The 50,749-nt window shown below is 46.6% G+C and overlaps 1 protein-coding gene across 1 annotated transcript; it reads right to left on the bottom strand.

Annotated features, from left to right (window-relative positions):
• Positions 1–13,796: 13,796 nt before the first annotated feature.
• Positions 13,797–49,012, bottom strand: LOC121232732. Its single transcript, XM_041121135.1, has 4 exons — positions 48,981–49,012; positions 15,944–16,103; positions 15,136–15,331; positions 13,797–14,662 (listed from the first exon to the last, which is right to left on the bottom strand). The coding sequence occupies exons 1-4, from the start codon at positions 49,010–49,012 to the stop codon at positions 13,833–13,835; spliced, it is 1,218 nt and encodes a 405-aa protein (XP_040977069.1). The 3' UTR covers positions 13,797–13,832.
• Between the last annotated feature and the right edge of the window lie 1,737 nt (positions 49,013–50,749).

The raw sequence follows: 50,749 nt of genomic DNA, 5'->3' as shown, positions 1-50,749 counted from the left end.
TTCTCACAATTTTTTTCCCCCCCCCAACGTATCCTTTCGCGCCTTCCTCCACTCCTGGCATGGGTCCTTTCCGCGGGCCGATCTTCAGTCACAAAACTGATCCAGCGCGGGCTTTCCCATGGAGTCACGGCCATCTTCGGGGGCCTCTGCTCCACCGTTCACCTCCATGGGCTGCAGGGGGACAGCCTGCCGTCTCACCAGGGGCTGCAGGGGCATCAACCTCCTCCCTCGACCTCGATATCTGTATAGATGCTCCTCTCACATTCCAATCCCCCAACTCACTACCGGTTCCCCTTCTTAAATCTGTTATCCCAGAGGCACTACCACTGTCACTGATTGGGCCGGCCTGGGCCAGAGGCAGGTCCGACTTGGAGCCGGGGGAGCTTCGAGCAGCTTCTCACAGGAGCCGTCCCTGCGGCCCCTCCCCCGCTACCAAAAAAAACCATGCCACACAAAGCCATAACAGAATCAAAGTATGTATGACTAGAGTCACTCAAGCTCCACCTAAATAGGAAAAATAGGATAAAAAGGCCCAAGGAGAGGGGGACTATTAGGGAAGACACCATCATAGACAAGTCGGGAGTGTAATGAACGGGTTAACTTTGTTCATGAAATCAAGGAGGGGGAAGAGACACATTGAGAGTTAACATATGCCTGGTGTAAATAACAAAGCTTACTTAAGTGATGCGTAAAGGTCTCGGGAAGAGGGCAATGGCTATAACTTACTAGATAAGGGGGGGGGGGAAAGAACAGCTATAACTTACTAGATAAGGAGAGAAAAGAACAACAGCTATAACTTACTAGATAAGGAGAGGAAGGACAAGAGCTGCAATTACCAAGACTAATTTTCTCCCGTCAAAAGACATTCTACATCAAAGGATACTCATCCTTGAGAAAATTACCGAATCTGCATAGCAACAGACCTGCACGAGTGAAGAAAGAGAAGCAGGACAAGGCGGAGACTTACAAGAAAGGGGTCACAAGAAATGTATATAGGAATGTAACGGTAACATAAAGTTGCGGGCCTATGGCAGAGCGTTGCCTCCCCGGCCGCCCAGCGTGTTTTGCTCTCTTATCGCTTGCTTATAAATTCAATTTTTTTATCCAATACAAATTGGCTCCTCCAATTTGTTACGAGCGTTTATAACAAATTTGGTGCCGTGACTCGGATCCAGGTTCTTTGGTGCGGACCCTGCAAGCGGGGAGGCGCCCATCCTTGGATAGCCCCGTCTTGAGGAGGTGTCGTCGCCACACCTGGACCCGCGAACCCCTTTAAATTACGATAACTGAGCAAAAGAACCTGCAGGACCCCTTAAATTTGTGCACGAAGACCAAGCGAAGACCCCGGGAGCGGGTGAGTATAATAAGCGTGAGCCGTTTGGTTGGGGTGGTTATCCCGAGGTGCGAGTGTGGAGAGGTCTCTCTGAGATCACGCGAGTGCGGACCCCCCAGTAGTGCAGTTCTCATAGACGCGGAGGGAGCAAATCACGACCGAGGGGAAGGAGTGTGTGTGTGGACAAAGGCACCTCGGAAGATGGGAACAGAGGAAAAAGCAAGCCCTCTGGACCCATGGGGATGGGGAAAGGAAATAAGTTACACCAGACATTACCACCCTGATAGTCCCTTTAGGCCTGATGATAAGATCTTGGACAGTTCACAAAGAGAAAGGATAAGTCTAAGGAAAAAAAATGATCACTTATTGTATTGAGATTTGGGGTGGGAAACTCTCAACAATCCTCATGTACTTTGGCCGTGTTCGGGTCCTCTGAGGATTGGGTGTGTCAACAATTAAATATATGGGTAAACAATAAAAGACACCAGCCAGCCAAGAGGAGAGTGAAATGGCTGCCTTATGGATTCCCAATCTTGGGAGCCATCATTCCTCTTTACTTAAGGAAAACAGATCAGATAAAACCTCGAAAAAATGATGGGGACCCCCTTTGGCCCCCTCCCTATGCCCTCAAGCCCCTCCCACATCAGGACCCACCCAAGGCCAGGAAATAGCCCAGGCCCGGGGGGGGTCAGATTCGGAACCTGACTTCCCCGACCCCGGCACCCCCTCCCAGAAGGTCTGCACGTAATAGAATAATGCGAGGAAAGGAAAGATTGTTTCCTCTTGGGAAATGTTGGTGCCTGGTGGGATGGACAGGGGGGACGGGAACGGGGGTATGTGGCAGTCCCCTTAATACAGGGGATGTAAGAATTTAAGAAGGACAATGGGGAATCTGTTAGATGATCCCCTGGGGGTAGCTGAAAGGTTGGATCAATTTTGGGACCAAATTTGAACACGTGGGATGAATTCCAGTCTATCCTGGGCATATTATTTACCGTAGAGGAAAGAGACAATGATTAGAGGGGCTGGGAGAGAGTGGTGGGACCAGCAACATCAGGTGGTCCGGCCAGGGATCAAAAATGGCCCTCAAATCGGCCAAACTGGAATAATCAGGATCCGGCTCATAGGAATATATGTCAGACTGAGAACAAATTATAATTCAGGGGATACGGGAATCTGTTCCCCGAGGACCAGAATATTAATAAAGCCTTTCGTGAACAGCAAAAGAAAGAGGAGACCCCAGGAATGGCTTGAAAGGTAAGGAAAATTTCCAGCTATATTCTGGAGTGAACCCTGCCACTCCTGTAGGACAAGCGTTGCTGATAAACCCAGTTCGTGGCCAAGTCGTGGGGAGAGATTAGGAAGAAGTTGGAGAAAATTGAGGACATGGCAGGAGCTGGGGGTTGGATGAATTACTTAGAGAAGCTCAGAAGGTGTATGTGAGGCGAGAAGAGGAAACGGAAAAAGCGACAGACTAGGCGCTGGTTGCAGCGGTAAGAGAGGGACGAAAGGTGTGATAAGGAGACCCGGTCGGCCTGGTGGGGGGGATAAAGAAAGAATCGGGGGGAGGAGATAAGCCGTGGAATGTTTTTCTTGCCGGGCCCCACCGGACACATTGACTGACCGGGGAGCCTGTGCCCACGAATTCCGGCTGCAGCCCGCGGAAAGGACTCACGTTGGAGAAGTTCGTGAAGGACTGTCTCCCGTGGGAGGGACCCCACGGTGGAGCAGGTGACGAGTGAGGAGTCCTCCCCCTGAGGAGGAAGGAGCGGCAGAAACAATGTGTGGCGAGCTGACCCCAACCCCTGTTCCCCTGCGCCGCAGGGGGGAGGAGGTAGAGAGACCCGGGAGTGGAGTTGAGCCGGGAAGGAGGGAGGGGTGGGGGGAAGGTGTTCTAAGGTTTGGTTTTACTTCCTAATATCCTAGTTTTGATTTGATTTGTAGTAAATTAAATTGATTTTTGTGGTTTTTTTCCCCAAGTCGAGCCTGTCTCTTGCCCGTGACCATAAGTGGTGAGTGATCCCTCCCAGTCCTTATCTTGACCCGCGAGCCTGCCTTTATATTTTCTCCTCATCCCACTGTGGCCGAGGGAGGGAGGGAGGGAGGGAGTGAGTGAGTGAATGGACGGACGGACGGACGGCTGGCTGGCGCTTTGTTACCGGCTGGGCTTAAGCCACGACAAAGGGCTGCTATGGGGAGAACTAACTCCATCTCGGGCCAGACCTGATACAATGCGACAGTTCAGGCCAGTAGTAATATTAGGGTCTGGGGTCTTCCCATTCTTCATTGGGTCCTTTCATTGTTTCTAGGTGGACTATTTCTTTTCTTATCTCCAAGGCTGCAGCTTCTGTTGATGAATGTAGCTTCCTTATCTTCTAGCTTGAATCAGCTCTGGGGCCTTCTTTTACTTAGTAAAAGTTCAACATATCTCTGAGAAATGCACTCACGATGAATTTCATGAATTTTACAAGTTTATTATAGAACAAAGGCAAAACAGCGCTGGGTGCATGGTCAAAACCAGAGGCATGCCGGTTATACCCAAACTTGCCTGTTTATACACTGTGTTTGTGGCGTTTCCAAGGGGTTATTTTAATATTTCAGGTATCTATTAACATAACTCCACCCCAGACCACCCCCACTTGCGTGCATCTCTTGTGGTTCGGAGGGGTCTTCGGGGATCTGCAAGGGATGAAGTCAGTAGTCTTCCTCTGGCTGCACTTTTCACCCTGTCGTTTTCCTCCAGTCGCACTTTCCAATATTTTCACATTAAACTTCTGTTTTTCCTTTGTTCTTCTCGTATCTTTCATGTCAAATAATCTTTGACCCCCAAAATGCTGTTCTCATGCTAACAAATCACTCCTTATCATCTTACTTGTGTTCTCAGTTTCACTCATCCTTGAGTCCATATGTCTGTTTTTTCTGTGTTTTCACAAATCTATCTACACATCCTTTAATTACTTGAGTTACAGGATGTCTTATCTCATCAGAAGAAACTATATATTTTGCTTGTGCCCATTTATTGCCTACAAACTATAAAATACAATTGATGTCTGGAATGTATCAACTACATATTTTCCGCGTTAAGGCCTAATTTAGTGGCAGTGAGGCAAACATCCTTTCGGGACGTAGCTTATACAGTGGTTAGGCAAATTTCAGTGTTCTCATTTTGCAAAAGCCAATATACATTTCACAATATCTAGGTGAAAGTTCACAGCTTGCAGCCTAAGGCTTCAGCAAATTTAGCTACTAATGCTAAGCAAGTTATGCTAAACAAGTTCTATATAAGTAGTATACCAAATCACACAACAGGTGGCATCTACATAATTCCTACCATGGTCTAGGTGGTGGTGGTATAAGTCCTGCAACAGATTTGGTGACCCAGATGGGAGGTAGCATCTGCATAATTCCTACCATGGTGTAGGTGACAGCTGCATAATTCCTGCAATAAACCCACATGTATTTAAATAAAAAGCTCACCTTCGGTTTTCAGTCACACTTGAACAAGGGGCTGAAACCTGGATGTTTACCTCCTTTATTGGTGATACCAGTCCTACAGCTACAACATAAAAATTGCTATTGCTTGGAGTAACCACTGTAGCACAGACTTTAATCACCTCCAACTCTGATAAATCAATCTCACTTTATTGATATGATTCTCACCAGCTGGGCTCTGATCCTTCTTCCTGCCTAAGGGGTTAGCAACACTGGCAGAGGTGAGGCTCTCCTAATCAGGGCTAAAGCAGAACAGATGCACCCCTTTAATAGTGCAAATTCAGTCCAGTTCCAGTAAGGAAAGTGTTTTGCTCAGAATTCAGCAGAATCAGCTTCATTTTGAGGATTAACCTTTCAGTTATACCCCCTGGTAAAACCCCCTTGGGAATGTCTGTGACCCCAGAACTAAACCACTTCTTAAAGACCAATAAATAAATGCACTTGCAGTTAGGGATTTAAGTAGACATCTGAAGATGGGGAGCAGATTACTACTGTCCTAGAAGTCTGAGATTAAAAACAATTATAGGTTGACTCATGTTTCCTTGGACTATGACTGTGTGCCTTGACCTTTGCAGTGGTAGAAAGTGAAGTAGTTAGGTATATTTAAAGATAAACTCACAAGTATCTACATTCTGATTTATAATGTGTTCTAGTAACCTTGAATTAAATCCAGCATATTAAATCAAATTAATAATCATTTGCAACACCTTTCAAAATCTAAGCATAACTAGGCAGCAACTTTCCTTCACTACTTCTGATTCACCTGTAAATTACTCTAATTTCCATTATTGTTTGTTACTTTTCTCTTACAAAGCCCAGGAACCTAATTCTACTAGGGTAACGCTAAGGATAAAACAGCAGGGTATGCGGACACCATCACAAACTTGATGTCACCATTGCCTGGGCTCACGTGCTGGCAGTCCCTAAAAAGTAAAAGTAGGTAAAATATCTGGTACACTTTTGTTTTTCCCAATTCAGCACTTCCAAGAGCCTGTTTCAAAGCATCTCAGTAGTTTTTCAGGATCATATTTTGGCTAATCAACAGCCATCTCTTGAATGAAAACTTGGCTGAAAGGAGCATATTAGCTTTTCTGTCACAGTATCTAATCTGAGTTCAAATGAAAAACAAATATGCAAAGACTGGAACAAGGTTTGCCTGTTAAAACAATCTAGATGAACACAACATAGGAAGGAAATAGAAGAGTTCAGGTATTTACACAATAAAGTTGAACACAGGCTTTGAGACAGCTTTTTTACGGTCTCTCCCACCTAGGCATAGCTGTACCTGGAGAGGAAATTTCAAAACATTCTGCATTACTCAACAGCAGCTCCTGAATAAATGAACAGAGGTTTTGCAGAGGCTGTTGCTAACTGCTGTCAAAAGTTTTCCTCTTAATAATTTACAGCCTGATCCCAAACTCATTGCAGTTAATAGAAAGAGTCCCATTGACTGCTTTAGGCTTTCATATGGAGGCAAGGCCTAATTTTCAAATGGGACTGCTATTATAAAAAGGGAGAAAAACAACTTGTCCTTTATTTAGGCACCTAAGGATGGGTTTGGGTCCCAGTTGTTAACAGCTTTATTTGACAAATGGAACCTGTGCTGGACTTCAGACCAGCTGGACTTGTTCTGGGTCAGGGGAAGTTTTTAATAAGTTTTAATCTTATTACAGTACATCATGGAAGTATCTGGGATGTATTATGCACACAAACCCAACAGGAATTGGAGATTTTTCTGCTGCTAGCTGATTTTTGCCAGCAACTAGCAGCTCGAGCAACCTTTTATGCTGACTGACCCCTTGGTCATTCCAGCGGGAGCTGGCAGAGACCATCCAAACCCAAAGCTGTTTAATGTATTTTGTCCTCCTAACTTACTGAACAGAGTTCACTTAAAGCAGCCCTAAAATACTAATTATTCTAATTAATCTATTTCATTAGACTGAGGCTAATGAAACAACTCTTTTCAAATGCCCTGGAGGTATCTTTGATAAGATACCTGCCAGTATGCAGTAATCAGTATTTTGTTCTCAACCTACTGCAGTGAGAAGTACAACGTGATTGTGAGAAGGGAAACTGATCATTAAAGGGAAACTGAAAACCAGCAAGGCAAATAAGGAAAACAGCAGGAAAAAGCTAACATGTACACTAATTATCCATTAGGAGCAAACAACTCCCCTAGCAATAAATAGTGAAAATATTACATTGTTCTTTTATTTCATATTAAGTTGTCGTCGTAGCGGTCAGAAGAAAATTAAGATCTTCCTACGTAAAACTGGAAGTGTCAGTCTCCCAATAAATAAACTGGGTTATGAATGTTGGAAGCAGTCTGCCTGGGCCTCCCCAGCACTGATGTCAGATACAGAAAATCCTGTGGTAGATTAGAAAGTCCTGTTTTAAATTAAGTTAGTTAGCCAAGATCATTCTGATCTTTTCTATTCTTCCTGTTTAATGGTGCCTCACCTGGAGCACCACTACTGATCCTTTCTATTCTTCCTGATTGATGGTACAACCCTCTTGGCAGGAAAATGAACCACTGACTCGATACAGAGCGACTTAGCGGTCATAGTGAGGAGGGGATACCTCCTCAAACGACCACCAAAGACCACCCAAGACACCCGCGCATGCGGAGAAGGCATCTGATGTGTTATGGTTACATAATCCTATGCATATGCATCAGATAGTTTGAATATGTATTAGGTAGGAGTAGTTTAATAAATTAGATGCAATTGTTACTGTATAAAAGGGACACACCTGATGAATCTGGTGTGCTTGATTTGTGGAAAGTCCACCGAGCACTCTGTGCAGAATAAAGCAATATCTCTCCTGAGTGTGTGAGACTGGTCTGTTGCACACCGGGTAACGAATCCGCTTTTAGGACAACAGCACTACAAGTGCTAGTAAAGCTGCTCAGGGGTTGGACACTGACAGCAGAAATACAGAGAGCGAATAACAGCCTGGCAGATTTTGACACAGGATTTCCTCTAATGGTTTTTTTTTTTCTGAGTTCCCCCTTTGATTTCCCTAGGAAGCCCATCCAAATCCTCCTGTCTCAGCCTTCAGCTCACACACACAGCAGAGGGAGCTAAGCCACCAGAAAATAAAAAACCCTCCCCTCCTAGTCACTGAGAAATGGGGTATAACTCAGGTCAGTTCTATGCCCTAAAGCTCTGATCATTCAGTATTGAAGCTCCCCTGTGGTGAGGTCCTCTCTTCCAGCCCAAACCCCTCCTGAATACAGAGCTGATGAGCAGGAATACATATGCAGCGCTTCTGACTGCGTCTTTGAGATTCTTTCATTTTCAGGGATATTTTTTTAAAAGGGATTTTTTCTCTACAATTTCCCTTTTGTCAGCATGTTTTGTTCTACATATTGGATATAAATCCTGTTTTTTTAAGGCACTGTAGTAACAATCAAAACTTTTCCTTTCTGTGTTCACTCTAATCCAACTCCAGATTCCCATTATCTGCCAAATGTTTCTGTTAAGTCTGTATATTGTCACTCTGAATCATTTCCACTGCTCTCACTGAATTCTAACTGGATGTTATATTTAGCTCTCTGTGGTGGGTTGACCCTGGCTGAATGCCAGGTGCCCACCAAAGCCATTCTATCACTCCCCCCTCCTCAGCTGGACAGGGGAGAGAAAATATAACAAAGAGCTTGTGTGTCAAGATAAGGACAGGAGAGATCACTCACCAATTACCATCACAGGCAAAACAGACTCAGCTTGGGGAAAATTAACTCAATTTATTACCAATCAACCAGAGTAGAGTAATGAGAAATAAAACCAAATCTCAGAACACCTTCCCTCTACCCTCCCTTCTTCCCGGGCAAAACTTCACTCCCGGATTCTCTACCAACCCCCCACAGCAGCGCAGGGGGATGGGGAATGGGGGTTACGGTCAGTTCTGCGGAGACTCAATTAAGCGCTCAAACTCTCTGTGCAAGATTCCCTTTATTTCACAAAAGAATCCAACTTATATATGTTTCAACAAAGATCCAGAAAGTACTAACGACTCACAGCCAATACTACTAGCACAGGAGGGCATATCTGGCCCAGCTGGGATGTTTGTCAGTCCTCAGAACAGTTAAAGATAAAAACATTCCATAGACATACTCGTGACTGTCTTCAGCCACATCTTCCCAGGCCTACACAAGGCCATCCTCCAACCTGACCTTGTAAAACTAGTTCTTCAAGGCTTGGCAAACATGCAGCACGACAAATTCTAACGGTCACTCTTGAAAACAAATGCCAGGTGTTCCGAGCTGCTCCCACATCTCCCCCTTTTTTGTTTAGGAACATCAGATTCACGAGGAAGGCAGCGAGGACTCTAGCTTCGAATTGATGCAATCCTCGTACTGCTCCTCAGGTGATTCTGATTGCTGCAAACACACAAATGATTAATAACCCTCCAATAGCAATATAAATTCAGATACACAAATTTAAACCTTCAAATCATGTTTTTGGATTTAAGCATTCAACAGTATTAGACAATTCTTTGAAAAACACCTTATTCTGCTAATTTCATATATACACTTTCATTCCCTTGTAAAGGAGTTACACAGAGCCCTTGTTTTTGAAATTCCCAATTGCAATGTAATTTCATTCTATTTTATAATGCATTTTGTCTATGTGATGGGTTGATCCTGGCTGGACACCAGTTACCTACCATAGCTATCCTATCACTCTCTCCTCCACAGCTGGACAGGGGAATGGGAAATGAGGTTTTGCTGTTAGTTCATCACACATTGTCTCTGTCACTTCATCCTCCTCAGTGGCAGCACTCATCACACTCTTCCCCTGTTCCAGCGTGGGATCTCTCCCACGGGAGACAGTCCTCCACGAAGATCTTCAGCATGGGTCCCCTCCACGGCGTGCAGTCCTTCAGGAGCACACTGCTCCAGCGTGGTTCCCCCACGGGGTCATAGGTCCTGCCAGAAAACCCGCTCCATGGGCTTCTCTCTCCACAGATCTGCAGGTCCTGCCAGGATCCTGCTCCAGCACATGCTTCCCACAGGGTCACAGCCTCCTTCAGGCACCCACCTGCTCCGACGTGGGGTCCTCCATGGGCTGCAGGTGGAGATCTGCTCCACCGTGGACCTCCATAGACTGCAGGGGAACGACCCGTCTCACCATGGTCTTCACCACGGGCTGCAGGGGAATCTCTGCTCCGGCACCTGGAGCATCTCCTCCCCCTCCTTCTTCACTGACCTTGGTGTCTGCAGGGCTGTTTCTCTTAGATGTTCTCACTCTTCAGCTGCAGTTTCTGTGTGTTCCGCAACCGCATCTCTCTTCCCCGTCTCCAGCCGTTTGTTTTTATTAAATTTTTTTTTGTCTCTTCCTCTCTCTTTTTTTTTTTTTTTTTTTGTGCAGAGGTGCTATCACTATCACTGACTGGCTCGGCTTTGGCTGGCAGCAGGTCCGTCTTAGAGCCAGCCAGCACTGGCTCTATCAGACACAGGGGAAAACCTCCAGCAGCCCCCAGAGAAGCCACCCCTGTAACCACCCGCTACCAAAACTTTGCCACACAAAGCCAATACAGCCCAAGCCAAATTACCACTGCTTCCAAAGCATCCAATCATTCTAGTACTGTTGATCAATTTGTACCTGGGTATTCATTTCAGTCGTAACATTTTTTACATGATTACTGTAAGACTTAGTTCAGATATATTCTTATGAGTAAAACAGCTAAAATACCAAGGTTAATTCAGATTAGTTTCAAAAGCATGGTTACATAAAGTGACATCTAGAAATTGAGTTTCTACAAAAACATAAGGATGTGAAGTACATATCATCACCAAATCTTTGTGAGTCTATACATTCTTGTGCTGTCTTACGCCGCAAGCTCAGCCCGGCAATCGGTAGGTGCCAGCTTTACGTGGGCATCCCCACGGAGGCAACGGTGGCCTCGCCGTACACCAGCCCGATGCTCTTCGGAAAAATCCTGGTATTTATACATTTGCAAAGGAACGGGTTTCAGCACACGTGGCCAGCGGGTGCCAAAAGACGCCTTGATTGTAACATAGGGAGCCTATGACGCATGCGCTTGCTGGCCAGGTGCGCTGCATGAGCCATAGCCACCCTGTCTGTTGGTTCATGGGCTTTGTACGTGCGGCATATTGTCATCATCCAGTAGTCTGCATTTTCCTCAGCTATATACCTCTCCCCCAGTGTTCATCCAGGGACCAAAATCCCATTTTTTAACTCATCCACAAAGAAAAAGGATCAGAATTCTTACAATACTGTTGCTGGCCACTATTGCCAGGTATGCTAAAAAAGGTAGTCTTTGGAATAGGATACACGTTGCATCATCTCACTAGCTTGTTGTTGCATTCTCTTCAAATGTCCCTATGTGATAGCTTTTTCATTCTCGATGTGCTGCTTTCTCCTCATTTGTCTCTTCCTCTTCAAATTCAGAGTCTTCATCTGCAGGACCAGGTGGTTTCGTCAGCTCATGATATGGCTTCACGTGTTTAGCTGGAATCCACTTGGTTCCTGTGGGAAGAAGAACACAAGCATACCCTCGCCCCCAAGTGATTAGTTCCACAGGTCCATTCCAACCAGGTCCACTAAAAGGATCTTTATACAGTACTTTAGGTCTGTGTGAAATAGAATCAGGAATTTTAAAATGCTGATCTATCACTGTGCTGGCCATTAAGTCTGGTGAGCGATTTAAAAAATTCAAAGTAAACATAGCATTATCTAGCTGTTCTTGTGGTGGCATATTTCTCCTTTTTTGTTTATGCAACATGGACTTTAAAGCATGATGCGCACGCTCAATTATTGCTTGTCTGGTAGGTGAATGTGGAATTCCTGTCACATGGGATACCTGCCACTGCTGCAAAAATAATTGAGTAGATTTAGCTACATACCCTGGACCGTTGTCAGTTTTAATGGTTTGCGGAACCCCCATAATTGCAAAGCATCGTGACCAATGTCGTTGTACATCACGTGCCCTTTCTCCAGAATGAGCAGTAGCACAAATATAAGAGGAAAAGGTATCAATAGAAACATGCACAAATTTCAAGGAGCCAAAGGCAGATACATGTGTAACATCACTTTGCCAAATGGCATTAGAGTGTAAACCACGTGGGTTAACTCCAATGCTCACTGCATCAGAAGAAACTCTTTGACAATCTGGACAAGAACGAATTATATCTGTAGCCTGTGCTTTTGTCAAATTGAACATCTTTTGCAATGCTGCAGCATTTTGGTGAAAAAAGGAATGAGAGGCCACAGCAGAGTGGAATTGCACTGTGCCAACAGTAAAAGAGTCAGCCACAGCATTGCCTTTAGTCAAAGGTCCCGGCAGCACAGTGTGCGACCTAATGTGACAAATAAACAAAGGACAAGCTCTTTTATTTAAAAGAGTTGGCAATTCCAAAAATTTGTTGAATAAGTCTTCATCATTTATCTCCTTTAAGTAAGATCCTGGTAATCGCTGTACAACACGTACGACATATTCTGAATCAGAAACAATATTGAGTGGTTCCGATAGAAATAAAGTTAAAGCGTGTAAAACAGCCTGTAATTCTACACGTTGTGTGGAACCTTGTAACAGAACAACAGATGTGTGCCATACTCCATCATCTAGCCAAGCAACTACACCTCTCTTCCAGTTTTTCCAGAGCCATCCACAAAAACTGTACGAGCATTAACAATAGGAGTATCTGATACTATAGTCTGCGGTTTGATGTTTAATGTGTGAAGGCTTTGCAGTAATTTACATTTAGGCAGTGAGAAAGAAATTTTGTTCGTGAAGTCGGCCAATGCGATTTGCAGTGATTGTGATTGGACAAAAAGGTAATCAAAATCTTGTTTTGAAAAAGGAAGATACAAGGTATCGGGATCAAAACCAATGAGACACTGAGTACGTGACCGTGCTTTTTGTAGCACAGTCACAATCATTTCTAAAGGCTGTGTAACAGTTTTCTTCAAAGTGTTAGAGAGAAACACCCATTCCAAATATAAAATTTTCTGAGCGACTTTATCATGTTGCCCTATAATAGCAAAAGGTTGCTTTGGACCTTGTATAACATATACATCAACAGGTAAAGTTAAGTCCCTTCTATAGGCCTGTAATGTAGATATCTTTTGTGAAACTAAATTTAACTCTTCCTTGGCAGCTGGAGTTAAGATCCATGGTGACGCTAAATCAGGATCACCTCTCAGAATGTTAAAGAGATTACTTAATTCCTCTGTAGTTATACCTAACATGGGTCGTACCCAGTTTATTGTTCCCAATAATTTCTGAGCATCGTTCAGAGTTCGTATATCTGTGTGCAACTTTAATGATTGAGGCTGTACTGTTCTTTCTGTAAGAATCCACCCTAAATATTTCCAGGGCGGCATCTTTTGAATTTTTTCTGTAGCAATTTGAAGTCCAAAGGTGTGCAAAGAATTTGCAAGATGTTGCACAACACTTTCCAAATACTGTGTTGTTTCTGTTGCAATTAGAATATCATCCATATAATGATATATTATAGCATTTGGAAATGCGTCTCGGCTCGGCTGAATAGCCGCAGCAACTACTATCTGACAGATAGTAGGACTGTTCATCATGCCCTGAGGTAGCACTGTCCACTGATAACGCTGCATAGGCTCGGCGTTATTTACACTAGGCACTGAAAAGGCAAAATGTGCACAATCATCAGGATGTAAAGGAATCGTGAAGAAGCAGTCTTTTAAATCAATGACTTGTAATTCCCACTCTTTAGGGACCATTGCAGGGTTTGGCGTTCCCGGCTGGGTAATCCCCATCGGTTGTAACACTGCATTTATCGCTCATAAATAATGCAATAATCGCCATTTTCCCGACTTTTTGGGAATAACAAAAATCGGTGTATTCCATGGACTAGTTGAAGTGACAATGTGTCCTTGCTGCAACTGCTCTTGAATCAATTTATGTGCTTGTATCAATTTGTCCCCTTTTAACGGCTACTGATCGACCCAAACAGGCGCAGAAGTTAGCCACGTAAGTTTGAGCAGGGGTTTTACATCAGTGACCCTTAGGATAAATTTGAATTGACTGTGGTTAGGGTAATGTGCCATTGTTTCAATAAATCTCTGCCCCACAAATTTACAGATGAGTCAAGTACATAAGGCTGAATCCATGCGTCATGGTTGTCAGGCCCCTTTACTGACAAAAGTTTGGCACTTCGCATGGGCTGTCGAGTGCCTCCTATACCAACAATTGTAGAAAGAGCTATCTGCAACGGCCACGAAGTTGGCCAGTCTTTTTTTGATATTATAGAAACGTCTGCTCCGGTATCTAGCAATCCCGAAAACCATCTACCCTCAATTTGCAATTTTAAAATCGGCTGTTGCTGTGTTATTTCCTGCGACCACAATACAAAAGGACCCCCGGTGCTATCAAAGCTACCGTCGCCTCGATTATTTTGCATGTGTCGAGGTACCCAACAAGGAAGCAATATTAATTGAGCTATTTTTGTGTTTGCCGGAATTGTACATGGAATTTGCGTTGAAGCTAGCATGATTGTAATTTCCCCTTGATAATCTGAATCAATAACTCCAGGGTATACAATTATTCCCTGTGTCGTAGCACTAGATCGTCCAGTTATTAATCCTAACATGCCATCAGGCAAAGGTCCGAATATTGCAGTCCCCACAATATAAATTCTCTGTTCTTTCATTGAGAGGTTGGCTGCTGTTGCCAAATCCAGCCCGGCACTCCCTGTAGTTGCGGGCTGGAGGTCATAGACGGTTTTTGTGTGATGCCTGTTTGTGTAGCAGTCCCATCGGTTAGTGGTGCCTGCACTGAATTCCAGACCCTGTTGGTTTGTGGGGCACCGGGTCTCGCGCCCCTCCTGTAGTTTCCCTGGAAGAGAGTACCTGCTTTATCAAATTTCGATTTGTGTTGATTCGCCCAATGATATCCTTTACTACAATGAGGGCAGAAGTGACTGACAGGTTTATCACATTTGGATTTTTGTCGTTTAGGACAGTGCTTAGCCATGTGTCCCAATTTTCCACACTCAAAACATTTCATAGTAACCTGATGAACATTTAGTTGCTGTGACAGTGCAGCAGCTAACATGTTAGCTCTATGAGTTTCTGTCCCTATATTTTGACATATCTTAATATACTGCCCAATGTCAGTAGCTGTTCCTTTAACTGACTTCAGTGCATCCTGACAGTCTGAATTTGCATTCTCATAAGCCAACTGAAATAATAATGCTTTTGCAGCTTCCTGATTTTCTACCTGCCGTGTTATCGCAGCTTGAAGGCAATCAATAAAAGATATGTATGGTTCCTGAGAGCCCTGTCGTATAGAGGCAAATGAAATGGTACTTTGCCCAGTTTCAGGTACTCGTCGTATAGCCATGAGTGCAATACGAGTAGCTTGATCGAAAACTTGCTTTGGCAAAGCTGCTTGTGCCTGAGGTGTCATGTAAGGGCCTGTTCCTTGTAACATGTTTTGATCTATAGCTATCCCTGATGACAAGTTGTCCATAATTTGTTCCACCGACAAATCATTATATTCTAACTGCCATACAGAATACTGAGCAGAAGTCAACACCGTTTTCATAAGCAATTTCCAGTCTCAAGGAGTCATAGTATAAGTTCCTCCAATTGCTTCCACTAGTCCCATTGTAAATGAATTGTGTAACCCATTTTCACGAATTGATTTCCATAATTCTTTTATCATTTCATAAGGCAAACCGTCATGCTGTGGTGGAGTATGGGGTTTGTATATAACAGGAAAAGTGAACATGGTATCACCTTGCTGTAGAGCTTTTTCTCGAGAGCGTTGCATCAAGCTATGTGTATTTTTTCCCAAATCATTAAGTGAATTGTCACATTTAGTATCAAAGTCTGGTAAGGGCGGAGCTGAAGGCACTATAATGTTTTTTCCGCACCACTGTAAAGCAGGAGCCACAGGATTAGACAGAGGCATAGAGTCAGAGGGATTAGTAGGAGAAGGAGATACAGGCAGTGCAGCAAAGCCAGGTTCCGTTTTAAGTTCTGCAAACCCTGGAAAGGGAGTACCAGGCGATTGGGGTGGGGGGGTGGGGGACAGCGGCGGCACGGCGGCGGCCGCGGCAGGCGGCGAAGCGGGTGCGAAAGCGGCGGGAGGCAGCGGCGGGGTGGCGGGGACCTGTATGCGGTGGTGAGGGTCGGCGACCCCGCGGAGCCCGTGCTGCCCGCCCGCTGCCTGCCTGTCTGCCTGCCGGCGGGCTGTGTGCGTTAACGGTGTTAGTGCAGGCGGTGGTGGAGATAATGAAGGATATAAATCTGGCTCTTTTTCAGAGTCCACCCTGCCTGATACAAAAGAATTATTATCAGAATCAGAATCCTGCTCATTAACGGCCTGCTTACAGACTGTCTCCTCAAAAGCAGTATCAGGTTGTATTGGTATGATTTTTGCTGCCAGCTCTAAATGCACCAGCGCAGCATAAAATAAATCTCCATGTCATAATTAAATGTTCTGATACACCAAAGGCCAAAGTTTTTCGTGTTTGTAAATATTCCCCGACTCTTTCCCAAACCTCGGTATCAAAAGTTCCCTCTGTGGGAAACCAGTTACAATTATCCTTTACCCACATTAAAAGCGAAGCAATTTGTCCCTCTGTTATTTTACACCCAGAGGCCCGTAAAATCTGCTGCAAAACGTCTAAGTAGAGCTTATGCTCCTGGGAAACTGATTGTCCCATGCTACCGCAATCTCGCAACTCACCCGTTCCGCAGGGGTTGCTGTTACCTATTTTTCTCGGAGTCGTGGCCACTTCTTCAGAACTCTCCCCATTAGATTACATGGTCTCCGCAGTGAAGGGGAATCACCTCTTCTTTTCTCAATCACGTCATTTTCTTCTCTTAATCGTGCGGGCTTCTTCTCTATCACGTCGTCTTCTTCTCTCTATCACGTCGTCTTCTTCTCTCGATCACGTCGGGGTCACCATCTGCGGAGACTCAATTAAGCGCTCAAACTCTCTGTGCAAGATTTCCCTTTATTTCACAAAAGAATCCAACTTATATATGTTTCAACAAAGATCCAGAAAGTACTAACGGCTCACAGCCAATACTACTAGCACAGGAGGGCATATCTGGCCCAGCTGGGATGTTTGCCAGTCCTCAGAACAGTTAAAGATAAAAACATTCCATAGACATACTCGTGACTGCCTTCAGCCACATCTTCCCAGGCCTACACAAGGCCATCCTCCAACCTGACCTTGTGAAACTAGTTCTTCAAGGCTTGGCAAACATGCAGCACGACAAATTCTAACGGTCAGTTCTGAAAACAAATGCCAGGTGTTCCGAGCTGCTCCCACAAGTTCATCACACATTATTTCTGCCGCTTCATCCTCAGGGGGAGGACTCATCGCACTCTTCCCCTGCTCCAGCGTGGGGTCCCTCCCATGGGAGACAGTCCTCCATGAACTTCTCCAATGTGGGTCCTTCCCACGGGCTGCAGTTCTTCACGAACTGCTCCAGCATGGGTCCTTTCCACGGTGTGCAGTCCTTCAGGAGCACACTGCTCCAAGCGTGGGTCCCCCACCGGGTCACAAGTCCTGCCAGAAAACCTGCTCCAATGTGGGCTCCTCTCTCCACAGATCTGCAGGTCCTGCCAGGAACCTGCTCCAGTGCGGGCTTCCCATGGGGTCACAGCCTCCTTTGTGCACCCACCTGCTCCGGCGTGGGGTCCTCCATGGGCTGCAGGTGGATATCTGCTCCACCGTGGACCTCCATGGACTGCAGGGGGACAGCCTGCCTCACCATGGTCTTCACCATGGGCTGCAGGGGAATCTCTGCTCCAGCGCCTGGAGCATCTCCTCCCCCTCCTTCTTCACTGACCTTGGTGTCTGCAGGGTTGTTTCTCTTACATGTTCTCATTCCTCTCTCCGGCTGCTGTTTCTGTGAGTCCTGCAACTTTTTTCCCTTCTTAAAAATGTTATCACAGAGGCGCTACCACTATCGCTGATTGGCTCGGCCTTGGCTGGCGGTGGGTCCGTCTTAGAGCCGGCTGGTATTGGCTCTGTTGGACACAGGGGAAGCTTCCAGCAGCTTCTTACAGAAGCCACCCCTGTAACCCCCCCTGCTACTAAAACCTTGCCACACAAAGCCAATACACTCTCCTAATATACAGTTAGTATATGTAATTAGTTAGGTGATCAAGTTTTGTTGATTTTTAAAAAGGGGGCAACTCCAATTAATAAATTCTACCAGATTACATGTTGAGCCTCCTGAACTTGGGAGTGACATAACCACTACCATCCATGGCAGGATTACACTGTCCTCCCCACAGTCCCTCATACTGTGCTGTGTGACATGAGACAGTGTGATGAGTCTGAGAGAAAATTTAAGACATGGATCTGATCACAAATGCAAAGATGCACAGGTTTTGAACAGAAATTTAATCCTGTTCCATTTAATTTACAAGTCTTTTTATTATATTCCTGCTCGTACAGCAGTCATGCTAGGCTGTTGTTTGTCTGAGTGTGTGAGCCAAGTGGAGGGGGAAGGATCTCCGGGTGGGCAGGCAGATGTTTGGGGTGACAAGACCTGCTGGGGCCAGATTCATGGAGTGGCTCAAAAAGGAGCCCCATGTCACCTTGAACAAGGCTGCTGGAAAAACTCAACCAGGAAATGTAGCAGCTGGGAAGAGGGCTATGGAAATCCCAACCTTAAAGGATAATTTCCATACTGGGGCGTGCGGAGTTGGAAATGCAGAGATGCAGGATGAGCCTCCCTGAAACCTGCAATCTGCCAAAGCATGGTGGCAAAGAGGAAAAAGGAAGAATAAATAAGGGAAAAACAATGTCTGTCTTTGAAAACTCTGAGATTTTTGCTAGAATTCAGAGAGAAACTGAGGTGGGGTTTCCCTGTGGGCATCCAGAACCGTGACGAGGTGCTTTGAAATGCCCCTTGTTCAGTCGTCTGAGAAGAGCAAAGGGATGTGCATCTCCATGGAGAAAACTGTGCAATTTCTGTCTGCTTTAGAAATGTCACTCCAGTCATACTTTCTCCAATGTTTTCCTAGAGGAATACATGCAGTCGCTGGAATGTTTGTGCTTTTCTAACATTCTTGCTTGGTGGATCATCGCCTCTGGTACTTAGATGTTTCAGAATGAGAGAAAATAAATAGTGGTCAAAACTTGGCAGGAATTGATCCACAACAGGGATTACCTAAACCCTTTGCTGTTCCATGTATCATTTAAAGAGGCAGCTTGTTGTAGGTAAAATAAATTTATCTAGCCCAGTGGGATTATTGGGGCAACTGTCTCTATCAGGACATGATGCTGGAAGTGAGAGGCTCATCAGCTGGCAATGGCACAGGAAGAAAGATCTGGTTACAGGACAACCAGGGACTGGAAATGAGAAAGGCAAGTGTGGTGCCACACTGTATGTAGTGAAGTATTTTCAGTGGTGGTGAGAAATTTTTAATGCTACTGTGCAAATCTTTGGTGAGACATCAGCTGGAATAGCTTGTGCAATTCTGGATGCTAACTTGCAAGGATGAGGAGTCACACCTAGGACATATGAAGGGGAGGGCTGTCAAGGCCTTCAGAAACATGAACAGTGCATGTGATAGGAAGAGGGAAGCAGTTTAGAGACGAAAGAAGCAACATCCCTTTTAGAAAGGTACAAGCCAGTCCTAGTTTAAAAGTTGTATAGCTATTTGAGTGATGATGAGTCTGAAGTACCAAGCTTTAAGACATTGGTCTTGTCAGGTGTAGTGCCATATTCATGTGGAAATACAGCTTATGGTTTTGGAACTGGTTTGCACTAGGAAGTCTGGGCATGGTCATGGGGCCTTGCAGGCATCTATATGCAAGCACCTAACTTGGAGAAGTTGTCTTCCCTCTGCTGCATAGCTCAGATTCTTTCACTAGCTTGCAAAATTGTGCGCAGAGTCATTTTCTTCCTTATGTATGTCATGTAACCAATTGTCTAGTTGGCTAAGTTGAGCCAGTGTATTCCCAGCTCACGCAGGAAGTGCTAGTACCACCCTCACATCTAACAAACCAGCAATCCCCAGGCTGTGGTTATGCTTATTCCAGCCTGGAGGTGTTTGAGACTGTTAAGGACACCAGCTCTATGCCTCACACTAGTGCTAGTGCCTGTGGTTTTACCACTGACTTCTGCAGGCTTGAAATCGTCATTCTCAAAAATCATGGCCTGGTACCTTAGTATTGGGTGCCCCTTCCTCTCTGGTGTTTTGACTGGGCTTTTTGTTTTGTTATTGAAAGTGGTTGTCCTAGTTTCAGCTGGGATAGAGTTAACTGTCTCCCTAGTAGCTGGTACGGTGCTATGTTTTGAGTTCAGTATGTGAGGAATGTTGATAACACTGATGTTTTCAGTTGTTGCTAAGTAGTGTTTAGTCTAATGTCAAGGATTTTTCAGCTTCTCATGCCCAGCCAGCGAGAAAGCTGGAGGGGCACAAGAAGTTGGCACAGGACACAGCCAGGGCAGCTGACCCAAACTGGCCAACGGGGTATTCCATACCATGTGACGTCCCATCTAGTATAGGAACTGGGAAGTGGGGGCGGGGAATCACCGCTGGGGGACTAGCTGGGTGCCGGTCGGCGGGTGGTGAGCAATTGCACTGTGCATCATTTGTACATTCCAATCCTTTCATTATTGCTGTTGTCATTTTATTAGTGTTATCATTATCATTATTAGTTTCTTCTTTTCTGTTCTATTAAACTGTTCTTATCTCAACCCGTGGGTTTTGTTTCTTTTTCCCGATTTTCTCCCCCATCCCACTGGGTGGGGGGGGAGTGAGTGAGCGGCTGCGTGGTGCTTAGTTGCTGGCTGGGGTTAAACCACGACAGTCCATTTTGGTGCCCAACGTGGGGCACGAAGGGTTGAGATAACGACAAACCTGACCAGAGCTCGTTAAAACAAATTTGTTATAAGCATTCATTATATTGGTCTAATAGTCGCTGGTCACTATGTTGATTTATGTGTTCTTAGAGTTGTTGCTCTGGTTTTTAAAGTTCTGTTATGCATCACCTCGCTTGCTGTATGTAGTCCCTCTTCTGCTGCTTATCATCCGTGGGAGGTGGATTAAGGTTTTCGCTTTGATGTATTGTATAACACTGGTTTATGGTATGATAAAGTCATCGGTTGTGGGATTAATCCGGTATTTGCACTCAGCATTGTCACCTTTATACTGCGGGAGCCATCTGTGGGAAACTATTCATAATTATACCATTTACCTTTCCTCCTTGGAAAACCAGTCTGAGTGGGATACCTTTCATCTCCTCTCCTTTCTCCTTCAGTCCAGTTACAATGGTGTTTGGGAATTTTGAAAAATTTGAATACTCTTGGGATGTTGAGACCAGTACGGTCCTAGCCCTACTGCTGGGAATTAGCATACTCCTGAATGTGGTTCAGCTCTTGTTTAAGGTTAAACAACTATTTAAGAAGATCACCCAGAGGTCTGCCCCGAGGCTGGATAATGATGAGTGGCAGGGTGTGTGGGGTAGTATGGGCAAGTACCTAGAAAAGTGGGCACCTCCAATGTTTTGGAAATTCACCCCTGAACAAGTGCAGAATCCAGAAGAACTAGTAAAATATTTGGAAAAGGTATGCTGTCACCCTGGCAGCTCCAGAGAGATACAAATCACTGCAACGTGCTGGGGCCTGGCCCATGCCTATCGAGCCCTGTTCGACACAACTCAGCACCCTCAAGGGGAAGAGAAGGTCTCTGGACCTAACAACAAAACGATGAGCATTGCGGTCACCCAAACCCCGGCAATGGGCGCTGCGGCTCCTCCAGCCCCGGCGAGGAGCATTGCGGCCACCCAGACCTTGGTGACAGGCACTGTGACCCCTCCAGCCCCGGCAACGAGAACTGTGGCTACCCAAACCTCAGCAACAGGCACTGCGGTCCCTCCAGCCCCAGCGACGAGCACTGCTGCAACCCAAACCTTGGCGACAGACGCTGCTACCCAAACCTTGGCGACAGACGCTGCGGTTATCCAAAACCCGGCAAGCGATACTGCAAATGAACCAGCGGATCAACCTGCACCAGTATCAGTTGCCCCCGTACAGAAAAAGAAATATACAAAAAAACCAGCTTGCTTAGCAAAGGATGAAGGTGAACCAGGGTCATCATGGGAACAGGAAGAAGAGGCAGAAACAGAGGTAATAACCCGGTCCCTATCCTTGAGTGAGCTGCGGGATATGCGAAAAGATTTTGGCCGCCGTATAGGTGAGCATATTATCACCTGGCTCCTCCGATGCTGGGACAATGGGGCTAATAGCTTGGAATTAGAAGGTAGGGAAGCCAAGCAGCTGGGATCGCTTGCCAGGGAAGGTGGCATTGACAAGGCAATTGGAAGAGGAACACAAGCCATCAGCCTCTGGAGGCGACTCCTGTCAAGTGTGAAGGAAAGGTACCCCTTCAAGGAAGATGTTATATGTCAATCAAGCAAGTGGACCACCATGGAAAAAGGTATCCAATATCTGAGGGAATTAGCTGTGCTAGAGACGATTCATCATGACCCGGACAACCCACAATTACCCAAAGATCCAGACGAAGTCCAATGCACACGACCCATGTGGCGGAAATTTGTACGTAGCGCACCATCGTCCTATGCCACCTCACTCGCAATAATGACCTGGAAAGACGAAGAGGCACCGAGAGTGGATGAAGTGGCTCACCAACTCCGTCAATACGAAGAAAATCTCTCCTCCTCCCTACAAGCCTGCATTTCCGCTGTGGAGAAGCTGTCCGAGGATTTCCAGCAATTCAAAGAGGATATGTCCTATTGCCCACCTGTAAGGACCAATGTCTCAGCTATTAGGAGTGAGCGCTCCTCTACCCAAGAGAGAGAATATAGAAGGTACACACCGCGAGGTGCCCTGTGGTTTTACCTATGTGATCATGGAGAGGACATGAGGAAATGGGATGGAAAACCTACCTCGGTCCTAAATGCACGGGTACGTGAGCTGTGAGGAAAAACCACCACAAAAGGGGATTCTACCAGGAAAAATGCCGCTCCAGTTTCCAAACAGAGTAGAAGGGCTGATCTTATTTCTGATCCTCTTGAAGGGACTTCTGAGCCAATTTTATGAGAAGTGAATACCGGATACTCTGGCCAGAATTAGAGGGGCCCTGCCTCCAGCCAGGTGGAGGAAAGGGATAACCGGGTCTATTGGACTGTGTGGATTCGATGGCCTGGCACGTTAGACCCACAGGAGTACAAGGCTGTAGTAGACATCGGTGCACAGTGCAGTCTAATGCCATTAAGTTATAAAGGGGCAGAACCCATTTGTATTTCTGGTGTGACAGGGGGATCCCAAGAGTTAACTGTATTGGAAGCTGAAGTAAGCCTAACTGGGAATGAATGGCAGAAACACCCCATTGTGACTGGTCCGGAGGCTCCGTGTATCCTTGGCATAGACTAGCTCAGGAGAGGGTATTTTAAGGACCCGAAGGGGTATCGATGGGCTTTTGGTATAGCTGCCTTGGAGACGGAGGGAATTGAACAGCTATCTACCCTGCCTGGTCTCTCTCAAGACCCTTCGGTTGTGGGGTTGCTGAGGGTCTGTCCTGGGTTCAGCTGGGATAGAGTTAATTTTTACAGGAACCTGGGAGGTGGGGGGGCATAGCCGGGGCAGCTGACCTGAACTAGCCAAGGAGCTATTCCATACCATGTGACATCATGCTCAGTATATACATGGGGAGTGGGCCGGGGGGAGGGCTCTCCTGCTCTCTCTCGACTTTCGGTGGGGGAAGTGGCGGAGCGTCGGGTCCCGGGTGGTGAGCAGTTGCACTGTGCATCACTCTTTTCTGTATACTCTTTCATTAGTACCGTCGTTGTTGTTGTAACTTTTTTTGCGTTGTCCCAGTAAACTGCCCTTATCCCAACCCTCGAGGTTCCAGTTTTTTTTTCTTTTCTCTCCTCCGTCTCCCCCCTATCCCACCGGAGGGGGCGGGAGGAGTGAGCGAGCGGCTGCGTGGTCCTTTGTTACTGGCTGGGCTGAAACCACGACAGTCCTTTTTGGCACCCAACGTGGGGCACGAAGGGTTGAGATAACGACAGATCTGGCCAGAGCGTGTTGAAACAAATTTGTCATACGCATTCCTTATATTAGATAAATAGATGTTAGTCACAATGTTGATTAATTTGTTTACATGGTGGCGTTTTGTAGGTCCTTATATGCTCTATGTATTGCCTGTAGTTACGTTTCTCACCTCTGGGAGAGTGATTGGGATTATCATTTTGCTGTACTGGGCAATGTCGACTTGTGAAATGATTACATCACTGGTCATGAGGTTAAGCTGGTATCTGTATGAGGCAGTGATATCATTTCCATACTTTGGGCACCTTTTATCGGATTTTATTGGTAATTACAGCCAATCCATGGGGGAGTTAGGGGGGGATACTTCCCCCCGTCCGTTCGCCTCCCTTTTCTCCTTCCGACTAATTACAACAGCTTTTGAGAACTTTGAATATCCTTGGGATGCGCAAGCCACTGTGCTGTTAGTGCTATGCCTCCTGAATATGTTTCAGGTCTTGTTTAGGGCTACAAAAAGGCTCTTTAAGAGTACCACCCAGAGATCTGCCCCAAAGCTGGATATTCATGGGTGGCACGGCATGTGGGAGGATATGGGCAGGTATCTAGAGAACTTCTCACCCCCAGTGGCTTGGAAGTTCACTCCCGAACAACTACAGAACCCTCATGAAGTGGTAGAATATTTGAAAGAAAAATGCTGTGGCTATTCCAAAGACGTACAACTCGCTGCACTGTGCTGGGCCCTGGCCAGTATCTACCAAACACTGCTTGATATTATGCAGCACCCTCAGGGAGAAAAGGGGGAAAAGATGGAAAACAGGGCAGCAGGCACCGTGGCTACCCCTACCCCAGCAACAGGCACCGTGGCTACCCCTGCCCCGGCAACAGGCACCGTGGCTACCCCTACCCCGGCAGCAGGCACCGTGGCTACCCCTACCCCGGCAACAGGCAGCGCGGCTACCCCAACCGCAGTGACGGATACTGCAGCTAAACCAGAGAACCAACCTGTGCCGGTATCAGTCGCCCCTGTACAGAAAAAGAAACACACAAAGAAATCAGTTCGCTCAGTGAGAGATGAAGATGAACCAGGGTCATCACGAGAACAGGAGGAAGAGGCAGAACCTGAAATAATCACCCGATCTCTATCCCTGAGTGAGTTGCGTGACATGCGAAAAGATTTTAGCCGCCACCCAGGTGAGCACATTGTTACCTGGCTGCTCCGATGCTGGGATAATGGGGCTAGTAGTGTGGAATTAGAGGGTAAGGAAGCCAAGCAGCTGGGATCTCTATCTAGGGAAGGGGGCATCGACAAGGCGATTGGGAGAAAAACACAAGTCCTCAGCCTCTGGAGGCGACTTCTGTTAGGTGTGAAGGAAAGATACCCCTTCAAGGATGAAGTTACATGTCACCAAGGCAAGTGGACCACCATGGAGAGAGGTATCCAGTACCTGAGGGAATTAGCTGTGCTGGAGGTGATTTATAATGATCCAGAAAATGCGCAGTCACCCATAGACCCAGATGAAGTCCAATGCACACAACCCATGTGGCGGAAGTTTCTACGAAGTGCACCACCAACCTATGCCAACTCATTGGCAGTAATGTCCTGGAAAGAAGGCCATGGACAAACGGTGGATGAATTGGCTGTCCAACTCCGGCAGTACGAAGGAAGTCTCTCTTCCTCCCTACGGGCCTGTGTCTCGGCTGTAGAGGAATTGTCCCGAGAGTTCCAGCAATTCAAAGTGGATATGTCTTCCTCCCCACCTGTACAGGCCCGCATCGCAGCTATTGGGAGTAAGCATTCCTCTGCCCAAGAGAGAGGAGAGAGAAAGTACACACGACGGGCTAACCTGTGGTTTTACCTGCGTGACCATGGAGAGGACATGAGGAAGTGGGATGGAAAACCTACCTCAGTCCTGGATGCACAGGTACGGGAGTTGCGAGAAAAAGCAACCAGGAAAGAGGATTCTTCTTGGAAAACTGCTGCTCCAGTTTCCTGTGAGGAGTCCCCCAGATGCAGTAGATGGGCTGATCACATTTCTGATCCTCTTGAAGGGACTTCTGATTCACGGGTGCGAAAAGTGAGTAACGAATATTCTAACCAGGATTAGAGGGGCCCTGCCTCCAGCCAGGTGGAGGAGAGGGACAACCGAGTCTACTGGACAGTGTGGATTCGATGGCCTGGCACATCAGACCCACAGGAATATAAGGCTCTAGTAGACACTGGTGCACAATGCACCCTAATGCCATCAAGTGATAAAGGGGCAGAACCCATCTGTATCTCTGGTGTGACAGGGGGATCCCAAGAGCTAACCGTATTAGAAGCTGAAATGAGTCTAACCGGGAATGACTGGCATAAACACCCCATTGCAACTGGCCCAGAGGCCCCATGCATCCTTGGTATAGATTATCTCAGGAGGGGATATTTCAAGGACCCAAAAGGGTACCGTTGGGCTTTTGGTATAGCTGCATTGGAGACGGAGGAGATTGAACAGCTGTCTACGCTGCCTGGTCTCTCTCAAGACCCTTCGGTTGTGGGGTTGCTGAAGGTTGAAGAACAACAGGTGCCAATTGCTACCACGACGGTGCACCGGCGGCAATATCGCACCAACCGAGATTCCCTGATCCCCATCCATAAGCTGATTTGCCAATTGGAGAGTCAAGGAGTGATCAGCAAGACTCACTCACCCTTTAATAGTCCCATATGGCCCGTGCGGAAATCTAATGGGGAATGGAGACTAACAGTAGATTATCGTGGGCTGAATGAAGTTACGCCACTGCTGAGCGCTGCTGTGCCAGATATGTTAGAGCTTCAATATGAACTGGAATCAAAGGCAGCTAAGTGGTATGCCACAATGGACATTGCTAATGCATTTTTTTCCATCCCTTTGGCAGCGGAGTGCAGGCCACAGTTTGCCTTTACTTGGAGGGGTGTCCAGTACACCTGGAATCGACTGCCCCAGGGGTGGAAACACAGCCCCACTATTTGCCATGGACTGATCCAGGCTGCACTGGAAAAAGGTGAAGCTCCAGAGCACCTGCAATACATTGATGACATCATCGTATGGGGCAACACGGCAGAAGAAGTTTTTGAGAAAGGGAAGAAAATAATCCAAATCCTTTTGATGGCTGGTTTTGCCATAAAAGAAAGTAAGGTCAAGGGACCTGCACAGGAGATCCAGTTCTTAGGAGTAAAATGGCAAGACGGGCGTCGTCAGATCCCTATGGATGTGATCAACAAAATAGCAGCTATGTCCCCACCAACTAATAAAAAGGAAACACAAGCTTTCTTAGGTGTTGTGGGCTTTTGGAGAATGCATATTCCAAATTACAGTCAAATTGTAAGTCCTCTCTACCAAGTTACCCGGAAGAAGAATGATTTTAAATGGGGGCCTGAGCAACGACAAGCTTTTGAACAAATTAAGCGGGAGATTGTTCATGCAGTAGCCCTTGGACCAGTCCGGGCAGGACAAGATGTTATAAATGTGCTCTACACTGCAGCTGGGGAGAATGGCCCTACCTGGAGCCTCTGGCAGAAAGCACCTGGGGAGACCCGAGGTCGACCCCTGGGGTTTTGGAGTCGGGGATACAGAGGATCCGAGGCTCGCTATACTCCAACTGAAAAAGAGATATTGGCAGCATATGAAGGAGTTCGAGCCGCCTCAGAAGTGGTTGGTACTGAAACACAGCTCCTCTTAGCACCCCTACTGCCAGTGCTGGGCTGGATGTTCAAAGGGAGGGTCTCCTCTACACATCATGCAACTGATGCCACGTGGAGTAAGTGGGCCGCACTGATCACACAACGGGCTCGCATAGGAAACCCCAGTCGCCCAGGAATTGTGGAAGTGATCATGGACTGGCCAGAAGGCAAAGATTTTGGAATGTCGCCAGAGGAGGAGGTGACACGGGCTGAAGAGGCCCCGCTGTATAATAAACTGCCAGAAAATGAGAGGCAATATGCTCTGTTCACTGATGGGTCCTGTCGCATTGTGGGAAAACATCGGAGGTGGAAGGCTGCTGTATGGAGTCCTACACGACTAGTCGCAGAAACTGCTGAAGGAGAAGGTGAATCGAGTCAGTTTGCAGAGGTGAAAGCCATCCAGCTAGCGTTAGACATTGCTGAAAGAGAGAAGTGGCCAGTGCTCTATCTCTATACCGACTCATGGATGGTGGCAAATGCCCTATGGGGGTGGCTACAGCAATGGAAGAAGAGCAATTGGCAGCGCAGAGGTAAACTCATCTGGGCTGCCGCATTGTGGCAAGATATTGCTGTTCGGATAGAGAAGCTAGTGGTAAAAGTACGCCACGTAGATGCTCATGTACCCAAGAGTCGGGCCACTGAAGAACATCAAAACAACCAGCAGGCAGATCAGGCCGCCAAGATTGAAGTGTCTCAGGTGGACCTGGACTGGCAACGTAGGGGTGAGCTATTTATGGCTCAGTGGGCCCATGATACCTCGGGCCATCAGGGAAGAGATGCAACATATAGATGGGCTCGCGATCGAGGGGTGGACTTAACCATGGACACTATCGCACAGGTTATCCATGAATGTGAAACATGTGCTGCAATTAAGCAAGCCAAGCGACTGAAACCCCTGTCGTATGGAGGGCGATGGCTGAAATATAAACATGGGGAGGCCTGGCAGATTGACTATATCACACTCCCACGAACCCACCAAGGCAAGTGCCATGTGCTTACAATGGTGGAAGCAACCACTGGATGGCTGGAAACATATCCTGTGTCCCACGCCACTGCCCAGAACACTATCCTGGGCCTTGAAGAGAAAGTCTTATGGCAACACGGTACCCCAGAAAGAATCGAGTCAGACAACGGGACTCACTTCCGAAACAACCTCATAGACACCTGGGCCAAAGAACATGGCATTGAGTGGGTATATCACATCCCTTATCACGCACCAGCCTCCGGAAAAATCGAACGATACAATGGACTGCTGAAAACTACATTGAGAGCAATGGGGGGTGGAACTTTCAAACATTGGGATACACATTTAACAAAAGCCACCTGGTTAGTTAATACTAGAGGATCCACCAATCGGGCGGGCCCCGCCCAACCAAGACTTCCACATACTGTAGAAGGGGATAAAATTCCTGTAGTGCACATGAGGAGTATGTTAGGAAAGACAGTCTGGGTTAGTCCTCCCTCACGCAGAGACAAACCCATCCAAGGGGTGGTTTTTGCTCAGGGACCTGGGTACACCTGGTGGGTGATGCAGAAGGATGGGGAAGTTCGATGTGTACCTCAGGGAGATTTGATTTTGGGAGAGAATAGCCAGTGAACTAGGCTGTATGATATTTAACTGCTAAATAACCTGCCAATGTATGTCATTGTATCTATAGTGTCTATATGCCATATCAAGGGTATTACTGTAAGAATTACCCAAATGACTGAAGGATGGACTTTGAAACTGAGCCAAGAACAACAGTGATAGAACTTGAACTGGCGCCCAGCAATTTCCTCAAGATCAACCTCTTCGACCTGCAGACCAAGGGTGTGGGTTGCATCAAATGTACCAGCCAGAAGTTCCAGAGACAGCATACAACAACCCAACACCTCACACCATCTCTCTTATCCTGAAGAAGTGTTACAACAGATGGAGCCTCAAAGTCATGGACTAAATAAAATTGATGGACACATTGGAGGGATAACCCATTGACTAAGGGAATACTATTTGTATGTGTGTGTGTGTGTGGGGGGGTGTCCATATACATATATATCTATATATAAGACAAGGAAAGTGGTAGCGGTTGATTGGAAAATGTAAGATCTGGGCATGATGTAGATGGTATAGAATAAGGGGTGGATAATGTCCTGGGTTCAGCTGGGATAGAGTTAATTTTTACAGGAACCTGGGAGGTGGGGGGGCATAGCCGGGGCAGCTGACCTGAACTAGCCAAGGAGCTATTCCATACCATGTGACATCATGCTCAGTATATACATGGGGAGTGGGCCGGGGGGAGGGCTCTCCTGCTCTCGACTTTCGGTGGGGGAAGTGGCGGAGCGTCGGGTCCCGGGTGGTGAGCAGTTGCACTGTGCATCACTCTTTTCTGTATACTCTTTCATTAGTACCGTCGTTGTTGTTGTAACTTTTTTTGTGTTGTCCCAGTAAACTGCCCTTACCTCAACCCTCGAGGTTCCAGGTATTTTTTCTTTTCTCTCCTCCGTCTCCCCCCTATCCCACCGGAGGGGGGCGGGAGGAGTGAGCGAGCGGCTGCGTGGTCCTTTGTTACCGGCTGGGCTGAAACCACGACAGGGTCGAAGAACAACAAGTGCCATTTGCTACCTCAACAGTGCACCGGCGGCAATATCGCACCAGCCGAGATTCCCTGATCCCCATCCACAAGTTGATTCGCCAACTGGAGAGCCAAGGAGTGATCAGCAAAACTCGCTCACCCTTTAATAGTCCCATATGGCCAGTGCGAAAGTCTAACGGGGAGTGGAGACTAACAGTTGACTATCGTGACCTGAATGAAGTTATGCCACCGCTGAGTGCTGCCGTTCCAGATATGCTAGAACTTCAATACGAACTAGAGTCAAAGGCAGCCAAGTGGTATGCCACAATGGACATTGCTAATGCGTTTTTCTCAATCCCTCTGGCAGCAGAGTGTCGTCCACAATTTGCCTTTACTTGGAGGGGTGTCCAGTACACTTGGAATCGATTGCCCCAGGGGTGGAAACACAGCCCCACCATTTGCCATGGACTAATCCAGGCTGCACTGGAAAAAGGTGAACCTCCAGAACACCTGCAATACATTGATGACATCATTGTATGGGGCAACATGGTAGAAGAAGTCTTTGAGAAAGGGAAGAAAATAATCCAAATCCTTCTGAAAGCCAGTTTTGCCATAAAAGAAAGTAAGGTCAAGGGACCTGGCCAGGAGATCCAGTTTTTAGGAATAAAATGGCAAGATGGACATCGTCAGATCCTGATGGATGTGATCAACAAAATAGCAGCTATGTCTCCACCAACTAATAAAAAGGAAACACAGGCTTTCTTAGGTGTTGTGGGCTTTTGGAGAATGCATATTCCAAATTACAGTCTGATTGTAAGCCCTCTCTATCAAGTGACCCGGAAGAAGAATGATTTTAAATGGGGCCCTGAGCAACAGCAAGCCTTTGAACAAATTAAACGGGAGATTGTTCATGCAGTAGCCCTTGGACCAGTCCAGGCAGGACAAGATGTTAAAAATGTGCTCTATACTGCAGCTGGGGACAATGGCCCGACCTGGAGCCTCTGGCAGAAAGCACCCGGGGAGACCCAAGGCCGACCCCTGGGGTTTTGGAGTCGAGGATATTGAGGATCCGAGGCTCGCTATACTCCAACTGAAAAAGAGATATTGGCAGCATATGAAGGAGTTTGAGCTGCCTCAGAAGTGGTTGGTACTGAAACACAGCTCCTCTTAGCACCCCGACTGCCAGTGCTGGGCTGGATGTTCAAAGGGAGGGTCTCCTCTACACATCATGCAACTGATGCCACGTAGAGTAAGTGGATTGCACTGATCACACAATGGGCTCGCATAGGAAACCCCAGTCGCCCAGGAATTGTGGAAGTGATCATGGACTGGCCAGAAGGCAAAGATTTTGGAATGTCGCCAGAGGAGGAGGTGACGTGTGCTGAAGAAGCCCCGCTGTATAATAAACTGCCAGAAAATGAGAGGCAATATGCCCTGTTCACTGATGGGTCCTGTCGCATTGTGGGAAAGCATCGGAGGTTAAGGCTGCTGTATGGAGTCCTGCAAGACAAGTTGCAGAAACTGCTGAAGGAGAAGGTGAATCGAGTCAGTTTGCAGAGGTGAAAGCCATCCAGCTAGCGTTAGACATTGCTGAAAGAGAAAAGTGGCCAGTGCTCTATCTCTATACTGACTCATGGATGGTGGCAAATGCCCTATGGGGGTGGTTACAGCAATGGAAGCAGAGCAACTGGCAGCGCAGAGGCAAACCCATTTGGGCTGCCGCACTGTGGCAAGATAATGTGTCCCAGCTAGAGAATCTGGTTGTAAAAGTACGTCATGTAGATGCTCATGTACCCAAGAGTTGGGCCACTGAAGAACATCAAAACAACCAACAGGTGGATCAGGCTGCCAAGATTGAAGTGGCTCAGGTGGACCTGGACTGGCAACATAAGGGTGAGCTATTTATGGCTTGGTGGGCCCATGATGCTTCAGGCCATCAGGGAAGAGATGCAACATATAGATGGGCTCGTGACCGAGGGGTGGACTTGACCATGGACACTATCGCACAGGTTTTCCATGAATGTGAAACATGTGCTGCAATTAAGCAAGCCAAGCAGTTAAAGCCCCTGTGGTATGGAGGGCGATGGCTGAAATATAAACATGGGGAGGCCTGGCAGATTGACTATATCACACTCCCACAAACTCGCCAAGGCAAGCGCTATGTGCTTACAATGGTGGAAGCAACCACCGGATGGCTGGAAACATATTCTGTACCCCATGCCACCGTCCGGAACACTATCCTGGGCCTTGAAAAGCAGGTCTTGTGGCAACATGGCACCCCAGAGAGAATTGAGTCAGACAACGGGACTCATTTCCGAAACAACCTCATAGACACCTGGGCCAAAGAACATGGCATTGAGTGGGTGTATCACATCTTCTATCATGCTCCAGCCTCTGGGAAAATTGAGCGATACAATGGACTGTAAAAGACTACATTGAGAGCAATGGGGGGTGGAACTTTCAAACATTGGGATACACATTTAGCAAAAGCCACCTGGTTAGTCAACACCAGAGGATCTGCCAATCGGGGTGGCCCTGCCCAGTCAGAATTTTTACGTACTGTAGAAGGGGATAAAGTCCCTGTAGTGCACATAAAAAATATGTTAGGGAAGACAGTCTGGGTTACTCCTGCCTCAGGCAAAGGTAAACCCATTCGTGGGATTGCTTTTGCTCAAGGGCCTGGGTGCACTTGGTGGGTGATGCGAAAAGACGGGGAAGTCCGATGTGTGCCTCAAGGGGATTTGGTTTTAGGTGAGAATAGCCAGAATTAACCTATATGATATTAGTTGCTATATAACCCTGCTACTGTATGTTATCATTACTATAATTGTTATATGCTATATTCGTAGTACTATAGTAAGAATCACTTAGATCAAGCAAGAAAGAACTGTGATAAAACTGAGCAAAGCGCAGTAGTGATGGAACCAGAACTGACTCCAGCATGCAACAATCCAATGGTGCACACCATCCTCCTGCTGCATCCAGTGTCAACTGCTCATCATGCTGCACTGAAGCCCAATTCTGCTCTACCGACTGAGAGGACTTTACACCATCCCTGCTGCCCAGAAAGACTGGTATGACAGATGGAGCCCAGAGTCAGGAACTAAATGAACTAAACGAACATTTAATGAACATAACCCATAAACTAAAGGAATGATATCTCTGTGTGTGTATACATATATATATATATATAATTGTTCATATGTCTCAAAGGGATGGAAAAGGTGATGATGATTGACCAGGATGTAACTAAAGGTATGGGAACTGAGCATGACGTCAATGGTATAGAATAAGGGGTGGATACTGTCCTAGTTTCAGCTGGGATAGAGTTAACTGTCTTCCTAGTAGCTGGTACAGTGCTATGTTTTGAGTTCAGTATGTGAAGAATGTTGATAACACTGATGTTTTCAGTTGCTGCTAGTAGTGTTTAGACTAATGTCAAGGATTTTTCAGCTTCTCATGCCCAGCCAGCAAGAAAGCTGGAGGGGCACAAGAAGTTGGCACAGGACACAGCCAGGGCACCTGACCCAAACTGGCCAACAGGGTATTCCATACTATGTGACATCACATCTAGTATATAAACTGGGAAGTGGGGGCGGGGAATCACCGCTGGGGGACTAGCTGGGTGCCGGTCGGCGGGTGGTGAGCAATTGCACTGCGCATCATTTGTACATTCCAATCCTTTCATTATTGCTGTTGTCATTTTATTAGTGTTATCATTATCATTATTAGTTTCTTCTTTTCTGTTCTATTAAACTGTTCTTATCTCAACCCGTGGGTTTTGCTTCTTTTTCCCGATTTTCTCCCCCATCCCACTGGGTGGGGGGGGAGTGAGTGAGCGGCTGCGTGGTGCTTAGTTGCTGGCTGGGGTTAAACCACGACATGGGAAATCTTATCTCTTGTCTGAATGACTTCCATATCTGTGCTCAACGTTCTGTGATGGTGCTGTCTTTCCATGAATGTCTCCCTTGTCATTGTTAACATGGAACAAATATCCCTGGAAACAAACAAAACAAGGAAATATAGAAAATATTTGCTATAAAACAGAATTGTGTTTAAATTGAGGGTCTTCCCAAGGAGCTTATTAATACATGCTTAGAGCAGAGCATGCTTTGTCTAGCCCTGAACGTTGACTTTTCCTTCTGAATCCTAGCAGGATAAAGTGGTGGTTTTTTTTAAATGTCAGAGTCTCTTTCATGGACCTAAATCATGATAAGTCTTTTGTACAGAATGATTTAAAAGCTGAAATAGACTTAGAGCCTTAATGTCATGAATGTGCAGGACTTCTTGAAAAATTAGATTTTTAATTAGTTAACAGTATTTTATAATAGTCATTTATGAGGGTGGAGAGAAATGTTTGAGTATGCTTTTCTCAGTACCTGATCCACAGATCTGAGCATCAATCATATAGTATCTCCGGGGATGCAGTTTTGGGGACTAGCCCATGGTGTCATTTAAAGAACAGAACTTTTGCTTTTTATGAAGTTGTTCCAAGTGGCAGTTTTGGGACTAGATGTCTCAAGACACATGTAAAAAGAAGGTTTTTTGCATGCATGCTGGCTGCTCAAATCCAATCCAGAGGCTGCTGGTATACAGGTTGGGATATTTTGGCTTTGCTGTCTTTAGGAGAGTTAGGAGAGTGAAGAGGTGGGTTGTCTTCTTTAGGTGATTTTCACAGATGCTTATTACCGAATAGTAACAGGGCAAAGAGTTGACCTGGAGGTTGACTCTCCAGTGACCCTTAAAGTTGGAATAACTGAGAAGGCAGCAGTTACAGCAATAAAAGTTTCAAATGAGCTGAGGGCTGAGAAAGGGGAGATTGTTGCTTATAAGAACTGAACCAATGCCAGCAGAAAGCTGATACAGGAGCGACATGGGCGATATTATCTCCAGAACAGACATGACTCTGTTCCAGAGGCTGCAAAGTCAGACACTGGGTTTGCTTAAGGGCACATGAAGACAAAATACATCTTTTCTATACTACTGTAAACAGGGATCTTAAACAGGATAATTAACATTATTAGAATGAGCTATCTGCTTTGTGGAACTTCTCTGTGTATTTCTCAGCCAAGAACAGAAGAGTCTTTGAAAACATAATTTGCAGCAAGTTTGAAATGACTCAATGGCCAGAAAAAGAGAGGCTATGGGTGTACTTTCCACTGTGTGTAGAAATTGCTCAATCTAGATGATTTTTACCATGAGTAGGATCTTACTATGGAATGAGGATTTACAGGATGAAGTCAAGGCGAACACGTCCCAACCGTCCACTTAACTTCCAACCCAACATTTAGAGCTGTTTTTCATGACCTTCTGTATTTAAGGGTCATTACCACAAATACCAGAGGGTTGGGGGCAGATTCTGCCTTTTTATTATTATTTTTGAAGTCCTTAGGACATGAGTGAAGGGCAGCTCAATTGTGAGTCACGGCGGCAGACCATCTCCGAAGGCATTCTGATCGCTTGTGTCATGGTTTAACCCCAGCCAACAACTAAGCACCACGCAGCCGCTCACTCACTCCCCCCCCACCCAGTGGGATGGGGGAGAAAATCAGGAAGAGAAGTAAAACTCGTGGGTTGAGATAAGAACGGTTTAATAGAACAGAAAAGAAGAAACTAATAATGATAATGATAACACTAATAAAATGACAACAGTAATAATAAAAGGATTGGAATGTACAAATGATGCGCAGTGCAATTGCTCACCACCCGCCGACCGGCACCCAGCTAGTCCCCCAGCGGTGATTCCCCCCACCCCCACCCCCCCCCAGTTTATATACTAGATGTGATGTCACATGGTATGGAATACCCTGTTGGCCACTTTGGGTCAGGTGCCCTGGCTGTGTCCTGTGCCAACTTCTTGTGCCCCTCCAGCTTTCTCACTGGCTGGGCATGAGAAGCTGAAAAATCCTTGACTTTAGACTAAACACTACTTAGCAACAACTGAAAACTTCAGTATGTTATCAACATTCTTCTCATACTGAACTCAAAACATAGCACTGTACCAGCTACTAGGAAGAAAATTAACTCTATCCCAGCTGAAACCAGGAAAGATACCCATTTGTTTTGGTCTCGGTACTTTGATTAAGGCTTTGGGATTTGACTACTGATTTTGGATATGACCTTAGATCTCTGATTGATTCTGTTTGGTATTTTGACTTAGGCTCTGATATTTGACTTTCCAATCTTGATTTTTGTATATTGAAGATACTGATAATGGGAACAGGACAGTCAAGTGAAATCCCTAAAAAATCACCTCTGGGGTGTGTTTTAAAGCACTGGAAACAGCTGGGGGGTGTCCCAGGTGGTAACATGCGGAGAGAAGATTTGATTAAATATTGTAATCATTGGTGGCCTCCATATAAGCTCGATGAAGGGGAAAAGTGGCCTGTGAATGGGACACTAAATTATAACACCATGTTACAACTTATGTTATTTTTGAGACGTGAGCAGAAATGGGATGAAGTTATGTATTGTGATTTGTTCTTTACCTTAAAGAATCATCCTGAGTGGCAAAAGGATTGTGCAATTAATATGCCACCCAGTGATCCTTTTGTACTATCTTTGGAAAAAGAGAAAAAGAAAAAAGGTGACAATAAGCTCAAAAGGTGTTGTTCTGCATGCAGTATTGGGCAAAGATGTTTAAAGTTATATGAGCAAGAACGGGAGGATGATACTGAAATGATAATTGGACCCCGAAGGGCCCCACCTAGAGCTGCTCCCAGAAATAGTGATGAAAGAGAGCCCATGAGTAATCCTGTCGCAGGGCGAACGAGAGCTAAACAGAGCAAAGTTATTCAAGCTCCTCTTCGTCAGGTGCTTGGGACTAAGGGTGTGGCAACTATTAAAGTACCATTTTCTATTGTGGATTTAAATAATTGGAAAATAGCAGCTGGGAGCTATTGAGAAAACCCTGATCAAACAGCCCACGCTTTTGAAACAATGATTCAGACTCAGGATCCTGATTGGAAAGATGTACAAGTAATAATGGATGTACTTTTTGATAGTGCAGAAAGAGAAAAGATCCGGAGGGTTGCTAAAACCCAGGTAGAAGCACAAGTAGCTTCTGGAGTATTATAAGGAAGAGTGGAACAAAATTTTCCATCTACGGATCCCAGATGGGATCCTAATAATTTGGCTCAGAGAAGACTGCTAGATCAATATCAAAAATGGGTTCTATTCGGAATTAGAACTGCTATGCCTAAGGCAATTAACATGTCTAAACTATATGAAATTAAACAAGATAGAAAAGAGTCTCCCACTGAATTTCTGAGTAGATTAAAAGATGTTGCTAGGAAATATACTAATATGGATCCTGAGTCTGAAGAAGGAAAAGCTCAATTGACTCCTTTATTTATAGGACAATCCTCTGATGATATCAGAAGGAAATTACAAAAATTACAAGGAGCAGATTCTCGAGATTGGGGAAAATTATTAGAAGTTGCTTAGGTGGCATATAGAAATAGAGATGAATTACAGAGTAAAATAAATGCAAGGTTAGTAGCTGCTCTGGAAGTAGGAGCTGGTGTGGGATGAGGCAGAGGAGTTATTCCTCGAGGAAGGGGATGTGGTCGAGGAATGGGACTGACGTGTGGAAACAGACTCCACAATCAGTGAGATTGTAAAGTAGGTATGTTTATTCAGCGCTGGGCAGCACGGGGGGTAGTCCCACCAAAGTCGTGCGCGCCCGACTCGGCAGTTCGTTTCAAGTTTATACAGTCAAGTGTTACATATTCACAATACGCCTATACATATGCATGACCTGTCTCCGCTTCATATTAAAATTAGCTCCGAGAGGTCATTTCCATAGTCTCCTCTCAACTGCGCTTGCGCAGTGCCTCTTTATGGTGGTCGTCTGGTGGTCGCAGAGATGAAGATAGATGACTCCGTCACCGCTAGTAACCTTTTTTCTTGCGCAGGCTCAGTGATTTCTTGGTATTCACCCAAGCCGCAAGACCAGTCTTAGCTGGCTCTTGGGGCCTGCTCCTGCTTCTTATCAGGAACTGTCTCTGCCTTATTGGCTGGTTCTTAGGACCAGCTCTTCTTATCAAGGACTGTCTCTATGTCAGCTAATTTCAACAATGTAAGCGCTAAACATCATCTTTCATCCCCCTTTATTATGTCTACTGAGATTCTTTTGACTCCCCTTGTCTCAGTCCCCCCTTTTCTAGAAAATAGTAAATTCTTTTACTATATCTAATCCTAGTACTTCTAATACATTATTTCCCTATCTAGCATCCTCTCAAAGTATTTGTTGGTCTCGAGTTTTCGTCGTAACTGATTCTTTTTCCATTCACTGTAAGAGTCTCCTGTACTCCTACAGCACAAAAAGCCACATCGAACCACTATGCCAAGAACCACAGACAAGAGAATAATGATTATTATAGTGACAAACAATTGCTTCAACCATGTCAAATTTGGCAACCAGGAGGTTAATTTTTCTAATATGTCTGTCAAGTCCCAAGAAGTGTCATCTTGGGAAGCTTCATGTAGTATTCTAGTCTTTTCCCATATCTCTTCAAGATCTGTTTCAATTCATTGGTTTTGATTGATATAGGTACAGCAGGTTTGGTTTATAACTACACATAAGCCCCCTTCTTTTGCTAAAAGCATGTCCAATCCCATTCTATTTTGGAGTACTACTTTACTTAGGGATTGTATTTCCAGTTGCAGCCCTTGAATTGCATCAATTGTAGCTTTTTCTATAACCTCTAATGTAGCAGATATATTCACGATAGCTTTCTCCAACTCGCTTACCCCTAAAGAGGGGATTAGCCATCGGACAAAACTATGGTACCTAGTACCTCGAATAATTAGTGGGTTTTCAGTCCGTTTTACACGGAGCCAAGGTGTTCTCAAAAACCCTCGGGGAGGCGAAGCTCCCTCGAATATACTGATCTGAGGTGCAAGGTACCCCCGAACACAGTGTCCCTTCCAGTTCTGGGGTAAACTCTTTCTGGCCCTGCCATCCCCACAGAGCCACCAGTATCCGGGCCCTGTGTTGCATCTTGGACCGAGATGTGTCTCCCTTCTGTCTTGTTCTTGCCCCTTCTTTTCTGGCCCCCCTCTTTGGTTTCCGGATATAATAGAAACTGATAGTTAAGTTCAGTCCAAGACGTTCTAATTTTCCTTTATCAAAAGTTCCCAGATTTTCCGCAAGGCTACAATTATCCATGTCTCCCCAAATATTATCAGTAATATTTAAGCAACGGCCAGTAATTAAGACCTCTTTAGGGTCAGGTACCTCCAGATCAAAGCTGGGTCCCCGCTGGGTATTTCCCTTTCCATAAAGGCATAATCCATTCCTGTCTGGCCCATCTTTAATAAGAGATGTCCAATTTGTGGTTGGGACTCCTAGAAAGGGGAGTTTCATGTTCCCCTGAGGAAGGGGATTACATACATACCCAACAATCTGATAAATATAGTACTTTTGAGATACTCTCTGTCATATTTAAATAAGTATTTCGATCCCAAGCCTGCCCCTTGGGCAAGGTCCAACTCAGGAGCATGACAATCAATGTCTTACAAATTTGAGCTTCAAAGGTCCCTTTTCTTGTGAAGTCCATTGTCCTTTGGGTGCCTTCTTCACCCTAGTGTGATGGATCCAGGCGCTCTGTTCCTTGATCCTAATCGCGGTGAAGGAGGTAAGTAATACTTGAAATGATCCTTCCCACTGCGGCTCCAGAGTTTTTTCTGTAAGAGACTTTATATACACATAATCTCCTGGTTGTATATTATGTACAGGCCCATCCAAACCTCTCCCTCGAGTCCCTACCACATGCTTCCTGATTTTATTAAGTTGCTTACCTAATGCTACCATGTAAGAAGTCATAATTTCATCCCCCGCTTGTACAGACACCCCTCTCTGTATCCCATAGGGTTGTCCATACAGAATTTCAAAGGGGCTCAGTCCTTCTTTCGCCCTTGGTCTTGTTCGTATACGCAGAAGGGCTAAAGGGAGAGAGTGAGGCCATGTCAAATTTGCTTCTTCTCCCAATTTCACAATTTGCTGTTTGATTAAGTGGTTCATTTTTTCCACTTGACCACTCGACTGGGGGTGATATGGAGTATGAAGCTGCCAATCTATACCCAAATGGCGGCTAATTTGTTGTACTATTTTTGAGACAAAATGTGGTCCTCTGTCAGAGGATATGGTTGCTGGAACCCCAAAACGTGGTATTATCTCTTGTACCAGTATTTTAGTTACCTCCCGAGCTTTAGCCGTTCTTGTTGGGAATGCTTCTGGCCAACCTGAAAAGGTATCAGTTAATACCAATAAATATCGATACCCCCCCTTTTCTTGGAAGTTCTGTAAAATCAATTTGCCATTGTTGTCCAGGCCCATTGCCTTTTCCAATCTGACCCATTTCTGGCCTGGGGGTATGTATTGGCTTTGTGTGGCAAGGTTTTGGTAGCGGGGGGGGGTGTTACAGGGGTGGCTTCTGTAAGAAGTTGCTGGAAGCTTCCCCTGTGTTCGAGAGAGAGACAATACCAGCCGGCTCTAAGACGGACCCGCCGCCAGCCAAGGCCGAGCCAATCAGCGATAGTGGTAACGCCTCTGTGATAACATTTTTAAGAAGGAAAAAGTTGGGACAGGCAGTATACGGCAGCTGGAGAGAGGAGTGAGAACATGTAAGAGAAACAACCCTGCGGACACCAAGGTCAGTGAAGGAGGGGGAGGAGATGCTCCAGGCGCCGGAGCAGAGATTCCCCTGCAGCCCGTGGTGAAGACCATGGTGAGGCAGGCTGTCCCCCTGCAGTCCATGGAGGTCCACGGTGGAGCAGATATCCACCTGCAGCCCGTGGAGGACCCCACGCCGGAGCAGGTGGGTTCCTGAAGGAGGCTGTGACCCCGTGGGAAGCCCGCGCTGGAGCAGGCTCCTGGCAGGACCTGCGGATCTGTGGAGAGAGGAGCTGTCGTGGTTTCAGCCCAGCCGGTAACAAAGGACCACGCAGCCGCTCGCTCACTCCTCCCGCCCCCCTCCGGTGGGATAGGGGGGAGACAGAGGAGAGAAAAGAAAAAAAAACCTGGAACCTCGAGGGTTGAGATAAGGGCAGTTTACTGGGACAACGCAAAAAAAAGTTACAACAACAACGATGGTACTAATGAAAGAGTATACAAAAAACCAGTGATGCACAGTGCAACTGCTCACCACCCGGGACCCGACGCTCCGCCACTTCCCCCACCGAAAGTCGAGAGAGAGCAGGAGAGCCCTCCCCCCGGCCCACTCCCCATATATATACTGAGCATGATGTCACATGGTATGGAATAGCTCCTTGGCTAGTTCAGGTCAGCTGCCCCGGCTATGCCCCCCCACCTCCCAGGTTCCTGTAAAAATTAACTCTATCCCAGCTGAACCCAGGACATTATCCACCCCTTATTCTATACCATTTACATCATGCCCAGATCTTACATTTTCCAATCAACCACTACCACTTTCCTTGTCTTATATATATATATGTATATGGACCCACACACACACACACACAAATAGTATTCCCTTAGTCGATGGGCTATCCCTCCAATGTGTCCATCAATTTTATTTAGTCCATGACTTTGGGGCTCCATCTGTTGTAACACTTCTTCAGGATAAGAGAGATGGTGTGAGGTGTTGGGTTGTTGTATGCTGTCTCTGGAACTTCTGGCTGGTACATTTGATGCAACCCACACCCTTGGTCTGCAGGTCGAAGATGTTGATCTTGAGGAAATTGCTGGGCGCCAGTTCAAGTTCTATCACTGTTGTTCTTGGCTCAGTTTCAAAGTCCATCCTTCAGTCATTTGGGTAATTCTTACAGTAATACCCTTGATATGGCATATAGACACTATAGATACAATGACATACATTGGCAGGTTATTTAGCAGTTAAATATCATACAGCCTAGTTCACTGGCTATTCTCTCCCAAAATCAAATCTCCCTGAGGTACACATCGAACTTCCCCATCCTTCTGCATCACCCACCAGGTGTACCCAGGTCCTTGAGAAAAAGCAATCCCTTGGATGGGTTTGTCTCTGCTTGAGGGAGGACTAACCCAGACTGTCTTTCCTAACATACTCCTCATGCGCACTACAGGGACTTTATCCCCTTCTACAGTATGTGGAAGTCTTGGTTGGGTGGGGCCCGCCCGATTGGTGGATCCTCTAGTATTAACTAACCAGGTGGCTTTTGTTAAATGTGTATCCCAATGTTTGAAAGTTCCACCCCCCATTGCTCTCAATGTAGTTTTCAGCAGTCCATTGTATCGTTCGATTTTTCCAGAGGCTGGTGCATGATAAGGGATGTGATATACCCACTCAATGCCATGTTCTTTGGCCCAGGTGTCTATGAGGTTGTTTTGGAAGTGAGTCCCGTTGTCTGACTCGATTCTTTCTGGGGTGCCGTCTTGCCATAAAACTTTCTCTTCAAGGCCCAGGATAGTGTTCTGGGCAGTGGCGTGGGACACAGGATATGTTTCCAGCCATCCAGTGGTTGCTTCCACCATTGTAAGCACATGGCACTTGCCTTGGCGGGTTCGTGGGAGTGTGATATAGTCAATCTGCCAGGCTTCCCCATATTTATATTTCAGCCATCGCCCTCCATACCACAGGGGTTTCAGCCGCTTGGCTTGCTTAATTGCAGCACGTTTCACATTCATGGATAACCTGTGTGATAGTGTCCATGGTTAAGTCCACCCCTCGATCGCGAGCCCATCTATATGTTGCATCTCTTCCCTGATGGCCCGAGGTATCATGGGCCCACTGAGCCATAAATAGCTCACCCCTACGTTGCCAGTCCAGGTCCACCTGAGACACTTCAATCTTGGCGGCCTGATCTGCCTGCTGGTTGTTTTGATGTTCTTCAGTGGCCCGACTCTTGGGTACATGAGCATCTACGTGGCGTACTTTTACCACTAGCTTCTCTATCCGAACAGCAATATCTTGCCACAGTGCGGCAGCCCAGATGAGTTTACCTCTGCGCTGCCAATTGCTCTTCTTCCATTGCTGTAGCCACCCCCACAGGGCATTTGCCACCATCCATGAGTCAGTATAGAGATAGAGCACTGGCCACTTTTCTCTTTCAGCAATGTCTAACGCTAGCTGGATGGCTTTCACCTCTGCAAACTGACTCGATTCACCTTCTCCTTCAGCAGTTTCTGCAACTTGTCTTGCAGGACTCCATACAGCAGCCTTCCACCTCCGATGCTTTCCCACAATGCGACAGGACCCATCAGTGAACAGGGCATATTGCCTCTCATTTTCTGGCAGTTTATTATACAGCGGGGCTTCTTCAGCACACGTCACCTCCTCCTCTGGCGACATTCCAAAATCTTTGCCTTCTGGCCAGTCCATGATCACTTCCACAATTCCTGGGCGACTGGGGTTTCCTATGCGAGCCCATTGTGTGATCAGTGCAATCCACTTACTCTACGTGGCATCAGTTGCATGATGTGTAGAGGAGACCTTCCCTTTGAACATCCAGCCCAGCACTGGCAGTCGGGGTGCTAAGAGGAGCTGTGTTTCAGTACCAACCACTTCTGAGGCGGCTCGAACTCCTTCATATGCTGCCAATATCTCTTTTTCAGTTGGAGTATAGCGAGCCTCGGATCCTCAATATCCTCGACTCCAAAACCCCAGGGGTCGGCCTCGGGTCTCCCCAGGTGCTTTCTGCCAGAGGCTCCAGGTAGGGCCATTCTCCCCAGCTGCAGTGTAGAGCACATTTTTAACATCTTGTCCTGCCCGGACTGGTCCAAGGGCTACTGCATGAACAATCTCCCGCTTAATTTGTTCAAAAGCTTGTCGTTGCTCAGGCCCCCATTTAAAATCATTCTTCTTCCGGGTAACTTGGTAGAGAGGACTTACAATTTGACTGTAATTTGGAATATGCATTCTCCAAAAGCCCACAACACCTAAGAAAGCTTGTGTTTCCTTTTTATTAGTCGGTGGGGACATAGCTGCTATTTTGTTGATCACATCCATTGGGATCTGACGACGCCCGTCTTGCCATTTTACTCCTAAGAACTGGATCTCCTGTGCAGGTCCCTTGACCTTACTTTCTTTTATGGCAAAACCAGCCATCAAAAGGATTTGGATTATTTTCTTCCCTTTCTCAAAAACTTCTTCTGCCGTGTTGCCCCATACGATGATGTCATCAATGTATTGCAGGTGTTCCAGTGCTTCACCTTTTTCCAGTGCAGCCTGGATCAGTCCATGGCAAATAGTGGGGCTGTGTTTCCACCCCTGGGGCAGGCGATTCCAGGTGTACTGGACACCCCTCCAAGTAAAGGCAAACTGTGGCCTGCACTCCGCTGCCAAAGGAATGGAGAAAAATGCATTAGCAATGTCCATTGTGGCATACCACTTAGCTGCCTTTGATTCCAGTTCATATTGAAGCTCTAACATATCTGGCACAGCAGCGCTCAGCAGTGGCGTGACTTCATTCAGCCCACGATAATCTACTGTTAGTCTCCATTCCCCATTAGATTTCCGCACGGGCCATATGGGACTATTAAAGGGTGAGTGAGTCTTGCTGATCACTCCTTGACTCTCCAATTGGCAAATCAGCTTATGGATGGGGATCAGGGAATCTCGGTTGGTGCGATATTGCCGCTGGTGCACCGTCGTGGTAGCAATTGGCACCTGTTGTTCTTCAACCTTCAGCAACCCCACAACCGAAGGGTCTTGAGAGAGACCAGGCAGGGTAGACAGCTGTTCAATCTCCTCCGTCTCCAATGCAGCTATACCAAAAGCCCAACGGTACCCTTTTGGGTCCTTGAAATACCTCCTCCTGAGATAATCTATACCAAGGATGCACGGGGCCTCTGGGCCAGTTGCAATGGGGTGTTTATGCCAGTCATTCCCGGTTAGACTCATTTCAGCTTCCAATACGGTTAGCTCTTGGGATCCCCCTGTCACACCAGAGATACAGATGGGTTCTGCCCCTTTATCACTTGATGGCATTAGGGTGCATTGTGCACCTGTGTCTACTAGAGCCTTATATTCCTGTGGGTCTGATGTGCCAGGCCATCGAATCCACACTGTCCAGTAGACTCGGTTGTCCCTCTCCTCCACCTGGCTGGAGGCAGGGCCCCTCTAATCCTGGTTAGAATATTCGTTACTCACTTTTCGCACACGTGAATCAGAAGTCCCTTCAAGAGGATCAGAAATGAGATCAGCCCATCTACTGCATCTGGGGGACTGCTCACAGGAAACTGGAGCAGCAGTTTTCCAAGAAGAATCCTCTTTTCTGATTGCTTTTTCTCGCAACTCCCGTACCCGTGCATCCAGGACTGAGGTAGGTTTTCCATCCCACTTCCTCATGTCCTCTCCATGGTCACGCAGGTAAAACCACAGGTTAGCCCGTCGTGTGTACTTTCTCTCTCCTCTCTCTTGGGCAGAGGAATGCTTACTCCCAATAGCTGCGATGCGGGCCTGTACAGGTGGGGAGGAAGACATATCCACTTTGAATTGCTGGAACTCTCGGGACAATTCCTCTACAGCCGAGACACAGGCCCGTAGGGAGGAAGAGAGACTTCCTTCGTACTGCCGGAGTTGGACAGCCAATTCATCCACCGTTTGTCCATGGCCTTCTTTCCAGGACATTACTGCCAATGAGTTGGCATAGGTTGGTGGTGCACTTCGTAGAAACTTCCGCCACATGGGTTGTGTGCATTGGACTTCATCTGGGTCTATGGGTGACTGCGCATTTTCTGGATCATTATAAATCACCTCCAGCACGGCTAATTCCCTCAGGTACTGGATACCTCTCTCCATGGTGGTCCACTTGCCTTGGTGACATGTAACTTCATCCTTGAAGGGGTATCTTTCCTTTACACCTAACAGAAGTCGCCTCCAGAGGCTGAGGACTTGTGTTTTTCTCCCAATCGCCTTGTCGATGCCCCCTTCCCTAGATAGAGATCCCAACTGCTTGGCTTCCTTACCCTCTAATTCCACACTACTAGCCCCATTATCCCAGCATCGGAGCAGCCAGGTAACAATGTGCTCACCTGGGTGGCGGCTAAAATCTTTTCGCATGTCACGCAACTCACTCAGGGATAGAGATTGGGTGATTTTTTTCAGGTTCTGCCTCTTCCTCCTGTTCTCGTGATGACCCTGGTTCATCTTCATCTCTCACTGAGCGAACTGATTTCTTTGTGTGTTTCCTTTTATGTACAGGGGCGACTGATACTGGCACAGGTTGGTTCTCTGGTTTAGCTGCAGTATCTGTCACCGGGGTTGGGGTAGCCGCGCTGCCTGTTGCCGGGGTAGGGGTAGCCACGGTGCTTGTTGCCGGGGTTGGGGTAGCCACGGTGCCTGCTGTCGGGGTTGGGGTAGCCACGGTGCCTGCTGTCCTGTTTTCCATCTTTTCTCCCTTTTCTCCCTGAGGGTGCTGCCTAATATCAAGCAGTGTTTGGTAGATACTGGCCAGGGCCCAGCACAGTGCAGCGAGTTGTACGTCTTTGGAATAGCCACAGCATTTTTCTTTCAAATATTCTACCACTTCATGAGGGTTCTGTAGTTGTTCGGGAGTGAACTTCCAAGCCACTGGAGGTGAGAAGTTCTCTAGATACCTGCCCATATCCTCCCACATGCCGTGCCACCCATGAATATCCAGCTTTGGGGCAGATCTCTGGGTGGTACTCTTAAAGAGCCTTTTTGTAGCCCTAAACAAGACCTGAAACATATTCAGGAGGCATAGCACTAACAGCACACTGGCTTGTGCATCCCAAGGATATTCAAAGTTCTCAAAAGCTGTTGTAATTAGTCGGAAGGAGAAAAGGGAGGCGAACGGACAGGGGGGAGTATCCCCCCCTAACTTCCCCATGGATTGGGAGTAATTACCAATAAAATCCGATAGAAGGTGCCCAAAGTATGGAAATGATATCACTGCCTCATACAGATACCAGCTTAACCTCATGACCAGTGATGTAATCATTTCACAAGTCGACATTGCCCAGTACAGCAAAATGATAATCCCAATCACTCTCCCAGAGGTGAGAAACGTAACTACAGGCAATACATAGAGCATATAAGGACTTCCAAAACGCCACCATGTAAACAAATTAATCAACATTGTGACTAACATCTATTTATCTAATAAAAGGAATGCGTATGACAAATTTGTTTCAACATGCTCTAGCCAGATCTATCGTTATCTCAACCCCTTCGTGCCCCACGTTGGGCGCCAAAAAGGACTGTCGTGGTTTCAGCCCAGCCGGTAACAAAGGACCACGCAGCCGCTCGCTCACTCCTCCCGCCCCCCTCCGGTGGGATAGGGGGGGAGACGGAGGAGAGAAAAGAAAAAAAAACCTGGAACCTCGAGGGTTGAGATAAGGGCAGTTTACTGGGACAACGCAAAAAAAGTTACAACAACAACGACGGTACTAATGAAAGAGTATACAAAAAACCAGTGATGCACAGTGCAACTGCTCACCACCCGGGACCCGACGCTCCGCCACTTCCCCCACCGAAAGTCGAGAGAGAGCAGGAGAGCCCTCCCCCCGGCCCACTCCCCATATATATACTGGGCATGATGTCACATGGTATGGAATAGCTCCTTGGCTAGTTCAGGTCAGCTGCCCCGGCTATGCCCCCCCACCTCCAGGTTCCTGTAAAAATTAACTCTATCCCAGCTGAACCCAGGACAGGAGCCCACGGAGCAGGTTTTCTGGCAGGACTTGTGACCCCGTGGGGGACCCACGCTGGAGCAGTGTGCTCCTGAAGGACTGCACACCGTGGAAAGGACCCATGCTGGAGCAGTTCGTGAAGAACTGCAGCCCGTGGGAAGGACCCACATTGGAGAAGTTCGTGGAGGACTGTCTCCCGTGGGAGGGACCCCACGCTGGAGCAGGGGAAGAGTGTGATGAGTCCTCCCCCTGAGGAGGATGAAGCGGCAGAAAACAACGTTTGATGAACTGACCGTAAACCCCATTCCCCATCCCCCTGTGCCGCTGGGGGGATAGGTAAAGAATCTGGGAGTGAAGTTGTGCCCGGGAAGAAGGGAGGGGTGGAGGGAAGGTGTTCTGAGATTTGGTTTTCTTTCTCATTACCCTACTCTGGTTGATTTGCAATAAAGTGAGTTAATTTTCCCCAAGTTGAGTCTGTTTTGCCCGTGACGGTAAGTGGTGAGTGATCTCTCTCCTGTCCTTATCTCGACCCACAAGCTCTTTGTTATATTTTCTCTCCCCTGTCCAGTTGAGGAGGGGGAGTGATAGAATGGCTTTGGTGGGCACCTGGCAACCAGCCAGGGTCAACCCATCACAGGGTATTCTTAGGATTAGTCTGGAGGCAAAGATCACACTTTTGAGTCACCTGTCTCACCGTGGTGTATAAATTTCTAGCCACAATTTCTCTTATCAAATGATTATACAGAGCCTCTCTTCCCCAATGTCTTTTCCTATGTTCCTCCCGTATCAAATGCCATAATAAGCAAGAGGGAACGATTAGCTTTCCTTGTGGGGTATGAGCCCACCCTTCCTCATTATATGACCCTTCTAAATCTGTAATGAGCTTCTGATCTTCCTTGGTGTATTCTGGCTTACCTTCTAGGGAGATCTGCCTATCCGGAATTAAAGCCCCTTCTATATTTACCTTTGTTCTGGCCACTTGTTTTGCCTCTCTGTCCGCCAGCTCGTTCCCTTTTTCCAAATCTGAGCTCACTTTCTGGTGTGCCTTAAGATGCATAATTGCCACTTTCTTAGGGAGCTGGACAGCTTCCAGTAACTTCAGAATTTCTTCTGCGTGTTTGATATTTTTCCCTTGAGAACTCAGTAGTCCTCTCTCCTTCCAAATTGCTCCATGTGCATGTACAACTCCAAAGGCATATCTTGAGTCTGTATAAATGTTCACAACTTTGCCCTGGGCCAACTCCAGGGCACGGGTTAGAGCAATTATTTCTGCCTTCTGTGCGGAGGTGTTCATGGGCAAAGCCCCTGATTCTATTACCTCTTGGCTAGTGGTGACGGCATATCCCGCATGTCGATTACCATTTAGGACGTAACTGCTTCTGTCTGTGAACCAAGTTTCCCCGTTTTCCATGGGGCTGTCTTTCAGGTCTGGGCGACTGGCGTATGTTGCTTCAATGGTTTCCAAACAGTCATGATGTACCGGTTCTCCTGTGTTCCCGCTGAGAAAAGAAGCTGGGTTAACAATGTTAGTGACTACAATCTCCACATCATCCTGCTCTACCAATATAGCTTGATATCTCAGGAATCTTTGTGGAGAGAGCCAATGTCCACCTTTTGCTTCCAGTACTGCCTAAGGCCGGGGCCGACATCAAACCCTTTTTCAATAGCTCAAAGGCTCGTTCGGTCTCCTTGTTCCACTCAAGGTGTTTCTGCTCAGTGGCTGTCAACGCATACAGTGGTTTAACAAGCAATCCATAATTATAGATCCACAATCGGCACCACCCCGGTCATTCCCAGAAAAGGTCCGTAACTCTTTTACTGTCTGAGGTCTCCGAGTTTGGCATATTGCCTCTTTACGGGCCTGTCCCAAAGTTCTTTGTCCCGCACTAATTTCATAGCCCAGGTAATTCACTTTGCGTTGCATTACCTGTGCCGCCTTCTTGGATACCCGGTACCCCTGGAGTCCCAGGAAATTTAACAGACTCACCGTCCACGTCATACAATCTTTCTCTGTTTTGGTGGCGATCAGGATATCATCCACGTACTGCAACAGCTTCCCCTCCTCAGACGGGGCTTCCCAGGATTCTAAGTCTTTCGCAAGCTGATTGCCAAAAATGGTAGGACTATTCTTAAATCCTTGTGGCAACACCGTCCAAGTGAGCTGGGTCTTTCGACCACTTTTGGGGTTTTCCCCATTCAAATGCAAATAATTTTTGGCTGGCTTCATGGAGAGGGAGGCAAAAGAAGGCATCCTTCAAATCTAAAACAGTAAACCAAGTCAATTCAGGGTGTTAATACGGTCAACAGGGTATATGGGTTCGCCCACTACTGGGTAAAGATCTTCAGTTATCTTATTCACCGCCCGTAAGTCTTGGACCACCCGATATGACCCATCGGGCTTCCGAACAGGTAATATAGGGGTATTGAATTCAGACTCACATTCTTTTAATAATCCCAACTGCAAAAATTTTTCTATCACCAGCCGGATTCCTTCTCTGTCTTCCTTCTTTAGGGGATATTGTTTAATTCTTACTGGCTTTTGGCCTTCCTTGATCCTAACTTCAACAGGTGGAGCACTTTTCGCTCTTCCAGGTGCATCAGTAGCCATACCCCTGGGTACACTTGGTTTAAGATGTCCTCGTTAATGCTTCCTTCTAGGGGAAGGACTGGTTAGGTTAGGCTCAATATTTGAATATATTGCTGATCTTTTACCTCCAGAGTAATTTCTCCCTTGTCGAATACAATTTTTGCTCCCAATTGTTCCAACAAGTCCCTTCCCAAAAGTGCCTTTGGGGAGTTGGGGCATATATAAAATTTATGAATGCCCCACTGTTTTCCTAATTTATATTCTAAAGGTTTACAAAAATATGCCTTTGCACTTTGGCCAGTCGCTCCTTCACCATGACGTAATCATCTCCCAGAGGCATCAAAGCTTGATTCAGAACCGAGTATGTTGCTCCTGTATCTACCAAAAATTCTACCTCTTGTTGTGTTTTCCCTCGCTTAATTATAACCAATGGATCCGCTAGGGTAGATTCCCCAGGTTCCCGTCAATCTCCCTTCACATGGGCTACCATTCTTCCTGTT

The sequence above is a fragment of the Aquila chrysaetos genome, chromosome W (assembly GCF_900496995.4).
Source record: "Aquila chrysaetos chrysaetos chromosome W, bAquChr1.4, whole genome shotgun sequence".
Classification (NCBI taxonomy): domain Eukaryota; kingdom Metazoa; phylum Chordata; class Aves; order Accipitriformes; family Accipitridae; genus Aquila; species Aquila chrysaetos.
Note: the sequence above shows the minus strand (reverse complement) of the source record. Positions and strands in the feature narration are given on the sequence as shown.

Bases quoted from the DNA above. Each gene is read 5' to 3' on its own strand.
- LOC121232732 (XM_041121135.1), bottom strand. From the start codon at position 49,012: ATGCGGGATATGCCGTCACCACTAGCCAAGAG. The intron at 15,332-15,943 runs GTCCCCGCCACC...TCTGTATGGCAG, and splicing joins ACCCTCACCACCGCATACAG to TTAGAATATAATGATTTGTC. The intron at 14,663-15,135 runs GTACCATTTCAT...ACTCTCTTCCAG, and splicing joins AGTACCTGAAACTGGGCAAA to GGAAACTACAGGAGGGGCGC.